This window comes from Gymnodraco acuticeps, unplaced genomic scaffold, assembly GCF_902827175.1.
Source record: "Gymnodraco acuticeps unplaced genomic scaffold, fGymAcu1.1, whole genome shotgun sequence".
Taxonomy (NCBI): domain Eukaryota; kingdom Metazoa; phylum Chordata; class Actinopteri; order Perciformes; family Bathydraconidae; genus Gymnodraco; species Gymnodraco acuticeps.
The window spans coordinates 1-72,089 of NW_022992154.1; the positions used below are offsets into that span (position 1 = coordinate 1).

Sequence of the window (72,089 nt, forward strand, 5' to 3'; positions counted from 1 at the left end):
AAAAAATGCCCTTTGTATGATATTAGGCCTAATAATATCAACTTTGTCTCACAATGACATGTCAAGGACTAAGATATTGTCAATTGTCTCATAGATAGATAATAGTAAAGTGGATTGTTTTGATTTCCTAAAAGAAAAACATACGAGTCCAACACTCTATCGAATTAAAAACTGCAATTATATTAACACATGATTGAGCCAAATGGTGTTATTTTCTTCAACCATGGATCACAAAGTGAACGGCTCATAAAGGGAACAAAGTATAAAAAATGAAAATATCAAATAGGTTCATAGGTTACTGATGATCTAAGAGTATCACATCTTTCCAATTGTTTAACCCTCACAGTTATCTCACCAGCTGTGTTGTTTGTGTGTGTATTTCTAAATCTTAGCTAAAGAGGTTTGTAACAAGCTTTGTGCTAAGCTCTTCTGATCTGATCCTCCTTCAGTGTGAAAGTGTTCTCCGCTGCTCTCCAGCAGCAGCTACACTAATCTTCCCCACAGCAGATCCCTGCAGCTTGTGTTTGTGAGTAATCTCTCAGTTTGGTTCCAGGTAAATGTAGTTTTTCTCTTCCTCATCTCACACCCTAATGGACACATGAACACAACTGACAAGTCATCCCCGGGCAGCCAAGTCCAAAACCCACACACACACTTGTCATGTCCTCTAGGCATCACAGGCCCCTCAGTACTAGCCGCTCACTTCATGATTTGCTCGTTCAGTGAGTGATGGACAGATCCCCCCTCAGCATCACAAAAGAAAACACCTGTTAGAATCTGCTTAATCCTAGCCAGCGGCTCTGCACTTGGGGCCCTCGTCTAATCCGCACAGAGGCACCAGGCCAAGGCCGGGACAGATTAGACCCCCAGAAGCCATCTATCCATCCATGCACACACACACCTCAGAGTCTCCTCCCTATAACCGAGTGTTTGAATCGGCCCCTTAATCCTCCGACTCGCCCCCCCAACACAGGGACCTAATCTCCATGCTTCCCCTTCACACACCCGCAGACCTGGCCCTGCCCAGCAATCACTCCTCCACCTCCCATCCCCTCCCTCGTTATGGCTGAAAGCCTATTGATTTGTTGATTTCTCTTCTTTGTCTGCTGCCGGCCGAGTGTGAACGGGACATCCAGGGTCCGGGGCCCAGTGCCAGGACTTTTGGCATGGGAGATTAAGGTCCTGATCTGGGCATCTGTCACTGCTCAGTCCCCCTTCTCCCTTGTGGCTCTGGCAGAGGCCTTTTGCTTAATTTCAAACCCAGGCCTGCTGAATCACATAGTTCAAACCAAGGCCAAAATACTTTCCTGTTTGCCTCTACCTTTTATAATGTCAAATAATTATACCTTATTTTTTACAGTATTTTCTCTTTTATTAATTTATTTTATACTTGTCTTATTTATATTACTGTTTTAGTTGCATATTTATGTCATTTTATTGTATTATTGTTTATTTTGCACTTTGTCTTGATGCTCAATGTTTGTGTTCAGAATAGGACAGTGGTGAAGTCAAAGTGTCCTTTGACTACAAAGTGAAATCAGTTCCTTTGGTCATGTGTGGCATTTCGGAAGAGATTCCTAAGATGCCGCATGTACAAAGATGATACACATGTACGTGTGGAGACATGTAGCCTACCAACAAAAACAAACATAATTCCTCTGGCCTAGGCTTTCACCAGTACATAAGAAAACATTTATTCAAGAACAATTTCACTGAAAAAAAATTAAATACTGACTACCTCAATGCAAATGTTTCATTTATGTATAGGTTATTTAATTCAGTAACGGATGCTCACATATGGTTTGCATCTCTTACTTTACCAATTCCATTACAATTGTAAAAGATGAATATGTAAACTATTTAAATAAAACAAACAATACCAACATCACAGAAACCATGACATATGTGTACATAACCCAGGAGTCACAGTATGTACAAACCACTGGTTCACAGATACTGTGTCTCCATCTAGTGGTGAGGAAGTAGAAGTATCTAGATTTTCCTCAAGTCAAGGAGGCTTAATGCATTCTGTAGCTTATCTTATAACAAACTGTTACGACCCGGCTCAAAAGGCCACAACAGACAGGAGACACACCATGTCGACGGTTAAAAAAATATGTTTATTTAGGACAAACAACTCCAATCAAGTCAAAACCACTAAAGTATGAGGTATGGATGTCAGTGGTATCAGTAATGTAAATGCAGGGTGATGATTGTATGGACATGTATGTGTGAGAGTGTTGAAGTGCACAAAGTAAAGCAACTGAAGAAACTCATAATATACTATATATTTAATATACTATATAATATAGTTTTCCACTCATAAACTCTGTTAACAGTGAAGTATTCCATTAACTATACTTGAGACCATCACTGTCACAGCAGAGTTACATCAAATATGTCGAAGTTTACACCGCCATCTGGTGGTTGAACGTGCTTATTTTGTAGATTGACATACTGTATTAATTAAAAGCAAAATCATTAAATAAGAGCAAAATATTAATGTGTTATAAAATATAAATATAATCCAGAACACATGAGGCATTAAAAAACAAAATGGTTTGGGGTTTGTATGGCTTTTATTGAATAAGGCACATAAGTAAGGCATTTGTTTTATGACATTGGAGTAAAACAATTTTAACTGTAAAGAAGCCAAACATTCGCATGGTCATTTTTAAATTCTTCTCAGTATAAAAGAACATTTAGCTTGATAACTATATCGTTTAAAAAAAAAAGTGTACTGCATTTTAACTGCAACAAAGTAAAACAGCTCACCAAAAGGGAACGACCTGAACTATTGTGACAACAAACCAGCAAGCTCATCTTTCAACAGCACCGCTACGACTTTAACTCGTTCACATCCAGCCAACAGCTTTGGACGAATAATTGCCCAAAAATACATAATCTTGGCAACATGCTTAAACTAAAATGTAGAATTTAGATGCAGTATTTTGAGACACAAGAAACATAGTAAAGCGATTTCAAAAGGTTCCTTCAGAAGAAAGAGACGTTGATATTTTTGGTCTTATGTCACAAATGTCATGGAAATGGGAAATGTTTTGTGTTACATGTTAAAGAAGAGAAAAATACCTGGAAAGTGCTGTTATACGGATAAGATATGATTGTCAACACGTGAACAATTTGCATGTACAAAGGTTTGTTCCCATGTACCTCAATGTGAACTTTAAGTTGAGCAGAAGCTGAAGGTTTCCCGCGCTGGGACTCGTGACTGGATCCACTAGTTGGAGATGAGATTGTCACATGGCAGCAGCGGGCTGACACCAACTCTCTTGGCACATTCGTTCTGAAAAAATAAAAAAAGGCATCAAGAAGTCCAGTTAGTTAAATCTGAAAGCTCTTAGTATGGCTCCAGTATGTGCAGAACTCGGCTGCCAGGGTGCTCACTCACACCAAGCCCTGGCAGCACATCACCCCCACCCTGATCCACCTCCACTGGCTCCCAGTCAAGCACCGTATCACCTATAAACTCCTTCTTCTGACTTACAAATCCCTCCATGCCCTCGCCCCCAATACCTGTCTGACCTTCTCCGCTACCACACTCCATCCCGGAAGCTAAGATCATCTGGACAGGATCTCCTCTCCACCCCCCGCACCAGGTTGCGGACTTTTGGTGACAGAGCCTTCAGTGTGGCATCCCCCACCCTCTGGAACTCTCACCCCCCGAAATCTGCAGCGCCCCAACCCTGGACATTTTCAAAAAAGCCCTCAAAACGCACCTTTTTACCAAGGCTTTCGCCACTGTATAGTTAGTTAATAGGTTTATTTTCCGCTACCTGCATTTTCTAAGTAACGAATGGTGTGAGTAAAAGACAATATTACATAATTAAACCTTTTATTTGTTTTATTTCCTATATATATTCATGTTGCACTGTTGGAGGAGCCTGTGACTTAAGTTTTTCATTGCCATATCGACACTGTAGCTAATGTACACATGACAATAAAGCTTTGAATCCTTGAAACCCTCTTCATTTGGACCAAAAAAAACTAACATTTTTCAGTCCATATGTTCCAAGAGCTGGAGTGAATGTTTATTATATGTTTCAGATGAATTCTGTATTCAACATCTCTTACCATGTAGTTGACGACATTGATGTGGTAGGGGATCCCGCCCATCTCCTCACACTTCTTCATGTTCATCCTCTCTGGATCTCCAGCAGCCAAAACTGGACAGCTCGGGTCAGCCTGAAACAAACGGCAGCAGCAACATGAAGCTCAAAGCAACATGAAGCGCTTTTTAATGTTTTTATTTATCAGACTGAGCATGCTTGCAATCATTGGACATCATCTACATGTGTTTCCTCCCTTTGTACAGTGTGTATCAGCACCACAGCAGGATCTACTCACAGGCTCCATCCCCCTCTGGATGGACAGGAGGTCTGACATCCTGTCGGTAAACCCGGGAGCAAAGTTCTCTGGGTTGATTGCAACGAAACACTGACCCTAAAGAATAACAAAAAGGTGATGAGAACACAGCGTACTGAGCCAATACAAACACTCACAGAAACACAGAAAGAAGCGAGGAGATGTGATACGCCTTACGTCTCAATGTGTCTATCTTTTTAATTTGGGTTAACTTTCAATTCTCCCGAGTATCATTGTCCATGTTTTACTGTATTTTGCCTTCATTTTAAAATTGTTTTCTTTTAACCGGTTTTAATTTCTTGTCAGCTTTCATTCAAGGGAATCTCATTAGGATCACTGTAGAGGTTTTATCTTGTTCCGGCTTTATTTTAATATTATTTTTGATATTGTTGTTGTGTTTTCTGTAAAGCACTTTGGGCTGCTTTGTGCATGAAAGGTGCTATACAAATAAAGTGTATTATTATTATCTTAAAGATAATGGCTTTCAAAATGGTGTTACAAAACACAACACTTTTAAATAAATACACCGTCATGTTTCTTTGCTCTAAAAAGATAATTGTACCTTCTTTGTTTCTGAAAAGCTTCAGCTAAACATCACTGTATTGTAAAGCTTTCTCTCTTGAACATATTCATACTTCTGGTAGTTTAGCCACTTTGACTAGAGGAACACAATATATGAACAATATAACCCTAACCCTCATACAAATTGATAAATACACAACATTTGAAGACTGTGTGCAAGTAAGTACAAGAATCAGTTATGATAGCTTGATAAATGTTCTTTAAAACACAACACAAGTCAGAAGATATTACTAACTAACGTACCAGGTTGGCAACACGGTCGGTTACTTTCCACGTCCGGACATGATTGCTGTACTGAGCACCGGCCAAAATGCCACAGAACACTTCCACCATCATCCCCAGTCCATAGCCTTTGTACCCTCCTGATGAAACAACACAGATACACACTCTTGATTTGTTATCTTACATAGAGAGGTTGAATGCATCAACACTCTGGAACACAATACCAATACAGATAAGGAATAACACCTCCTATATATTTAACCACTATCTTGAGAACTGGCTTTTAAGCAATCAAAAATGTGAACACTTTTAACTGTATCATACTAGTATTTCATCTGTTTGTCTGTTCCTATTTATTGTTGTCTGTTGCTGTGTGTATTTTTTGGTATTTTATTTCTCTAGTCTTGTTGTGGTTATTTTAACATCTTGCCAGCAGCAAACAGTTGAAAATTAGCCTGCTGGCTAACACGGGCACGTTTACAGCAATGTTGATCAATGTGCACTGTCCTTTAAATAACAAAACAAACACAACAAATACTTTATCATATAAAGGGGTGTATGAACAACGTCTTTCCTGATTCTGTTATTCCTAGATATTTGAACTGATAAGATAACAGAGGAAACATTTCCCGAGAAAAACTGAAATTACAGGATAGATAAATACACAATTTAAGGTAGCACTTTCTTAGGAGTGTGTTTGTAAATGATTGATTGAGAATTGTTAAGTGTTCATTTGAATGTTAATTTTGTGTTGTCTTAATGATGGTTGAAAACAGTATTGATTTTTGTTTCACATCTGTATTAGATTGGTTCTCAAATGAGATGAGTTGTTTGTTAATGTTGTTTTGTGTTTATGTAGCTATAGTATATAAATGTGTTTGACTGTATATGTGTGGACCCAACAAATAATGCTGATTCTACAAGGGACCCTAATAAAAAGTCATATTAAAAAAAAGTAATTGAGCCTGGGATTTTCAAATTGTGTGTTTTTTCAAAGCACAGATTTCTGTCAGAAAAAGTGAAACATCAAGTTGAATTTGTTATCTGCACATAACTGACTCTATCAGAGTACAACTTTATTAGAAACTGTACAATTCTTGCTGATTGTGACATAAACTATGTGTGGAAATAAGGAAGGAGGATGGATGACAGGAGGATTATTTCACCATATCTAACCGTAGACAGAACAAAATGAAAAACAAAGGATGTTTCAGCAGACTTCTTGTGTCTGACCTGTGGCCTCGCTGCCTCCGACGGGCACCACCCTCCTCCGCTCAGGACCCTCTTAGGGTCGGTGGTCAGTTTCCCCTGGGCGTCGCAGCCCCAGCCCTCAGGGATGGTGTCCCCCGCCGCTCATGGAGCTCCACCTGAGCACCAAGAACATTTTGTAAGAAGACTTTAAGTATGTGGCATTTTAAGACCACAGTTAGAAAGTACACTTATCAAGCGCAAATGATATGATAGAATTTCAACCAACATTGAATTCAGAGCTCTCTTTTGCCTCTTTTACAAAATCTATTTTCATTTTAGATATCTATTTACAGTAAATATCTCACACATGTGGCATTAGTATATGGCTCCATTGGTCCAGGTAATGTCACAGGACCTTGACAAAGTATCATCTTTTTCCTTAAAATAACCCTTTTTTTAAATTACATTTTAAAACATGTAGAACTGAAGACCCCTGATAAAGATACATCATTTATGGATATGGATTATATTCATTGCACTAAAATAACAGTGCAGAGGAACTCATATAATGTACAATTAACTAAAATAGTGAATGCAATATCTACAGTTAGTTTGTGTAAACAATTTTGGATGCGTTTTGAGTAGATTGTCGATGCTGATGTTATGTTTAGGACTTTTACAATGAAATCACAATACTTGGTCTGTCATTTCTTTTCAAACATTCAGACTACCTGATTTTAACGGACACAGTGTTTTCTTCTACCTGTCACTGCCATTGTTCTGTTAGCTATTGGTGGTTTTTCTTTAACCCTGGCTGTTTTTAGCAGAGAGAAGGCTTTCTGAATGAGGCAGCATGTGTTCAGGTCTTTGCCGTGCTCTTATTGTGTGATGACGTTAAACAATAACATGTAACTTAAGCACTGTATAATAATCCAGACTTTAAACAGTTTAATTTAGTTTGCTTTACATACATGATTGAAAACCTGAGATATAAGCTAACTGTAAAAAAACAACAACATCCCATTACCTCAAGAAGGCCTTGCGACCCCACGTGAAGCTTGAAAGTATTCTATTCTATTATATCAGGTTCATACACTTTTTCACCAATGATTTCCAATGACTTTTCCATGACTTCTCAATGACCGTTACCTCATTTTCCATGACCAAAAAAATAAGGAAAATAAGGTCTGCATATGAAACATTTGTTGTGCCTATAAAACAAATCAAATAGTAGGCTTACTAGCTTCTCCACGCTAAAGCAACTAGTCAGGGAGGCAAACTCATCAGGTATGAAACAGGTGACAAGGATCCGAGCCCCCCCGACCCCACGGAATATCGGCTTTAAAATGAGGAATAACAGATTATTTTAGCAGTCAGAACAACTAAGCAGCAGTGTTAATAATAACAGAAACAAAAGTCACATCTAGTAGAAACATATAAAGCATTTATTTTAATTGTGTAGCAGTCAGTTTATAATTCTGGCAGCACTGTTGAGCATTTTGAAAATGTATTTTCATGCCTCTGTGCAAGGCTTACTTTCTATCTTTATAGCCACTGGTGTAAAGTAACTAAGTTCATAAACTCAACAAGTACTATACGTGGGTACAATTTTGAGATACTTTGTACTTTATTAAGTATTTCAATGTTTTGCTACTTTGTACTTCTACTCCACTACAGTTCAGAGGTACATGGTGTACTTCTCCTCCACTACAGTTCAGAGGTACATGGTGTACTTCTCCTCCACTACAGTTCAGAGGTACATGGTGTACTTCTACTCCACTACAGTTCAGAGGTACATGGTGTACTTCTACTCCTCTACAGTTCAGAGGTACATGGTGTACTTCTACTCCTCTACAGTTCAGAGGTACATGGTGTACTTCTCCTCCACTACAGTTCAGAGGTACATGGTGTACTTCTACTCCTCTACAGTTCAGAGTACATGGTGTACTTCTACTCCTCTACAGTTCAGAGGTACATGGTGTACTCTACTCCTCTACAGTTCAGAGGTACGTGGTGTACTTCTCCTCCACTACAGTTCAGAGGTACATGGTGTACTTCTACTCCTCTACAGTTCAGAGGTACATGGTGTACTTCTACTCCTCTACAGTTCAGAGGTACATGGTGTACTTCTACTCCTCTACAGTTCAGAGGTACATGGTGTACTTCTACTCCTCTACAGTTCAGAGGTACATGGTGTACTTCTCCTCCACTACAGTTCAGAGGTACATGGTGTACTTCTACTCCTCTACAGTTCAGAGGTACATGGTGTACTTCTCCTCCACTACAGTTCAGAGGTACATGGTGTACTTCTACTCCTCTACAGTTCAGAGGTACATGGTGTGTACTTCTACTCCTCTACAGTTCAGAGGTACATGGTGTACTTCTCCTCCACTACAGTTCAGAGGTACATGGTGTACTTTTCCTCCTCTACATGTATTTAATCCCTTTAGTTACTTCACAGATGTGGATGAATGATGTGAAATATAATCAAGTGTTAATCAGACTTTAGTTCCACCTGGAGTAAATCCACAAGCTACCCTGCAGTATACAAAGTCCTTCAAACTAGCTGCACCTTTACCAGCTTTGAGAACACTTTCATGATCAATCATTATAAAATATATCATATATATTATTCTGAAATGGACCAATCTGCACAACGACTACTTTTACTGTCGCTACTTTAACTATATGTTGATGATAATACTTTTGTACTTTTACTAGAGTAACATTTTGAATGCATGACTTTTAAGAATGCATCTATGATCTAACGTTCCGCTGCTCATTATAATAAAAAACTGAGCATTAAACAAACCATCATATGCTCTTACTTTGAAATCATGCGGAAATGTCGTCATCAGCGGGCCATCACGTGGTTTCCGAAAATAACCGAGTGACACGAGTAGATTTTAGCTGAGACCGGCGGAAAATATGTCTCAAAATTCCGTGTGTGTAAAAAGACGATCCACAAGGAGAAATGTGAGATCCATGAGCAGAGATTTGAGATCCGCAAGCGCATTTTTGGTCGACAAATACAAAATGGATTCACAAATGCCGGATCGAAAGTTGTAAATGTTAAAGAGATATTCACAGATCTTTTTTTAATTTGTGAACATATTTTGCGTATTTGCAGATTTTTACAGACGTTTTACACTTGCAAATGTAGGCTACTTGTGAGTTAGCAAATCTTTTAAATGCATTTGTGGATGGTGTTTTACATTTACAAATCACATATTTACACACAAATTATTTTGAGCTAGCTAGCTCAACGATTCCTTAAATGATATTCACATCACGCTCTGCCGCTCTGCCGCTCTGCCGCTCTGCCGCTCTGCCGCTCTGCCGCTCTGCCGCTCTGCCGCTCTGCCGCTCTGCCGCTCTGCCGCTCTGCCGCTCTGCCGCTCTGCCGCTCTGCTCTGAACACCTGAACGGCCCGTTCTAACAGCTGTTCACCAGCGGTGCAGTCTGTGCCACAGTGACTCCGGACCGCACAGTTAATATGAACGAACGCACCGTAGCTAATGTAGCTGACCCTCATCCCGGAGCAGCAGAGTTCAGCCGACAGGCAGGAAGACTCAAGCACACAGATCGCGCTTCATATATTAAAAAATAACACCATGCGCGTCATGATGGCACATAACAGCTCGCGACCGTAGATTATTTCGGCGATTAGATCAATGTAAATTTATTTGACGCAACTTTAGTTACATTTCCATGACTTTTCCAAAACTTTGGGAAAAATATTGTTTTCCATAACTTTCCAGGTCCTGGAATTGCATTTTGAATTTCCATGACTTTTCCAGGTTTTCAATGACCGTACGAACCCTGTTATATTCTCTGTATAAACCTGATCTTACCTTTCCAAGAGCTACTGCTGATGTGGCCATGTCCAGAACAAAGCTGTCTCCATCTTTAGCCGGAGCGGCCACGCTGATGGGGTTTGTGCCCAAAGTGCACTACAAACATCAGGTTCACAGTATTAGAATCAGAGAGAGCAGATGTTTATCAGCGCAGTAATACTTGATCAGTCTTATGGAGGTTAACACAGGGTAAAAGGTACAATGAAATGTATTGTACTAGAAAATGGATCAGCTCAGCCTTTAAAAGCACTGGTTGCAAAGGGCACAAGTCATATCAAGATAAAATATGACATGAAGTACAGTTTATTCAGTACAAAAAACGTACATCTTTACCACGTGTGGGAACCACCAGTGGAGACGTGTTGGTGAAGGACATGCCCTGCATTGGCCAGGTAAGACATGCAATTAAAAACCGTTAAGAAAATCACCTTCATAATAAAGGATATTCAATGTAAATTCAATTCATGAATGGCAGATAATCCTTTCACTCACAATCATGTTTTCCTTCAGAGCTTGCATTGAGTAATATCCAGCAATACCATAATGGTTGGAACCTAAAACAGAAAAATGCCATGTTATTTAGAGAGATTTGTCGACCATTTTAGTCTAGTAAAATTCTTCTGTAACAAACTTGGCAGTCAGACACTACAGTGGTTCAGGTTTCTAATTTTCTTGCACTTAATTTGCATGTTATATGAGCCAAACATGCAGGGGCGCCGCCAGGGATTTTGGACCCATGGAAAGATATCACATTGGTTACTTACATTTTTTTTTCTTTATGTTCTAAAATAGTTTGGGCCCCTGTCAGTCACGGGCCCTTAGAATCGTCCTAACTTTTCACCCCCTTACGGCGCCCCTGCAAACATGTCTAAACTACAAACCTTTTAACAGTGAAGACGATCCTTTACTCATGCCGGGTGTTGAATCAAATACAGACCTACATTTGAAACCTGAGCATGTTGTTGCATTCATCATTTTACAAGTAAATCTTGAACAGGTTTTTCCAGTGGACAAACGTTGGCTCTATCCAGTTTCATAAATAAATGCAAGTTTCTACAGAACCTGACAAGTCCAGCAGACATAGCAGTTACGTTTTTAAAGAATAAGCCTACAGTTACAGCAACAACTCACCGTGTGCCACCACCCAGCCGATGCCAGCTTCTTTGGCCTTCTTAATGGCCAGATTCATGCAGAAGTTTCCCACCACAGGACCCAGCAGGTTTTCCCATCCACCAGAGCTGTGGCGGCGCTCTCCTTCTCCACCACCGGCTCACCGTCCTTGGCACAGATTCCGGTCGGATGTCCTTAACGTACATGTCTGTTGAAACATATAGAGACAGTGAGCATAACAAATGTCAATACAGGCACTCACACAAGTAGACCTAAAATGATACGTACCTCATCAGTTTTCTTTTATTAATTCCTGGCAGGCCCGGGATGGCCATCGGGAGGACCGGGAGGTTTCCCGATGGCCTGGCCTGCTAAGTGGCCTGCTGGCCTGAGGTTTTTTTTTGTTGCATGTATGTATTGTGAACGCAACGCTGCGCAAATGTGGGTCTGACTCTGCCTCACAGAGGGTGACTGGCTGTCTACATGATGTGGCCTGCCGACATGGCCACTTTCATACAGATCATACACTAAGCCCTCGATTGGTCTCTGTGTGTCATTCAAGCTTCGGGAGGGTGTGTGTATGTGTGGCGCGAGCGAGTGAGATAAAGCGCGCGCACCGGGTTCGGTTGTGTATTGTTGTTGTTAGCATCTGGTGTAGAGAGCTGCGCTAAACGGATATAAGGAGCTTTTTCAACAACAAGGTGGAGGAGAGTCCTCTCCTGTCAGACTGAGAGACTGATAACTACAGCTCAGGTGAGGTAAAGGACTGTTTAGATAGTTAACTTATTCCAAGTTATCTCAGTGGGTCTCAAACGGTTTGGTCACCATTTATGTAAACACATATTGGGGGGGGGGGGAGTGATGTTAGTAAAATATGCATGAATAAATTTAAAAAAACGTTAACTAGGTGAAAAAAGGTAAGATAAACTATTAAAACTTGTTGAGAGCTAAAACTAGTCTTTGCTGCTGCCTCAAAGAGGAACCAGGGGGAGACAGGAGAGGCTGTTCAGGAGCACAGACACACTCACAACTATAAATGAACCAAAAACAAATAGAAACAAGTTTCAATGTTTTTTCATATTGGATATGGTAGCTATGTTATTGGTTATGGCCATGTTTTTATGATTTTTTTAAATATATACAGTTATGTTTCATATGGGTGTAGTCTCTTTATTTCCCTCTCAAAATGCACCAGATTGATGCATTTAAGTCCAACATTTAAAAAAAAAACTTACCTGCATTTTTTTAAATAGTAACCCATGTCCATATGTTTATTTTTGGGGTAGTAGATTTAGAGGGCTATCACTATGGGCCGCAACGCTGTAAAAGTTGACAAATAAATCCAGCAAACTGGCACAAAAAACTGGTAGTGGCCTGGCTGGGTGTATAATTCCCGGCCTGATTTATTGTCCCAGTCCGGCCCTGATTCCTGGTATACGTAATACTGTACGTGCACAACATTTAACTAATGTGTAGGAGCCATATGTTAAAATGTATAATTTTATATATTATGTGTGTAGGCCTATATAGATATATTTGAACTGTGTAAACATTTGTTATTAATTAGCTTAGCGCAAGTTCAAGCAGGAAGACCAAGCTCTCATTCATATTACACGTTACTTCTTTACCCTCTCCTCCCTCATTAAGTGATCGGGGGCGTCACTCCCAGCTAACCAATCACTCCTCTCTCCATCTCACAAGCCTATCGTTGCACCCGCTAATCCCTTTATATCTGCTCTTCCCTGTTGTCAGCTGTCATTTCAGGTGACAATAGCAACAGCAGCAGGGCTCCGTCCCAGCTCCATAGCCTACATTCATCAGCTCCGCAGTCTCGAGGATTAAGCTACAGGCGGGCGTTCCCCAGTCGGCTAGCGGTTCCAGCCGGCCACCCCGCAAACCCGGACGCGGGAGGAAAGGACAAGAATATCGGGCTCCACGGAAGTTCCTCCGGCTAATGGAAATGGGCTACTTCACGCAAACAATTGGACGCACGCCTTCAGTCTCTCGAGAGGGCATCACTGGCATCAGGGCCGCTCAAATGCGGCGCTTCGGCTTCACGCGGAAACGGGCCCTCATCGCATGCGAAGCTTTACCCATTTCTGGCTTCAAACCACACCCCCCTTGCAGGCAGGCAGGCAGGGCTTAAACTACTTTCCATTGAAGCTACTTCTCCTCCGGCTCAATAGCCATGGCTACTGAGCACTTAGTGTCCAGTACTGCAGTAGCCTGCCCTACTGGACACTAAGTGCGTCATAGGCGACTAGCAGGTTCATTGCACAGCCCAGGCACTCGCCTCTTTTCCCTGCGCCTCACCCCTAAAACAGGCGTCAGGGTAGCGCTGGCAAGAGGCAGTTTGCAACAAATTCACGAGATGTTCGTTATGCATTACTGCTTTAGTTCAGGGTTAAGGTGAGTTCCAGGCATGTCGGGTGTTACAGTATGTAGTTTCAGTACACTTTGCCGTACGAAGTAACGTAACGCATTACTAATGCAGTTCGGGGTAACTACTACCCGTTACAATGCTCAGTAAGAAGAAACGCAGTTTCAAGCTTCAACACAGTCACGGATGCTGCCCCATCCGTCGGTTTTGGGTTTCTTTCAGGGAGAAAGAGAAGTTCATGTAAGATGATAGAAGACAGTCTAATCAACCCAATCAAGCACATCAGCATCTATGTCGCACGTGGTGTAAATAAACTGCTTATTAAGCTATAGTCCTATATCATGGGTCATGTTTCAGCATTTACCTAAGCATACATCATCTTATGCTACGCATATTGCATTTCATTTATATTTTGGTTTCATGCTCACATGGCTACGATAAGCCAGGTTATGATATTCATGCACACTGTACTCAAGCTAACAGCTGCATTACATTGTCTACATCTCCCTCTTCGCCCGGACATCGGCTCGCGCCGGCAATCCAAGATCTCTCCAGTTTACTATGGTAAACATGCATATAACTGTTGGTGGTGTCTTAATAGCATTTCAGGGCTTCGTTCAGGATAGGTGCAGCAACACTGCCGCCAATCAAGGTATTTCTTCCTCATCCCTACAACAACTTGGACGGTGGTCCTCCTCTGCCTTCACATCCTACATTCGCCCGGACATCAGCGCCGTGCGGCCATCCAGAAGATCTATCTAACCTGGTATTTATGCATTTTAGTGGTAGTATTCATTGCGTTAATGTTTAACCTGCATCGCAGGTCATCGACCATCGTGTCAGCAATGTTTAGTGGTAGTGTTCACGTAAGCCCGGCCACTGATTCCGGCCGTCGACCTCCGGGTCAGCATCTTATGATGTACAGTAAGCCGGCGGCGATTCCGGCCGTTGTTTAGTGGTAGTTCGTAAGCCCGGCAGTGATTCCGGCCGTCGACTCTCGGGTCAAGCATCTTATGATGCACAGTAAGCCGGCAGCGATTCCGGCCGTTGTTTAGTGGTAGTACGTAAGCCCGGCACTGATTCTGGCCGTCGACTCTCGGGTCAAGCATCTTATGATGTACAGTAAGCCAGGCAGTGATTCCGGCCGATTGTTTAATCCACATGTTAAATCTCTCATTTCATCCACAGATCACCGCAGTCAGCCCACAAGGTAAGAAACTCATTACAGCTCAGTATGTCATACTTCACTTCTTTGGGGGTTTCTTGGGAGCGGTTCTTCCCCTCCTGAATGACAATCCGGCAAACCAGGGCCTAATCGCCAAACACCATTGCATTTCTCCTGTCTCAATTCTGGCAATCATTATTTCATTCATATGACGTGTCCCAGTAATAAATATGTATTTCATACATCAACGTCTCTCTGATTGAAGTATATTATATCATTATTTAAACCATCCGTCGTAAAATGTACGTCATAGCCGACTGCAGCTGCTGTAATTAGAAGTGAGAAGGAGAAAAGAATCACGGAGCAATATAGTTTTTTGACCTTTGAAAATATGTGTTGTATTGATACCTATATGTATTTAAGTAAAGAGTCAACCAAACTTTCCTGAGACGTTTTTATTGGAGTCAAGCTTATTGCTACTTGTGGATATATCGGTTTTTGGATTAGACGGAACTACAAATGCAATAATATTGGGTATTTAAAAGACAAATTACTACAGTGATTTCAATTTAGAAAACTGCAATTTACCACCTTTTTCCCATTACAACTAAATGTTGCTGCCACCTTCAAAACAAGCAAACATGCAGATAGAGCAATAGATTTCCGGCGCCCCACTGACCCATCCGGTTGAGTCCGTGGCTGTAGTGGCCCCTGTGGTCCCCTCCACCAGCACCTCGGCCAGGCTGCGGGCATGATGCTGCTTGGTGCCCACACCTGTCATACACCGCTCGATGAAGCCTTGCACCTCCACCTGCTGATCAGACATCTGCAAAAGGTGAACATTTCAAATCAGATGATTAGTTCCTTGTTTGCTAATTTCAAACTATCACTCAGGCGGTGATGTCTTCAGTGTGCATGGTAAAACAACAAATATTATAAATGTTGGATTTTGACAATAGTGCTTTGAAAATATTTTTAACAATTGTTGCTTTCAACTAGAACATTTGAGTTTTAGGATTGTAAATACATGTTATTGCGTTTCAATGTACGACTGCAGTGCAAATTGTGTTTAAGTTGGTTAATAAGTATGACAATAGGCTGTCTGCTCACTTTTTCATCTGATAGTGAATGGGAAATCTAATTGTACTGACAAACATCAGTCTAGTTTGACAATAAAGAACCTTGACTGAAACCAGATGAACAGAGAAAGAACAGCACAGTCTGACTTTTGGCCTGAAAATCAAACTGAAATCCAAAACCTTTTGCAACGCTGAAAGTCCTGCAGGGATGAACCCTTTAACCCACATTTGACAGAATATGCCACTGTAGGCCATTCAAAGTTTCAAGTCCACATCTGCAATAGTCATGACACAACCTGTGACAATATAGAATGTAAATCAACGTGTAGGTCAGTAAAGCTCTGCCAGTATATCATTCAATTGTGTCTGCAAATCGAGTACAGATGAACAAATCTGATCCTAGAACCACTGTTTGCAATCTTGCTGTTGACTTTGCGAACAGGCAGGACATTTTGTACCACATGATGTTTGGAAAAACTGCCGTCTCTCCCCACAGAGTGTTACACTATAAACACTGGAGACACCTCTGTTGTTGTCACAGTTTATGTCATGTGACTTGCAGGAAACTGCAACGATTCCACAGAATAAGTGATAAGTGTTGTGACTCACTATGATGCAACATGTTTGCATGACTAATCAGAACCAGATTAATAATATTTTCATTAACATTGTGAGAACTCATCGTTAATGTTTTCTAGACTGTATACTTAACACATTACGTTCTACTTCCTGTCTTCCTTCTCTATTGTCCTTCTCATTCTCTACTCCTCCCTTGTTTCCTTCATTGTACTTTGGGGTATTTGGTGGTTAGAGAGTGGAAAGTTAAGGAATGCACCGTGGGTCCAGATAATAGACTGTATCCAGATGCAAGATGTGGAGGAGTCTCACTTCCTCTCCACATAACTGTTTTTCAAAAGGGCTGTTAAAGAAAATAACTGATGCAAGTCAACTCTTTTGCTCCCCAGAAACAGTTGTGTTAGGGTTAACATGATTAATCCCATTTCCAACTTCAACCATTGCCAAAACTGCAGCACGAGATCCACTTTCTGTTCTTCAATCTAGAGTTCATGTTAGGGACAATTTGTGAATTGCTCAACAGTCTTAATGCATTGAGAAAACAGCTTAAATCAAGTGTGACACAAACAGTGGTTTTGTTTATGGGTGTGTAGTAGACCCACACTTCATAGCCCCCCACACCAATCCATCCCACCACTAACTGCAAAAACATTACAATTGTATGTCTATTTCATTTTAAATCATCAAAACAACACTGATTTCTAGCATGTTGCTGCCCTCAAAGCATGGAAAATGCTGCCTTAGAAGAGAAGACCAAAAACAACTGTTGCAGTGTGTCTGGTGTTTGCTAAATATGAAACAACAACTATGAATGAGAAATTGAAACCTTTAAAGCAGGGGTCGGCAACCTTTTGATATGAAGTGCAATTCAAAAAAAATTATTTATCAGCGTGCCGACGATCATGAATTATCAAAGGGGGGGGGGGGGCGAAGAGCTCGACGCTCGTGAACTGTCAACAGGAGGGCGGGGGAGCCTCGCTGCGGGGAAGCAGTGTGTGGACCTGTCAGCGCAACTTAACATTATAGGGATGCTCCGATTGGATCGAGTGGGCGGGGCCTTGGGGATCATTTAAAGCAGGGGTGGGGAACCTCCGAAAAAAATGAAAGAAATCTAGACCGCAAAATAATTAAACAAGTGAGGGCCTGTTTTTCCTGGCCAAGGTCAGGGTCCTTGAACACAACACAAGCCTAACGTGTCATCACGTGGTATATGTCTCGTCTGACAGGGGGTGTAGTTCTGACGGGGAGCACCAGAACGCAGCTCCGCTCCGGCACTTCAAGAATGTCAGTACCCATAAGGAGCCGTACACATGCTGCAGTTTTTGCGTGGCTGTGTTTTAGTTGTAAACCCAGTGGCGATCTGTCATACTGATTACAGACAATAACTTTGTTGTTATTAGCATTTGGTTAGCTAGCTATGCTAACGAATATAAGAAGCTTTTCTCCACCAGTGAGGTAAAGGCACATCTTTATATGATCATTATAGTTTAAAAAATAAGAGAATAAAGAATAAAAACAGGTATAAAATACTATGACAGTAAAAAAAAGTTGTTATTAATAAACAAGAATACCGTTGAAGGGGAGTGATTTGTAAAATACCCATAAAGAAAAAGAAAATCTGCTTACAGTTCTGTTTCATATGGGTGTTGAGAGATGTATCCATAGATCTCCTAATGTTGCTCTCAAAGTGCACCAGATTGATGCTTTTAACTTCAACATTTAAAACAAATCTTCCCGGGGGAGCATGCCCCCGGACCCCCCTAGAGGAGGTTAGTTCCCCCCCCTTAAATCATGTTCACATGGATAGGAAACTAAATACATTTGCACACATATTGTGTCCATATCTTTCTGTTTGGGTGGTCATGCCACAACCGTGCACGTGCATGCATGCGTGAGTCATGGCAATATATCTGGATTAGAGGTTGCTTTTTCTTTGCACAGCATGAAAGAAAGGCCAAATGAATGGGCTGTGATTTTAGTTTTTTTGAGCAGAGGTCAATCATTTGTACGGCCCTCGGAGGATGTTGAAAACATTGAAATGGCCCTTGAGAGGAAAAAGGTTCCCCACCCTGATTTAAAGTTATGTTTAAAACTCAGTTAATGGGGCTCATTCACTGGAGCTTCCAAAAACAACAACCAACATAATTATTACATTCAAATGAAGTAGCCTACATTATTCAAGTTTACAACTTTGGATAATAACACGGAGAAATGAGCGGAAGCGCTCTCTTTTCCTCTCTCTCCCGACAGCCTGTCAGTAGGCCTATCTCATGCAGCTCACTGATCCAGTAATGAATGACCCGACAGTGAAGAAGAATACATATTTTATAACTTCTTTAGCTTGTTCCAGAGGCAAATAACATAGCTAAGTGTGTTAGGTCTAACTCTTGTGTGTTTTGCTCCGCTCACGGTCCGTCACAGCGGGGGAGCTGCAGTAGTTCTGCTTCACACACGTTGCATACCGCTATTTATTTATTCTTATATTCGGACACTTTAAAATACTGCCAGACCGGTGAAGCCATTTTGGGAGAGCTTGTTTTGCCGTGCACAGAGAGAGAAAAGTGTCATGTATTTTACGTCATGCGATCGGCTCTCGCGATCGGCATTTTAGAGAGCACCGGCCCGACCGATCGGAGCATCCCTAACTTACATGATGCCGAATTTAACAAATACATTTAAATAATTGGTTATAACAGCATAATAATAATAAGGACGATCGTCCGTTCTGTGATTCTCCAGAGCACACATGGCCAGTCCGCCCTTTGTAGCATATTATTTTGATGAGAGATGAGCAGATTGCCACTGGGCTTTCAACTAAAGACACAGCCACGCAAAAAACTGCGGCATTTGTACAGCTCCTTATGGGTACTGCAATTTGTGAAGTGCTTTCCTCCGTGGTGAAACGATCCGCACTGCACCACGGAGGAAAGCGGCAGAAAGTTGCCTGGAGTTAAAGAGAGCGGGGCTGCGTTGCGTGCATGGCTTCCTTCTGCAGGTAACGGGGAGACGCGCTCTGGCAGCGGTCTCGTTCAGGATCCGAAAATACAATTTAAATATTTTCCACACTTATTCCTAGTGTGCCACTGGTTACGGTGCCGCGTGCCAGTGGTGGCACGCGTGCCAGGGGTTGCCGGCCCCTGCTTTAAGGATTACAGATCAATTACAGATGTCAGCCAAGTGCAAGTATTGCAAAGTCTGTAATCAGCAGTGGATCAAGCTACATTTTGAGACATAACCATAGGACATAACACATACTTTTTCCTATCCAAACTTTTAGCAAATCTCGTCTCTTTCATATTCAAATATCTTAACTTAACACCAGCTACCAAACAATACTTTTGATCTTTACCCTATGTTTTAAGATAAGATAAGATGGTACTTTATTGATCCCAATTTGGGAAATGTTTGTGTTGCAGCAGCATAAAAAGACATGGCATTGTACAATAAATGTCAAAGACTAAACATAATCAAGAAAGAAGAAAAAATATACATGTTGAATTTAACCAGGTATATATATATATTATATATAATATATATATATATCATAAATATATGACGGATGGAATATTAGTTTTAAATATTGAACAGATTATATAAATGTAAAATGTTCAATGTGGTTTTATTCCAAGAAGCTGGTCTCTCTCCTTATGAGGACACACTTAAACCATGACCGGGTTGAATGGCAGGCATACAAGTAGAATAAACATCAGCAGATCCACATGCATGGAGGAGGCCAAGGTGGAAACTTATGTAATGTATTATGCAACAAAGAGGTAAAAACGTAACGTACAATGGTTGCATAATGGAAGCGTGACACCTTCCAGTCCAAAGTAAGAGTCACCAGGGAATGTCAGCCTGTCACAAGGTCACACTGAGGCCATGCATAGTATTGTATAGGTGCTACAGTAGCTACAGTAAATGGAATGATATAGCATTTGAACTATAGTTTTATTTTTTATGTAATCGTTTATTTAGCAGGGACAATGCACAGTAATGAACACTTAAAACATTAAAATGTGTGAAGCGTAACATTACATTTTACAAACATAGCAAAAACAAAATTCATGATATGCCAGAAGTGCAAGAGAAGATTCCCCATGTGTTAAAGTGTATTTAGCGGTGATCGCACATCTGTTTGTTACACAACCATTCTTTGAGTTGACCTTTAAGCTATTGAGAGTGGGACAATCCCGTATCTGTTGGGAGGCTGTTCCACAATGAGAAATGGAAAGGACATTTTGTCCAAAAGTGGTTGATACGGTGGACTTCAGTCTCCTCGGTTCTGACCTAGTGCAGCGTCCAGTGTCTTTTTTGTGAATGAATTCCCCTAAGGGGGGCATTAAGTTGCCATTGTCCATAGCATTCCTGTTTATATAAATGAGGTACACTTGAACATAATTCACATTGAAAGAAAGACAGCCACACATAATCTGTCTTTGATTACATTTCTTTTGGAGCATTTATGAAGGGTAAAGAACAGGGAGGCGTGTTCTTTGCAGGATCATGTTACAATGGGAGATGCGTGTCAAAGAAGGTCAATACACTACAGGACAAACATCCATGGAAACAGATCCATGTAATAGCTGTTGGTTTTGATGCATTCAAGAACTGCTCCAAAGTATTTGTCCCTAAGGTAGAGCATCATAAATCACAAGAAGAAGGAACTTAAAAACATTTTAATGGATGTGTGGGAGGGTTAAATATGTGCTTTTCTGCCAAGCTTTCTGGAATAAATAAGCAGATCTACTAGAGAAAGCACACACACTAGGATAATGCTGCAGCTGTTCTTTTGATATATTTAGAGTAAATGTTTAAGTTAAAAATGTTTTTTAAAACTGAGGTCTGATGGGATGAAATGTGATGTGGTAGAAGGAGTCCGTTAAGAAGCCTCTGTCATCTATCTGCTCAGGTAAAGCCTTACATTGAAAAGTGCACATACATACATAATAGATAATACATAATAAAAAGCACATCAATAAAACCATATAAGTGGCTTGATTTGGTTTCATTAGGTCTTTGCAAGTCGGCCAAATATAAAATGCAAACAGAGTGGATGCAATAAATGTGTTTTGCAGGAAGCATGCTTTTCTTTTGTGCAAGAATCCAGTGTTAATGGGCAGGTATAGTGCCTCAAATGCACATTATTTCCGGACAGTTTAAAATGTTCCATGTACTTTGCTAACCTCTTTTTAGCAACCCTTTGCCCACGTGAATTGTCAACGGGGGTGCTAGTGCATTGTCAACGGGGGGGGGGGGGGGGGGGGGGGGTGCTATAGTGAACTGTCAACGGGGGGAGAGCCTCGCTGCGGGGAAACGGTGGAACTCTGTCGCGCAACTTCAATGATGCCGTTAAAAACATAACAAATTAAGGGCGGTATCAGCAAACGGAGCCGGCCGTCAACGGCCCTTGACGACCGGCCTGTCTGTGATTATCCAGATTCTACAGATGGCCAGTCTGCCCCTGGGAGCAGCAGTGGTGGTGGTGGTGGTTAGAAATACTTAATTGAGAGTGCATTCACTAACATTCTCAAGTGAAGCCCAGCAGGAAGCTACATGCACTTTAAACTAAATACATGCCTTCTCTTATGCAGAAAGAAGTGAGTGAAAGTTGTGCAAGAACTTCAACTGGAGACTCTACTTGCTCATGTTGACTTCCGGCTGGTCTCCTTCAGGTTGAGGGTGTGTTGCTTTTGGCTCTGGTGGTGCTGAGCTGCTGGTGTCGCTGGTCCAGGAGCCTCAACTTGCTCTTAAAGTCCCGCAGTGTCAGCAAAAGCGAAACGTCAAATCCTCCAGGTATCCTTTATTGCTCTATGGGCGTGTTGGAGGAGAGGCTTTCTGGGGGAGTTTCTCGGCGCGCCAACGCAGTCGCAGCCTTGTTCTGGAGAGGTAAGTCATGGAGCTCCAGGGCGGTACATTTATCTGCTTTCACATGTTGTACAGTCGAGAGTACAGAGAGTACATTTTGTACTGAATTTGAACACTGCCTGACAAAAATACCACGCAATATTTAGCCAACACAAGGAAGTGTACTGAGAGGCTACTCCCATTTCCTTGTCTTTGTGATGTAGTAGACCTGCAATTATATGACCTTTCTAAGCTTATGCAAATCAATAAAATAGTAATGATTAATCGATCAATAAAATAAATAAAAGCTACAATAAAATTTACTTGTGGGTTTGTCGCCACTTTTTTAGTTGTTTTCAGACTCTCGAAAATCTAAATAGGCCTACACACTTTTTGTTCTTCTTTTTTTCAGAGTCTCTGAACAACCCTAACCCTAGGATTAATGCTTGTTATTTTGAGAAATGAAAAAGTTCATGTGGAGGAGCCAGCTACCCGCTATTAAAAAGTGGCTACAGAAACTCACAACAAGTACAAATGTTGTAGGAAAAATATATTAGATACAAAACTTGCATCATACTGTAACTACAAGACTGCACATGTGGAATATTCTCCTGAGTGTTTCTTAGTATTCATTGTAGATTAATGCATAACACACCATCGAAAGAGATACTGGCTGCAGAATATGCAAGGAAAAAAATCATAATATGTAAGCAATAAGCATCAGTGGATGGACCTCTTTTTGCAGTGGCACGTCCTTTAGTCAATGACAGGCCTACATGTGTGTGTTTGAAAAGCAATACAAGTCTGGTTCTTCTAACCAATAAGAGATATGTCTTAAGGCTAAGGCGTTGTTGTTGTATAAGAGACTGAGAAAGAATATGGATGGTGGAATCATCTTGAAACTGAACACCAACATTTCAAAACATATGCACAGTGCCACAGACAATTGCATTTCAGTTGATAATGCTATTGCTTTTTTGAAAAGTATGAATAGTACACTATTTAAATATATAGTAACTTACACGTTATAGTACTGCTTTCAAATGTAAAGCTCCAAACTATGAGTATAAACGGTATAAAACCTGTTAAAGTACTAAATTGATAGATTTAAAATGTCAATGCATTCATGTATTTATCATAATATCGATGCAGCTGGTAAAGGTGAGGCAGATTTTAGTTGCTTTATGTTTTGGAGAGTATGTGAATTTCTCTCTTGGATCAATAGAGCCTTTTTTAACATACAACCTATTTGTTGATTATATTTTGTATTATTAATTTAAAGCTGCAGATTAACTAGCTATTCACATTTTAAATAAATGAAATGGCTAAAAGAACTGATGTATTGTGAAATATTTAATTTATTGACTTTGTTACTTTCCAACACTGTTGAGGACTACGTCTCTCATTCTCTTTCATTATGACCGACCTGAACAATGTCTTTCCCACATGCAGTGTTACATCAACAGTACAGGATGTTTATATCATCTAAAGCACTGTATAGTCAACAGAGGACTTACTTTTGCTTTCAAAATCTGAAGAATAAAAAAACGATATTCCCTGATTCTGAACAGCCGACATCATGCATAACTGCCTTAATAATAATGATTCTTATAACTTTTTACTGTATATTTGTATTGTACATTATCCTTATTAGAATAAAAGTCTTTAAAATGTTATGCTGGTAAAAACGACAACTGCATCCTAATGTATTTTAAGGCATTTGACACATATTGACATCTTTCTTTTAAATTCAACAGGCCACAAGGTGTCGGCCTTGGCAGTAAACCGACTCAATGTTTAACTTTCATCTGTTTGTCGTATTGCAATTTCTGACAGAGAGGAGATAGCGTCTTGTCTCTGCAGTTTAGAACATATTTCAACTGTAGGAGATTTTAAACGCCAACCTGCTTTAAAAAGTAAAGTTCTATCTGAAAAGAAAAGATTAATATGCCTCTGGGTTGTTTTTTCCAGAGTCTTAAATTGTAGGCCCCGTTTTTCGTTGTTTCATTTTGGGCTTATTTTTGCCTTGGGACAGGGACAAAGGGCGTGGAAACCAGTTTAACTATATCCCACTTACTCATTGTGAAATGAAGGAAATGTCACCTGAACTTCTGATTCTGATGTCAGTACCAATCAAAATGTAGTAGCCGTTTAAAATGTTTCAGCAACTTTTTACATTTTGGAGCTGCAGTGCAACATGCATCTAATGTAAAGACACATCTTCTGGATAATATGTTCTTTTGTATAATCCAAGTAATTCAACCTGGATCCAATTTAACATGTAGAGCTGGGAAAATACCATTAGTGACAGAGGAGTAGAGGCAATTTATGTTCAAATTGATTGTGGGAATAAAAAGGTTGATGTTTTCTGCTCCAAGGAGTTGTCAGTATCAAAGTTGTTAAGTTATAATGCGATTAGCTTCCTATTTTTATTAGGCATTTAACTGAGAAGAGGTTAGCTAATGCAAAAATATAAATCTACTGAGTTTCATGATAATCCACCGTAAATATCAGCAAGTTAAAAAAACAACTTTTCAAACAAAGGATTAGAAGGAAAGATAGCTACAATTGTGAGGAAGGATTAATGTGTGTGTGTGTGTGTGTGTGTGTGTGTGTGTGTGTGTGTGTGGTGTGTGTGTGTGTGTGTGTGTGTGTGGTGTGTGTGTGTGTGTGTGTTAGTGTGTTGTGTGTGTGTGTGTGGAGCAGAGCCCCGCCCTTCAGAAACAGAGCGGAGGACAGAATGTGAATGCGCAAAGCAATGCAGTGGACACTAGGGCTGCTCGATATGGCAAAAAATCATAATCTCGATTATTTGAGTCAATAATTGATATCACGATTATTAACAAACGATTATCCATTTACTTTTGAAAACATCAATTTATTGGAGAAAAACTATTTGAACAGTATGTTTTTAACAGTTGATTACCCTGAACTTTACGTATAACTCAACTGAAATTAATAATAAAAAAATAATCTTTATATTTCGATTACGTGTTTTCGTAATCATTGCAGCCATAATCGTAATTGCGATGAAAAATCGATTAATTGAGCAGCCCTAGTGGACACTGAACACATGCCACATACATTGGATAAATAACCTAAGCGCTTAGTTTATGTAATAAAAGAGCACACGGAAAAGTGACCGTAGATAGATGACTTCAGTTGCGATTTGGCGCTATATATAATATATATTAACCCTCCGGTATCACTGTGGACATTTTTTTCCCGAATGACTAATGTGTGACTTTTTTGTTCAATCTGATTTTGTGCAAAAACTAATAATGCAAAAAATCAATTTTGTTGCTAATCTTTGACACATCCAAGACTGTGATAAAAAAAAAGAGCCAGTCCCCAGATATGTATTTTTTGGAAAATAACTAATTTCCTCTGTTTTCATCATGAAAAAAACAGTGGTTTCATGTATTCAAAATGGGCATTTAAAGGGTTAAAATCCTGAAAATGATTACATTTTTGGTATTTTATATTAGGGCGGAAGTTGCTTTAAAGATTTAACCCAAAAAAGTTGTGAAAAAAACCTTTTAATATAATGTTTTTATCAAAGTCTTTTGCAGTGGACATTTTTGTCTCGAATGACTAATTTGTGTAGTCCAATCGTAATGATACGGAAAAGACAATGGTAGTGGAAACACTGAGAACATAAGATAGCTAAAAGAGAATAGATGGGTAGCTTTACAAAAATAAATAACATTTTGTATACATAAAAATGTCATAATAATTTCTCTGCACTACTATGAGTAATACCCAAAGGCAAAGCTAGGAAACAAATACCTACAAATACTTACTAAGATGGAATAAAATGTAACACAAAAGCGTTTTTGTGTTTGTACAAAAACAAATATTTTCTCTAAAAGTCTTTCAATGATTAGCATGAGATTTCTTCTTGGATCTTAAAGACAAATCAGTCTCAAAATGTCTTGGAAGTTTACGTTTCTAATCTGTCTTTGTTTGCTCTCTTTTCCCTGTAGGTCCAGACGCTCCGATCCACTCTCTCCCTGAAGGAGCGCCCCCTGCTGGCCGACCAGGACAACAACAGCCTGGATCCACCCAGAAAGGTAGATGGAGTGTGTGTAGAAGTGTGTGTGGGTGTGTTCATTCACTGTGTAAAGACACCGTTTCATGGGGAAGAAATCCCAATAATAACATCTCACAGTGTTGTGTGTTCAAGTGTCTCCATGTGTGTGTGTGTGTGTGTGTGTGTGTGTTCAAGGGTCTCTGTGTGTGTGTTCAAGTGTCTCTGTGTGTGTGTTCAAGTGTCTCCGTGTGTGTGTGTCATTCACCCTATATGTCATTGAAAACCTCTTATTTGTGACTTCTTTTGTTGAACTTTCCTTGTAGAAGAATGCAGCCGGTGGGATCAAGGCAAAAACAAAGGGGGGAGGAAGAAGAAGAGGGAGTACGTACCCCAGAGACGGTCTGGAGGCTACGCTGTTCTGCTCACACTTTACAGAGTGTCTCAGGGTACGCCTTCCTCCTTCACATTCTACACAAAATACCTCCATGTTTTGCATCGTGGCTTCATTTGATGTCTCTCCCTCCAGATCCCAGGCAGGCAAAGGCTAAATGTTTAAGATGGAGCTCCAAGCAGAAGCTCAGCAGCTCTGCGATAAGTCCCTTCTCTGTGGTGAGTGGAGTATTCGTTACAAAAGTGCATTTAAAACCCGCTTATTACACCCAAATAAATTGAGGATTTGACACGACTAATGATTTTAAACATGCTTTCATATATTTGAAAATTATCGTTTTGCTTTCGCTAAGATAAAATTGTGGCGTAGCAACTTAACTTAAAATGACGACGGCACTAATCGAGATGTTCTGGTGCATAACTGTCAGTCTTTTACCTCCTTTTATTTATTTTGACATTATTAAACACCAATATGTAGAAGTATTGGATCATTGCGTGTGGGCTGTAACAGTTTAACACGGGTTAGACACTCTGAAATGACCACGAAGCATTATTATGACACAGAATAATGAACTATTTAAATCAAATCAAGTTTTATTTATATAGCACATTTTCAAAACGATTTTTGGTCAAAGTGCTGTACATACAATCAAAATACTTTACAATAAAAACACTTACAATAAAAACACTTAACAACAGCACAAATAAAAAAATCACACCTATTCTTTGTGTTGACATTTACGACCATCCCTGCTTCTAATCTCCCGTAAGGAATGTGATAATGGAGTCGTATGTTGATACTACCAGGTTTTATGGCCTGACCTGGCGGGCACAGGGGGGGTTTTACGACTGTGAGAACGCGGGCTTCTAAGCACCACGGATGTCAGAGACATCTCCATTGTTCCCAGGTGTTCACGTACCGTCCCCCATATGTGGGTTGACTCTCTGTATACTAGTTAAAAGGTCTACCAAGATGCAAGGCGGATCAGATTTGACATGGCAACCCACCCGTGCAGTCAGAACCATTGACTGTGTGACTTGTGATGTGAATTTCTCCGGCCGATGCTTGTATTAAAGATCCGTGTTTGACATCAAAGCTCCAACTCTCCTCGTGTCTCTGAGTCCTGACTTTCCATTGCTGCAGAAGTTTCCCTTACAACACACAGGGAAATGTCAGGAGTCGTGCTCCGCTCAGACTAGAAGGCCAGAGAGAAGAAGTGAGTCTTTAGTGTAGATTTAAAAACCCCTAGGGTCTGGGCCGACCTCACATGGCTAATATTAGTCATATATGTGCAGTAAGGTATTCTATGCCAATACCAATATCACAATAGACTTATTATGTTATTACTTATTTCTTTTTATATTGTTTTTCTCACAGAAAATCATTTGTGACCCGGGGGGTATACTACGAAGCAGGATTTTCGCTTAGCCGGCTAACTTCAGGGAAAACTCCGGCTTTCCGGTCCTACGACGCTGGTTCTCTTTTTAGCAGGCTAGATCTCCATGGTAACTTATGCTGTGCGGCTAACCTCGGGAGCAGGTTAGGTTGCAGGCTAAGAGATCAACTCAGTGAAAGCACTGCCTGCTGACCAATCAGAGCTCAGTGTGCAGAGTTTAAAGCGATCAAGTCATATTACAGGAGAAAGGAAAAACTGCCGTTGCAGGAAAGACGGCCGGCAAAAATCACCGACTGTGTGAACGTGAACATTAATAGAATATCACCTCCATCTTCAGAGCAATCTGACTATTATAACATTAGCGTTAAGAAAGCTTACTTAAATATCTGCCACAACATAAGTAACCGGATCAGAGTAACATTAAGTACAGTCCGCAGCATATCACATCTTAATGTATCATATATTCCTTATCTGAGTCAGCTGAGCCGTATCTGGCCGTGCAACACTCACAGTGTCACATACTGTATGCAGAAGTATTATTTTAAGCAACACATTAAGTTGACGAAACACTCGAGTCAAATGTAATTAAAGTCAGATCGTGTCTTAGACGGGGCAGTGATATCATAAACCTGTTAATGTACGCATTCAAACACTTGTTCTGTTACCAGCTGTATTCACCTTGCAGGTGCAGCTATGTGGCTTTGATCCTGGATAAAGTGTTTAAGTCATGGATGTTTAAAGTTTAACTTCTTCATATGTCTAATATTATAGTTGACTTTTCATTCAGGAAGTATGACGCTGCGCTGTCAGTACGCTTCTCCATGTTTGTGATTGGTCCAATGCTCCAAATACCACCCCTTTCATGTGAACGCGCACCTAACTAGATAGGACACGGCTGGCTTGAGCGATCCACTTGATAACCCGCGTCGTAGTACAGTTTAGCGAGAGCGTATGTTTTGGATTAGGCCAACCGGCTAACTCAAACATATCCAGGTTAGGTTGAACCGGCTTCGTAGTACAGGCCTCTGCTCTATCGAAATCAGTCGGAAGTCGCAAAGTCTCATTTCAAAATAAACGTGGATTTGCGTAAAAAAAAAAGTTTTTCGGGGTTCGGGTGTTTTGTTTGATTTTAAATAAACAAAGTGTTGGCTTTCAGAATATGAAACTTTTATTTCCAAAATCACACGATAAATACATGTTTGAAGCTTGTAAAGGGAAGACGACAGCTCTCCCTCGCCACTCTGCTGTTCCGCAGCGCCGCCCCCCCCTCCCTCCGCTGACATTATGAATGTAAGGTTGTAGCTTGCTGGTAAAAACATGTGTAGCCCCTTGATGCCATGCTAAGACAATCTTAATAATGTTTAAAAGTCACCGTTGAACCTAAATCTCTTCGTTGACATCATCCAGATTATTTAGCAGGAGGTCATTTTCCGCTTTCAAACCATCCAAGTGATCGAATGTCACCACATGAGACCGACCCTTCTTCAAAACTCCAAGCTCTAGATTAAGATGGAGGTGTGGCGTAGTGGGTTAGTGCCTAGGTGTTGGGGTCAGGGGGTCACAGGTTCAAACCCCACTGCAGTCAGCATGTCGTTGTGTCCCTGAGACTCTTCACCCCAAATTGCTCCTGTGGGAGCCACAGTATTGAGTATGTAAGTCGCTTTGGATAAAAGCGTCTAACAAGTAACATGTAATAATAAAAAAAAGATCCATGTTAATAATTTTTTTTTTTTTTAAATCGTACATTTGGGAAAACCCGGCGCTCCCGGAGAAATCCCGCTATGCCACGGACAAGTTAATGAACTTTAACCCGTGGTATTTATCTCGTTGTAATTGTAGCTTGCTGGAAGAATATCTAAGCCCCCTGATGTCATGCTAAGACATCTTACTAATGTTTGGTTTTTTTAAATCGTACATTTTGGGAAAAACCCGGTGCCCCCGGAGAAAACCCGTTATGCCACGGATAATTTAGTGGCTTTTATCTCCTGGCTCCTGAACCGTTTTCATGTGTTCAAGGAAGTCATTGTCAACGGTGACGATCTTCACATTCAAGCCGTACATTCGGTCTTGATCTTCTTGGACCCTTTGTCCGAGTTCGCCGTTTGGATTCTGATCCGCGGTGTTTCTTTCCCTCAGCGGCTCATCACACATAGACTGCAGGTCGTTATCTTTTCCTGCACGGTTTTGTTCTGAGAACGACCCTTCCTCAAAACACCAATCTGTAGGTTAAGATCCACGAGATCCTTCGCCATGGCGGCCCTATCACACCCCAAGGTCTCGTTGGATGCCTGCAAAGCCTCGTACTTGATCATGAGATGCTTTTCCTTGTGAACCTCATTGCTCAAACCCTGGATCTTTTTAAACAAAGCCTCGTTCTTCCTCGTAACGTCCTCTCTCTCAGCTTTCGCCTCCTTGTAAGAGTCCTCGAGGTGCATGAAACGCAGATGCCTTTCCTTGAGCTGCAACACTTCTTCTCGCAGGGAGACATGTTCGAGGCTCATGGCGGCTTTTCTGTCACCATTGCGTTGCAACGTTCCCTAATGGTGTCCCTCGTTCTCAAGTTCTTGGCACAACTCGACTTTTCTTTTGTTGCAACAATTGCATTTGCTGGAAAATCAACTCTTTTTCTTCCTTCGCAATGTTGTATGACCCCCAGAAGATCCTCTAAACCCAGAAGCTTCTTTGAAAGCTCAAAGATCTCTTCTTGCAAGTCTTCGGTTTGGCTCATTTCCTCATATTTCGACCGGTTCATTCGTCCATCTCAAACTGCACCATGCTTTCATTTTCAAGCTCCCTGCAGAGATCGTCCACTTCTGCTGCAGAGCCTGGTTCTTCTGGAAAACCGTCTCTATCTCTGCCTAGACACTGGAAACGAACCTGAAGTTGCTCTTTCCTTTGTTTGAGATACTGAAGTTCTTCCTCAAGGCCACCATTTACTCTGATGGTTTCCTCTGCGTCACTTCTCAATGCATCAAGCGTTTCCTCTGCAGCAGAATAGCTTTGGATCGATGAACGCACCTCTTAAATCTGTGCTTCGAGCTCTCTCTGTACACGTAGTGCAGCTTCATGCTCGGCTTTGATAGCATCGATGCTATCCAGCTCATCTAGCTTGTCAAACATCTGTTCCTCAAGGATCTGTCGTTCACGCTCCAATTCCTTGTTTGTCTGGATTAGTCCCTGGAACATCGCCTCTACGGTAACGTTATTTTCGATCTTCTCACTAAGAACCCTCACTGCTTTTTCGAGGTAGGCACACTTGCGCCTCGCGACATGTCCCTCTGCCTTCAGAGCGTCAAACTGCTCCCCCAGCGCTGGAAGCTGCCGAACTGTTTTTGTATGGATTGCATTTCCACATGTAGGGTCTTGAGATGTTCTTGAACTGCCCCAAGACTCCTCCTAACTCCAGCGTAGTCACCTCCCAATTCCGCTTGTTCCTTATTGCAGGACATGTTTTTTTTAAGATGACAATGATACACACACAGTAGCAACTGGTAATACCTAACTGGTTGTGTTGTCAGCGTCAGGACTGGTTCTTGCTAAGCCAAGATATGCTGTGCCTTGAAACTCAAACTGGTCTCCTTGCAGGTTCCCATTTTGGAAACTATCGATGATGTCACAAAGCACATCACAGCATCATCATGACATCACTTGGAATTTCTGCACAATGCTCACGTGTAGAGATGTGGCCATGGCAACAGTGAAGATGCATTCTGTGGTAACTTTGCCCAGGCATTCCATTTTTGAAAAACAACAACAAGATGGCTGACTCCTACTCTCTATTCTACTCAATATTAAGGGAGTTCTTTGTGGAGGATTATGTGGTGAAAATGAACACACCGATGTTCTGAAACTAATATATAAAAAGGGACTTGTGTTGGGATGTCCTGTTAACAATAAACCATTATTATTACTCAAAAATTGTCGTCAAAAGCAGAGAAAATACTCCAATTGAAAATACTTCCTAATAATACTCTTTATTCAAAAAAAATGTTGAGTCTGTAGGCATGACATATTAATGTTTTTGGTACAAAATTAGCTTGAGAACAATTTTTTATTGGCCATTTATTGACTGATATGACGGCACAGGGTACCCTGATCAGAGCGTCCTGAATATTTGTATTTTAATTCAGTTAACTTTTATGTGTCTGTAGCCAGATCTGGGCAGTAAGTACACGGCCTGGTCTTCAGTGAGCACTCTGATCCAGAAGAACCTGGTGATGAAGACCCACAACCCTGGAAGGTACAGAGGAAACACACACACACACACGATAGATTGACACACACATTATTTCTGTACGATTTCAGATTCAGAGTGTTTTGAAGTGGAAACGGGGGCTTCTCTTTCGTTTAAATGGAGTTCACTCTTCCTCCCTCTTCAGGTATTCTCTGACAGAAGAGGGTCTGGCTTTAGGGGAGCGCCTCGAGTCTTTAGAGGGAACTAAAGGTCCAGAAGGAGACAGAGAGGAGGCCAGGAGTGAAGGAAACGAGCAGGAGGAGGGAGAAGAAGGTGGCCCGGGGATTGTGGACCTCACTGTTAGTGATGATGACGAAGAGGAGAAGGAAGAGGAGAGAATACAGTGAGTGTGCTTCAAAACTTCTGGGACAAAAAACGTATCATTATCTCAACAAGTAACTCTACTCTGAAATGCATTTAAGTCGTACCTTTATTTTCCTTTTGTCATATGTTGTATAGACTAAGTGTTTAGAGACCAGTTAAACATTCAAGATTCAAGATAACGTGGTCTTGGTTCTGACAATCTTAAGTCCCAGCCTCCTCCACAACTTACGACATAAAAAGGAATAAATATAGTCCAAAAATATATAGAACGGTGCAAGTAAAAAGCAAAATAGGTCAACTATATACATGTAAAAAGTAAATACAGAAAAATACGGTGCTTTCTACTTTAATATACGAAAATAGGTAGACTTTCCTTTGTGTGTTTTAGCTTGTAATGTTTCTGATGAACTCTCCAATTGTAGATGTTTAAGTAATATATATTTAAGACCGAAATATCTCCATTATGTTTTATGATTGCACTTGTGTTGTTGAACTGTTTGTCAATACAATAAAAGGAATTGAACCGTCTTTTTCCAGACCTGCAGAGAGGCCGACCTCCTCTGCTTCCCAGCCGAGGGTTCTCGTTCCTGGGATGTTCTTTTCAGGGAAACCCCGAAATGTACCGAGCAGAAACCCAAAGTCCTGGAGTCTCCTTCCCGGCTCCTACGAGATCATCCTCTGTGTGGACTTCATTGAGACAACGGGGTAAGACCGCTGTGTGTTTTAAACTGTGTGAATCAAACGTGTGTGTGTGTGTGTGTTTCCTGAACGGTCGGTGTGTTTGTGAAGCGGGAAGCAAAAACTGCAAGCAGGATCTGGTTCAAAGAGCTGCAGAGGAACGGAGTGACGTTCGATGTGAGGAAGCTCACGTGGGAGATTTCCTGTGGGTCGCTCGGGAAAAGGTCGCGCCTATTCCAGGTAACACAACGTAGAAAACTAAACTCGCCTATTGTGCAAAATCCACTGCCTCCATGTCTCTTCTTACATCAACATGTGTCCCCTCTTCTTCATGTCTCTTCTACATCAACATGTGTCCCCCTCTTCTTCATGTCTCTTCTACATCAACATGTGTCCCCTCTTCTTCATGTCTCTTCTACATCAACATGTGTCCCCTCTTCTTCATGTCTCTTCTACATCAACATGTGTCCCTCTCTTCTTCATGTCTCTTCTACATTAAACATGTGTCCCCTCTTCTTCATGTCTCTTCTACATCAACATGTGTCCCCTCTTCTTCATGTCTCTTCTACATCAACATGTGTCCCCTCTTCTTCATGTCTCTTCTACATCAACATGTGTTCCCTCTTCTTCATGTCTCTTCTACATCAACATGTGTCCCCTCTTCTTCATGTCTCCTCTACATCAGCATGTGTCCCCTGCTTCTTCATGTCTCTTCTACATCAACATGTGTCCCCTCTTCTTCATGTCTCTTCTACATCAGCATGTGTCCCCTCTTCTTCATGTCTCTTCTACATCAACATGTGTCCCCTCTTCTTCATGTCTCTTCTACATCAACATGTGTCCCCTCTTCTTCATGTCTCTTCTTACATCAACATGTGTCCCCTCTGTGGAAAGAGACTCTGAAAGTTCAGGAACAAAGATTCTCTCTCTTTTTGATCCATTTATATAAAAACTGTCTGAAAATGAGCTGATCAGATTTTGGCCACTTTATGATGTTCATAACGATGTTTTGGCTTGGGTAACCATTAGCCAATCAGCATCCAAGGTAACCCCCCCCTCCCCCTTTATCGCCTGAATCTCCTCCTAGAGCACCAATAGCCACGTTCACACCAAGTACTTTGCCGTACTTAGTTCCCAGCACTTAGTTCCCCCATGGAACTAAAGAGCCGATCGCGTTCACACCGGAATAAGTTCCCTGAGGGAGGATTACGCAAATGAAGCCGCTGACGTCACTTCTTCTTCTTCTGCTTTGGGTTTACTGGCAGGCCGCAAACCACTTCACGGCGTATACTGCCACCCAAAGTCCCCGGAGTTGGGGACTGGCTTCAGTAGAAGCTGCTGGGACTCCCAGCAGCTTCTACTGAAGCCTTCCGAGTAAATCGCCAGAACGCCGACACCTCCTCATCTCCACCGCTCCCATGTTTTATTTTTTGTTGCCATAAGTTAGTCTCTCTCTGTTGGTGCGCGGGGCGAATGCTAATAATGCTAATAATGCTAATGCCACAAATACAATGGCGGCTTCACAAAACTTTTCAGAGTTTTACGGGGCGTGGTTTGCAATTCGCCCAGCCAATCAGAAATTGGAACTTTTTTCTCCCCAGGAAAGTCCCACCTCTCTAGCAGGGACTGAAAAGCTGGGAAAAGTTCTCATGAACTAAATTCTCTTTTTGTGTGTGAACGCAAAAATCCCAGGAAGTATCGGAACTAAAAGGGAAAAGTACTCCGGTGTGAAAGTGCCTTATGTGTTCTTTGTACCCAAATGTCTCTCAGAGGGGCGTGGGGAGGGGCTCCTTATTTTCATCTAAATTAACAGACAGAGAATCAGCACTTTGGAAACAGGGCTGAAACAGAGGGGATTATGGGTAATGCTGCAATGATCTGTTTGGCGTTTCAGCCAAGCAGAGACAGGCTCTGTATATATCTAAGACCTGTAATATATCGATGAAACACAGTATAATAGGGGACCTTTACCATAAAGTAAAAGACACAGGAAGTGAGGAAGAGAATCCCATCACCTTGTTCCCTTAGCATGTCTCAAAACTATCTACATAAACTCGTAATTATTATTCTTATTTTTAAACATGTATTTATTGATTTTTTACATTTATCACATTACACAAACACAACCGAACATTAGACATATGGCAGATTACAAAATAATGCTAAAATGAAAAGTGTGCAGTTAGTAGAAATCAGTTTAAAGTACAGACCAAGAATATAAATAAATTAACAAATTCAACAGAAATACAACAAAAGCACAACCAGAGCTTACAATTCTCCAAATAGACGAACCGTATTCAACATTTCCTCACCGTGGTTTACTCTCTTCACTTTAACCGTCCACCGCTTCTGCAATGTCCCAATTTTGTAATAAATTCCAACTCGTAATCATTTAGTCTTTCTCTGACTCCAGGTCAGTTGCGGACCCCCGTTGGCCGTGAGCTCGTCCTGGATTACATCATCGAGAGGAAGAGGATGGACGACCTGTGCGGCAGCATCATCGACGGGCGCTTCAGGGAACAGAAGGTGAAGAAAATACATCTTCGTCAACTCCATCAAATTATTAGTCGTGTACTCCGTTAACCAGAGCCCTGCATGCTGACTTGAAATGGCTTGTTTTGCCCGACAAATGGTCAATAATCCCAAAGATATTTTCAGTTTATTATGATATGAAATGTAGAAATGCAAGAAGATTATCATATTTAAGATTAGACAAACCTTTATTAATCCCCATAGGGTTATTATATCGGTAAAGCAGCAACAGGTATACGAGTGAAACACGGAATATATCAAAATAACAATATAATAATTCGGTGGAACTGTAAACATACATATATGGATACTTAAAATGTATATAAATGTCTGTCTTCAAGTGCATGTCCAAAAGTAGGTACATAGGATGCATCTTAAGTTTTATTTGAACTTGATGATTCATTTAAACATTTAATCGCAAATCAAAATGGTTAAATCTTCTGTAATGAGTTTCTTTGCTTTTACTCTCCGTATCTTTTGATAAAAAAAACCTTTTCCATCTTGTTATAAATTTGAAAACACTAATTGATATTCTACAATGCTGTTAATCAAATGATATAAAGAGTGTTTTTTTTACATGTGTTACTGTGCACAGCGAGAAATGTCCCTTTCTTCTCCTCATCAGTTCCGTCTGAAGCGCTGTGGTCTGCGTAACCCCTGCTACCTGGTGGAGGAGTGTGGGAAGGCTGCCTCTCACCTGAGTTTACCTGAGTCCACGCTGCAGCAGGCCATCATCAACACACAGGTGAGAGAACACACACTCACACACCTGCATGGTGGTTTAGGTGCTGTTTACACGAGAACGCAAACGGTTGTATCCGCTACTTTCTCTTTCGTATAGCCCGTTCGTTCACACGAGGCTGTAACGGAGACGCGGAAACGATAACGGGTCCCAAGGTGGATAGATCTGCAACTGGAACGCTCTGGGGGGCCAAACGGCTCCGTGTGTACGCCCTATACGATCATTTCCTGATAACGATGAAGCCATAGCCCCGCCTCTCCCCGCCTCTGCTGCTCACTGCTGTAGCATGCTCAGTAGCTAGTGCTACTGAGCATGCTACAGATGTTAGTGCTAAATCTACAGCTCCTCTTAGTGTTGTCACGATACCAACATTTTGGTTTCGATACCAAGTCAAGAATTGCGATTCCGATTCTTTTTCGATACTTTTCTTAAAAAAAGGGAAACAGTCGTAAATGTAATTATTGTGCTTTATTTCACACCAGAACCAGAACACAAACTTTTAAACAATGAGAACAATAAATTAAATAAATGACTAGAATTCGTATTAAATTAATTTAAGCATCATCTATAAACAACTTTTTTGTTTTTCGCTTCTGGCGTCTTTTTTGTCAACAAGCCGAGGCGCAGCGGCAGTTGCACTCCCACTTGCTGCCATGCTTCTCGCTTTCTCACATGCTCTGGCAGCTAGCGCGTGCACGAGAGAGGGGAGGGACTTAGAGCGTGCTTGAGAGAGGGGAGGCACTTAGAGCGTGCTTGGGAGGGGAGGCACTTAGAGCGTGCTTGAGAGAGGGGAGGCACTTAGAGCGTGTTTGAGAGAGGGGAGGCACTTAGAGCGTGCTTGGGAGGGGAGGCACTTAGAGCGTGCTTGAGAGAGGGGAGGCACTTAGAGCGTGTTTGAGAGAGGGGAGGCACTTAGTGCGTGCTTGAGAGGGGCGGCACTTAGAGCGTGCTTGGGAGGGGAGGCACTTAGAGCGTGCTTGAGAGAGGGGAGGCACTTAGAGCGTGTTTGAGAGAGGGGAGGCACTTAGAGCGTGCACGAGAAAGGGGGGGACTTAGAGCGTGCTTGAGAGAGGGGAGGGACTTAGAGCGTGCTTGAGAGAGGGGAGGCACTTAGAGCGTGCACGAGAGAGGGGGGGGACTTAGAGCGTGCACGAGAGGGGCGGGGACTTAGAGCGTGCTTGAGAGGGGAGGGACTTAGAGCGTTCTTGAGAGAGGGGAGGGACTTAGAGCGTGCACGAGAGGGGAGGGACTTAGAGCGTGCTTGAGAGGGGAGGGACTTAGAGCGTGCTTGAGAGAGGGGAGGGACTTAGAGCGTGCACGAGAGGGGAGGGACTTAGAGCGTGCTTGAGAGGGGAGGGACTTAGAGCGTGCTTGAGAGAGGGGAGGGACTTAGAGCGTGCTTGAGAGAGGGGAGGGACTTAGAGCGTGCACGAGAGAGGGGGGGGACTTAGTGCGTGCTTGAGAGGGGCGGCACTTAGAGCGTGCTTGGGAGGGGAGGCACTTAGAGCGTGCTTGAGAGAGGCGAGGCACTTAGAGCGTGTTTGAGAGAGGGGAGGCACTTAGAGCGTGCACGAGAAAGGGGGGGGACTTAGAGCGTGCTTGAGAGAGGGGAGGGACTTAGAGCGTGCTTGAGAGAGGGGAGGCACTTAGAGCGTGCACGAGAGAGGGGGGGACTTAGAGCGTGCACGAGAGGGGCGGGACTTAGAGCGTGCTTGAGAGGGGAGGGACTTAGAGGGTTCTTGAGAGAGGGGAGGGACTTAGAGCGTGCACGAGAGGGGAGGGACTTAGAGCGTGCTTGAGAGGGGAGGGACTTAAGCGTGCTTGAGAGAGGGGAGGGACTTAGAGCGTGCACGAGAGGGGAGGGACTTAGAGCGTGCTTGAGAGGGGAGGGACTTAGAGCGTGCTTGAGAGAGGGGAGGGACTTAGAGCGTGCTTGAGAGAGGGGAGGCACTTAGAGCGTGCACGAGAGAGGGGGGGACTTAGAGCGTGCACGAGAGGGGCGGGACTGCAGGCATGAAGCAGAGCGCTGAACACACGGCTCTTATTAAAACAGCGCTTTCTCACCGGAGTACTTTCCCCCGTCATTCTTAAAGTACCGATACTAATGAAACAGAGGAATCGTAACGTTTTTAACTGCAGGGTATCGCGGTACCTTTCAAGTATCGGTACACCGTGCAACACTAGCTCCTCTACCACAACCATCAGCAACAAGTGGATAAATCCACCGCGGGGCATAAACAGAAGGGCAACCATGGCAACCATGCTCAGGGGTCTTCTTCGCTGCTTTTAGTGTATTTTGTGGCAGAAGTACAGCGCCACTTACAGGCCGGCATGTGTACTACAACGTCTCCAGCGCTCCCGAGCGGTCTCGTGTGAACGGAAGACTTTTTTGATATCGTATTCGGTTCGTTTGCGTTGGGGTCTTAATGTGCACTGCATTAATCACAAAACAAGATTTGTTTGAGTCTCTGATGTATACATGTTGTGTGTGTGTGTGTGTGTGTGTGTGTGTGTGTGTGTGTGTGTGTGTGTGTGTGTGTGTGTGTGTGTGTGTGTGTGTGTGTGTGTGTGTGTGTGTGTGTGTGTGTGTGTGTGTGTGTGTGTGTGTGTGTGTGTGTGTGTGTGTGTGTGTGTGTGTGTGTTTGCGGGCAGCTGTGATATAGATTTAAATGTGTTTTATTGTATAATGGTGTAGTTCCATAGATACTACTAGACTATATGTTCTATGTTCGTGATGTTGCGACTTACAAAGCATAATTGTAGCACCTGTTTCCTCTGCAACAACTGAAGGATCTTCACTCTGCCAGTTCCAGTTATAACAAGACATTTAGTCATTTATAAAAACACACGTAAAAAATAGAGGTAGCTAAGAGGATAGCTTCCTCTGTTTTGGAGTGAAGTCAGCTCATGGGCTTTAAGGCATAAGTAATTTCAATTTGACAGGTTGCTAAATGACAAAATATGTTCTGTTGTTTACAAACTCAAAACACATCTATTTATCTTGTTGTTTAATGGTTGACCCAAATATTGGTTTAAATGGGGAATGTGTGATATCATGTGTGAAAGTCTTTTTCTCAAAGTACTGTTGTGTTTTTCAGGTATTTTGCTTCAAATTACGGTTGACTGCATAAGTGGTTTTTTTTGGACCCAGTGAGGTGGTTTTCTTGAAGTATCTTTGTAATTACATTTTTTTATCATTTCATATTCCAGCTATTCCGCAAAAAACATGTTTTGGATATCATGCCATTCACATTTTAAATTTACATTTTAAGAAATTGTAGTTTTTGTATTACTACCCCAAGCTTCCAAAAGGGGGTCAAAAATGACCTGCATGCATTTTCTATGGAATCCTCTGGGAACCTTTGATTCTTATCACCTGTGTCTGTCAGGAATACATTCACTGCAGACCACACAGACGACATCACAAGTGACACCTATCAGGAAGATTATTTTACACAGCAAGATCTGATACCTGTCAGTATAATAATACATTATATTTGTATAAGGCGTTTCAAGGACTCAAAATCACTTTACAATATAAGGGAAGGTTAGGGTGGGGGGTATAGGACTATCAAACTTGAACAACCGGCATGGATTGATGGGGGGGGGGGGGGGGGGGGGGGGCTATGAGTAGACAAGAGGAGAAGAGATGAGTTTTGAATAGGGACTGGAATACTGTGATGATCTCAGAATAGCGGAGATCTTTGGGACAATATGTTAAAAACGGGTTTTTTCAAAATATAAAAAAGATTTCTAAAATTATAAATTGTGATAAAATATAAAATATTTAAAAACCAAAATATAATACTAAATATTATACAATTGATTTTTCTTAACCAAAATGACAAAAATGGCATAAAAACACATATTATTCTAATACGGGTCCTTTTAGCCCCATTTATGGAAGAGTGTAGTGTCACTCGTGCATCTAAGGGTTAAAGACTTGATTTACAGAAATGTTTAATTATATCGGAATATAAATAAATAGATATGAAACTATATTACTTCAACCAGGTAATGTGGTAAGTACGGGATACAAGATGCCACTCGCACATATGTATACTCCTTATGACTTGCTTGTATTGTTTTAAACTGTACATATATATTTTGACTTGTACCATTTTTATGGAATTTTATTTTTTATATTGTATTTTATATTCGACCTCTTCCTGCTCTCTACTCTGGATAATTTCCTCGGGATACAAATAAAACATTTCTGAAATGTGTTTGACAATAATATGTATTTTTGTCTTAAAACAAAGTACACTTTTCCACAGACTTAACATTGAATAATGTAAATGTTAAAAGCAAAATATATTATTTTACTGCATTAAGTTGCAAAGTTTTAAAGTGAAACCATACGTGATACACATGCAGGTGTTAGAGAGGAGAGTCAAGCTGTGAGTGTTTTATTTTAAGCAGGGACTCCATCGTTTAGAGAAGTGAAAACATGTTGGTTTGCCGGTGAAGAAGAAAGAGAGGCAGCGTTCAACCATCAGAGACTTGAACATGCACGTCTGCCAGTTTGATCTTCTTCGTTCTCAGTGAGTACACTTTGTAGTTCTGTCAACATGCTCTCTTGGATCTGAAACTCTAGGGTTCATTAACTTGCTTTTTCTGGAGATTTCAACATCGTATAACAATCTTATGGTTTGTTCAGTTGTCATGGAGAAGTGCAATGTTTTAGTTTTTCATAATTGCAAATAAGTTTTAAATAATGTTGCATTGACTTAAAAGATTTGACATTTAACTAATGTTTTTCGAGAGACAGAATATTCCAATTTAAACCTGTAAAAGCTTCTAGTTTGACTGAATTTATGAACAGTTCATTCAACTCTGTTCTGCTTCATATATACGTTGTAGTGCCGAGAGACGGGAGTCGGTGTAACGAAGGTACAAAGTTGGCTTTATTGAGCAGCAGAAACACACATGTAGTCGGCTTCAAGCCCGGGAAGAGAAGGGAAGAAGAAAGGAGGGCACAGAGTAGGTACAGTCAACATATGTGTCCGTGCGGAACAATACCCCCAACCCGTAGTTCCATGAGTGAATTATGTCAATCAGTGATCACTACACAAGCCCCCCCAGAATTCAACCATGGACACAATCCTCGTGTCCGGGAGGAAGCACCACAGGTGCCGAGGAGGGTGGGGCCCAGGGTCGGCTCTAGAACAAATCGAATGGGGGGGCAATCATTTACCAAGGGGGGGCACACACTGCCGTCAACAACCAACACACAAACACCAACGCAACTTCAATTTAAAAAAACATGCTGTAAAGTCTATTGTCTTTCACACACATTGCAGGGGTGCAGTGCTATTGTATAGCGCACCTATATGACTTGTGCATACATGCATGGTTGTGGCACGACCACCAAACAGAAACATATAAGGACAGAGGGTGTCGTTTTCTCATACTGATATTCTGCACAAACTGTGCTGTTGTATTTGCTGTAAAGTGTCTTTACTGTAGGTCATTTTTTATTATATGTACAGCACTTTGGCTCGACCAAAAATCGTTGAAAAATGTGCTATATAAATAAAACTTGATTTGATTTGATGTGGACATAGGCCACCATATAAAAAGTGTGCAAATGTATTTAGTATCCTATCCATGTGAACATGTTTTAAGTGGGTGTGGACCTAATCTCCTCTAGGAGGGTCTGGGGGTATTCTCCCCCGGGAAGATTATTTTTAAAATATTGAAGTTAAATGCATCAATCTGGTGCACTTTGAGAGCAAAATGAAGAGATCTATGGATAGCCTACATCTCTCATCCATATGAAACAGAACTGTAGGCTACACAGATTTACTTTTTCTTTATGGATATTTTACTAATTATTCACCTTTTAAACTGTATTCTTGTGTTACTGTCCTATAGTATTTCATACCCGTTTTTCATTTATTCTCTCTTTAATAACTATAATGATCATATAAAGGTATTCCTCGAAAATACTTACATAAATGGTGACCAAACCGTTTGAGACCCACTGAGATAACTTACACTAAAGTGAACTATCTAAACACTGAGAGAGTCCTTACCTCACTGAGCTGAGGTTATACGATCCTCACAGCCTGACAGGAGAGGACTCTCCTCCACCTTGGTGTAGAAACAGCCCTTTATATCCGTTAGCATAGCTAGCTAACCAGATGCTAACAACATTCCACGTTACCGCTCGCGCACTCACAAAATGCGCTCGTGCCACACACACACACAGAGCCAAGCTTGAATGAAACACAGAGACCCATGTACTTGTACTGTACTGTATATCATATTATTTTCGATGGCTTTACTGTATAATCAGTATAACAGATGAACAGATCGCCACTGGGCTTTCATCTAAACACACAGCCACGTAATGATAACAAAAAAAAGGTCAGGGGTCATTGGTCAAGCAACACACCAATCAGAGAGCAGCAGTGATCACACCTCAGTCTGTGTTTTATATTTGTATTCTTTATTTCTGATGTATTTCACACAAAAAACCTTTAGTGGAAACGTTTTCACTTATATGATTAAAAAAAGAAAAAAACGGCAAAGTGGCAAGGCTTGCCAACCCTGCGTTGGGGGGGCACAGTGACTCATTTGGGGGGGCATGGCCCGCGAATGACCCCCCATGACGCCGACCCTGGGCCGCAGGCGAGGGCCGGGCCATGGAACGGGCCGTCGGAACGGGGCCGCAGGAGCGGGCAGGGGCCCCAACGAGGGCGAGGGCATCCCCACCATGGAACGGGCCGTCGTAAGGGGGCCGCTGGGGACCGCGGTAGGCGTTGAGGCGAATGAAAACAACATCCGCCAACCGTAGAAAGCTGGGTCGCTGTGCTGCGACGTGGGGATGGGCGTGAATATCCCGGTGGTCCCCAGCAGGAAGGAGCACTGCCCGGCCACAGGCGAGGGCACAGCGGCGGCGGGCACGAAGTCCTCGGGAGGAAGGAGCGGTATCCCCGGGAGGAAGGGGCCTTGGATAGGGGAGAGGCCAGACGGGGTCCAGAAGTTCGCCACCCAGGCGCCGATGAAAGCGTTGGCAACGTCCGACACTGTCGAGGCGAGGGGAGACGTGGTCCAGAAGTCCACCACCCAGGCGCCGTTGAAAACGTGGGCGACATCCCAAACCGCCGTCGAGGTGGTGAAACAGCGAGAGGGTCCACACGAGGTCGACCACACATGGTCGAACCTCCTCTCAGGCACTGGAAAAAGCTCAAAAGGGTCGTCCTGTCCACGATCAAAAACAGGTAGATGAAATAGTGAGAGGATCCACACGAGGTCGACCAGACCTCCTCTCCGGCACCCAAAAAAAAGGGTTAAATCACATATTTACACACAAATTATTTTTCTGTTCACACAAATAATTATGAGACATATCTATGCCCATATGAACGTATCTCAAAAACGTTTATTTTCTACATCTTCTAGAAACATATTTTCTCCCACGTTACATTTGTTATGAACGTATCTTAAATACGTTTATTTTGTAGTGCCGAGAGATATGGAGTCAGAGGCGGTGCAAGGAAGGTGCAAGAATAGAGATGTATTCACAAGCTGCAAAGGACATGTTGTCGGGTCGCAGCCCGGGTCGACAAGAGAGTGAAGTCAGGAGGGCACACAACATATATAGTAAACACATAACATGTCCGTGTGGGAACAATAGCCCCAACTGTAGTTCCATGTATGAATTATGTCCCAGTGTATTAATAGGTGGTCACCACACAAGCCCCCCCAGAATTCAAACATGGCAAAAAAATCCTCGCGTCCGTGGAGGAAGCACCACAGGGGCCGAGGTGGGTGGGGCCGCAGGTGAGGACCGGGCCATGGAACGGGCCACGAAAGGGGGCCGCAGGAGAGGGCAGGGGCCCTAACGAGGGCGAGGGCACCCACACCGGGGGCCGCAGTAGGTGTCGCGGAGAACCCAGCAGGAAAGAGCGCAACCCGGTATCCCCGGAAGAGAGGAGCAGTCCCCCCGGGAGGAAGGAGCGCAACCCGGCCGCAGGCAGACGTGCAACGGCGGCGGGCACGAAGTCCTCGGCAGGTGTCGAGGTATCCCCGGGAAGCAGGAGAGCAACCCGGCCGCAGGCAGACGTGCCGTGGCGGCGGGCATGAAGTCCTCAGCAGGCGCTGAGGCATCCCCGGGAAGCAGGAGAGGCCAGACAGGGTCCCGGAGCGCGCCACCCATGGGCCGATGGAGCATGGGCGACGTCCGGAACTGTCGAGGCGAGAGGGGGTCCAGGAGTGCGCCACCCAGGCGCCGATGAACGTGAGTGGCGTCTGGATATCCCTGGAAGGCAGGAGAGGCCAGACAGGCTCCGGAGCGCGCCACCCACGGGCCGATGGCAGCATGGGCGACGTCCAAAACCGTCGAGGCGAGACGGGGTCCAGGAGTGCACCACCCAGGCGTCGATGAAAACGTGAGTGGCGCCTGGAACCGCCGTTGAGGTGGTGAAAAAGTGAGTGTCCACACGAGGTCAACCGGCTGGTCGAACCTCCTCTCCGGCACCAGAAAGAAAACAAAAACTCAAAAGGGTCGATAGCCGTTAGCTGTTGCCGTTAGCTGTTGCCGTTAGCTGGCAGCCATCGGTAGCTGCTAGCCGTAGTTAGCCAACGTGGTTAGCTGCTAGTTGTCGTTAGCTAGCGCAGCTGGGACGTGCAGCCGCACGCCCCGAAGAAACCCCACGAGGCAGCAATCGGGTTCATCCCTACCCAGCAGGTCATGCATCGTCCCCTCTGTAGTCGGAAGGCAGCTGCGGGAATGGCGAGCAACATCCCCAGCCATTCGGCGAGGCGCGCACCGAGCCTCAGTCCGCGTGCCTGTAGCAGCCACAGTCGACTCCAAAAAATCCCCGGCATTTCGAGAAAGAAACCTGAGTTTCCTTTGCCGTGTTCAGGTCCGTCTCGGAAACTTCCCAAGACGCTGTCAGGGTCACCAGTGTAGTGCCGAGAGATATGGAGTCAGAGGCGGTGCAAGGAAGGTGCAAGAATAGAGATTTATTCAGAAGCTGCAAAGGACATGTTGTCGGGTCGCAGCCCGGGTCGACAAGAGAGTAAAGTCAGGAGGGCACACAACATATATAGTAAACACATAACATGTCCGTGTGGGAACAATAGCCCCAACTGTAGTTCCATGTATGAATTATGTCCCAGTGTATTAATAGGTGGTCACCACAATTTTCTACATATCTTTGCCATTTATTGTCTTGCTTATAATAATGATAATAGTCATTTATAAATATCATTTTAGAGCACACATTTGAAATCGAGAATCGGGCTCGATATATGGTTAAATTAAAATCAGTAGGCGAGTGAAGAAACACACCTCAATGTCAGTTTCGGTAGTTTATTGACAAGGATGACGACACCCTGAAACAGAGCAATGCAGCAAGATAAGCTGACAAAGTACTACATCCATGCATGTCATCTCCAACACAACACAAATATATACAACGACACAAAGTATAGACACACCAAACAATAGTGGAAACAATCGTACATGAATGAGTGGTCTCAACTCGAGGTGGAGTGAAGGAACGATGTTCGAACTAAAATGGCCGCTCGGCACTACCGGGTCAGAGCACGGCATATCCGGTCAGCGACAGCAGTGAGACGCTGCCCTCTAGTGGCCGGCGATAAACTCTTCAGCGAGGCTAATTTCGCCAGCTGTTACTCTCATGAGCGAGGCAGAAAATAATAGTTTTAACATGCCAAAAAGCTGCTGTGTCGTTTATTGCACCTCAAACATCAAAACAAATCCAGAGTTACGTGTTTCTGTACTTCCTCTAAGATGAAAGGACAGTAACAGAAGATCTATGTGGCTTCAGGCTTGATCGCCGTTCAAATGACAGCGTTGGTTTCCCCAAAAGTGGGCGGGGCTGTAAAGTGACGTAGATTTTACACTCATCTATTGTTCAAAACCATTCTATTTATTTTAATGTAAATTACATGCCAGTGTTTTATCTTTTTATTTATTTGTTTTTATTTTAAATCCTATAATGTCAGACTTTTTTTTGCCGTCTGTGAGGAAAATAAATGGGGCTTAAAGCCTCAAAATCTTTATGGTCTGTAACACACGTCCGAACAAAGTTCTCCCGTTCCCATCCCTCAGGGGCTTAAGTATAGATTAGGTTCAAAAATATTATCCTTTCTTTGTGTCTCCGTTGATCTCAGCTCCAACCACTTCCAAACCAAAGTGGACTCTTTGACCTTTTTCCACTGAAGTTCAGTCAGCCTCCACACCCCCAACACCTCAGAGTCAAAGCTCCAGTTTAAGAAATGTCACATCCTCATCAGTGGCGGCCGGCCCATAGGGGCGCTAGGGGCGCCGCCCCACCTCTTCCCACATGTTTGAATGTCATTAAACATTTAAAATAAATGAAAATATATATTTTAATTTTTTTCTTTTTTTTTCAATAATATTTGTAATGAACAAGGTAAATATTATATGGTTGGTATCAGTAAAATGTTTAATCTACAATAAAATCTCGTTTAAAATTGTTTTACGATGTCTAAAGTTACTTATAAGCAGTGTTGTGCTAGTTACTGAAAACCAGTAACTAGTTACCATTACTAGTTACTTCATTTCAAAAGTAACTCAGTTACTTTACTAGTTATTTAAACCCAAAGTAATGCGTTACTGTGAAAAGTAACGTTTTTGTTACTTGAGAAAAGGGCTCCCATTAATGCCCTTATAGCCTTCCTTTCAGTACTGTTATTGCATTGGAGAATAATACAATCTGTTGATCAACTTGACATGCATTATATGCAATCTGGATTGCATCGATATTAGCTGGCTTTCCATTTTTGTATATTCTTTCTCCAGGTAGTTGGAAAAAGTGTTCCGTCCCATATGCCGTGTGCCGCCCGGACATGCTATCATGCTAACTAGCTACCTGAAAGCGGGTGACTCCACTGTAGCAATAGCCTGCATGTGTTCTACAACATACTGTGCAATGGCTTTATCGACTTTTCCCTGGATAACAGTCCCTTGGTTAAAATCCAGCCGCTGTTGCTTAGGTGGAGGTGGAGTGGCGTCGGCTGACTCTCTGTGGTCTTAGCTACTAGCTTCGTCCCAGCATGTTGTTTTTGCAGATGTTTTAAGAGATTTGAATGACTGGTTTGGGCAGTAGATAGGCTCTTTGACCCGCCAGGACACAACTTACATTTAACAGAAACTTTCTTTTCTTTGTGCTCGACAAAAGTGAAATAGTGAGAATATCTCCAGGTGGAGAAACTAGACTTGAGCTCCGCCGCCGCCATGATAGTCTTGTTAGTAAACAACACAAACACGCCCACAGCCCGTCTCCGCATGTGCACAGGAAGTATCTAAGTACATTTACTCAAGTACTGTACTTAAGTACAGTTCTCATTTCTGTTTGCCTGGCTGTTGACTATATAAAAAAACGAACGCAGTAACGGAGTAACGCACCATGTAGTAACGGTAACTGAGTTAGTGAATTTAAAAAGTAATGCGTTAGAGTACTAGTTACTGCCAAAAATAACGGCGTTACAGTAACTCGTTACTTGTAACGCGTTAGTCCAAACACTGCTTATAAGTCACATGTTTCCTGCCTGGCCGTGTATCATTACCCTCTCTCGTCCGGGCGGTAAGAAAGGAGCCCTCAGCCAGAGCAGCAGCAGCCAACACATTGTTGCTAGGCCTACCTGTAAACTATGCCTTCGAAACATAATTTCAGCCAATCAGCGCCGTCAGATCTGATGGTCACAGGGCGGCAATTTCAGCGCCCGATGCAGTCTGTGAGTTGTTTGGAATCGTATCCAAGGTGACGCTACAGTCAGTAGTTGATGAGGATGGCTGCGTCTGCAGCTGGAGACTCCGGGTGATAGTGGATCGCCGGAGCTGTAGATTAACATTGACATGCTTATTGTAGTTGTAAGTGCAATGCCTGTAGCACCATGGAGCATATGTGTGGGCTGGACCTGTATTTTCAACACACTCTCACTCCCTAAACGTCCAGGAGCGACGCCTGGTCAGGGTCCCGTCCAGTGGCGGCCGGCCGGCCCATAGGGGCGCTAGGGGCTCCGCCCCACCTCTTCCCACATACAAAAAAAAATATTAAAAAAAAAAATATTTAATAAAAATATATTTAATATTTTTATTTGTAATGAACAAGGTAAATATCATACAATTGGTATCAGTAAAATGTATAATCTACAATAAAATCTCGTTTAAAATTGTGTTACGATGTCTAAAGTACTGATAAGTCACATGTTTCTTGCCTGGCCTTGCCCATGGCATTCGTTTATCATTACCGGGCGGAGCCCCCGAGACAAACAGCAGCAACCAGCACGTTAAAAAAGTCTCAATAGTAAACTGTGCCGCCGAAACATGATTTCAGCCAATCAGCGGCGTCAAATATTTTGGTCACGAGGGCGCTGACGTTGGCGCCCACGTTGCTTACGTGCCTTGACGTGAGTTGTTTTTTAGACCAAGGTGACGCAGTATGAGAATATATGAGAACTATGAGAATGGCTTCGTGTGCAGGTGGATGATGTCAGAACAACAACAACAAAATCGCAGGCTACGTCAAATAAATGCATGTGTCTGTTGTGATTTGTGATTCGTCCCATTTAGACCAATCACAGCGTCACACTCAGCCGCCTATTCTGGATTTGTTTATTGTGCATTCTGTAGACTCCCATTTCTGTTTGAATTACAAAATGGACATAAAAAATTGGCTTAAAAGGTCTAAGGATTTATTCAAACGAAATAGCGATGAAAGAACTGCAGCCGATGGTACTGCTGGCGACCCTGCACCTGCCGTTGCAGCAGCACGCCTTAATGTCACAAGCTTGACCTCGGCAAACCCCGGGACTGAGTTAGCGATGATCTTGGGGTTAATAAACCCAACCAGGTGAAACTGGATCGTTTTCCAGGGAGATTGTTTTCAGGAAAGAAGCGCACTTTTGCCGCTGCATGGTACAACAACAGACCGGCTTGAATATTCGTTAAAAGCAGACGCAGCCTTTTGTTTCCCCTGTAGACAGTTTAAAGTAAATACGTCTTCATCTGATGTGGCTTTTACTGTCAAAGATTTTTGCGACTGGAAACACGCATTACAGACTGATAAAGGACTGCTAAGACATGCCGCATCAAAAGAACACATTTCATGTGAGAGTTTGTGGAGAGAGAGACAGATACGAGAGGAAACAAATAAGTAAATTAGAACTTTGGTGTAGATCAGCTGGCACGGAGCCATTATTACGTGTCAGCTGTCGTTGATATTATAGCTTTTTTAGCTGTCAACCAACTCCCTCTCAGAGGTGACCACGATTCACTCCACAGCATGTCCAAGTGCAGTGCATAGGAGAATAAACCATGCCCAAGGCGGGCTAAACAGTTCATCGTCTCCGTCTCTACTATTTCTCTCCGAGTGCAGCGATGAGGAAGCTGCCATCCGTAACCAGTGTGCCTTGCTCGTGATTTACCAGTGTCTGTGCTGCCACGCACACAATGTTTCAAAGTGGTTTCTATGTTTCCCTTTATTTGTGTATGTTTGCGATAAGTGTGCGTCTTTACGCAATGCTGTTGGCCTTGCTGTTTGATATATATTGTGCCGCAGGCCCGCAGCACGTGACGGTTTTGTGTGCCCTCCCATGAAAATCATATGCCCTCCCTTTAGATTTGTTCTGGCGCCGGGTCTGGCTGGATGCAACAAGGTAAATGCTGTCTTCTGTTTTCCATGCTTGCTATTCAAACAGCCGGGGACAGCTACGTCGTGCCCGTGGACTGTGAAGGGGGTAAATCAGTGCTGGAATTGGGCCGGTACTCACCGGTACGCAGTACCGGCACTTCTGGTTCTGACCCATGGAGTACCGGCACTTCTTGCTCAGTACCGGCATGCTGGCGGTACTCCGGTACTCATGCACCGTGCCATTACTCAACACTCTCCCGCCGTTCTTATTATACATCCATATATATATATATATACAGCCGCCCGGTACTCAGTAGATGCGTCATGAGGTGCCGAACGGACATTCTCATCGCTCTAACCGCTGGAGTTTCACAGCGGCTGTCAGCTGTTTACTCCTGTCATTCAAACAGAACGTGCTGGAGAGGGGGCGGGGCTTATCTTCTCCATGTAAATACTGTGGTGGAAACGACTATGTCAAAATTAACCTATTTGACCGTGATTTAATAGTAATACACGTTTCAAAATAATAATAATAATAATAATAATGCCGAAGTAACAACATACTGAAAACTGTTAGTAAAACCATGTTTTAATGCTTTACAATTTACATACCTAGATGCACGTGTGTTGTGTTTATGCAGTGCAACTCCCACCCAGTGGGTGGCTATGTAGAGTGATATAACAGAGCAGGCACGCCCCCGAGAGAAGGAAAGCAAGTCACGTCACAAATTAGCATTTCTAAAATGTTAGCGTGGATTAATAAAAGTGCAAAAAGACAGCGGTTGTCGCCGGAAGAAACTTCAAATACAGAGAATGCTGTGCCTGTGTTGGAAATTGTGTCTGATGGGGAGCTTTCTTTGGTTGATCCTCCTGCTCCAAGTTCTAGTGCATTAGCATTAGCACTAGCTCCGCCGCCTCCTCCAGAGCCTCTAACGTTAGCTGCTGCTGGCGCAACTGCCACCACCAACACCGGGCAAAGCGATGCACCTGACTGCTGGACAACGGACCAGGTGCAATATTTTTGCAAGACCAATGCATGGCTCCTTCTTAAAGATAAGAAGCTAGGATGTCGGATATGCAGAGATGTCAAATCTTTGGGAATACACACTGGACAAGGACTGAAACTGTCAACGGAATGGGGTGAGTGTGCAGTGTCTCATTTCGGTGTTGACAAGGACAAACAACAAGCTAGCCTGAGAAAAAAAATCAAAGAACATAAAGAATCACAAGCCCATGTAAAAGCTGCTGACATCCTTACATCTGCTTCACGTGAAACTATTCAACATCAAGTGCAGTCGATGCATACATCTGAATTAGACACCACTATCAGAGTTTTTCGAACGGCATATCAAATTGGCAAACATAGCCGGCCATTCACAGACATGCCTCATGTTCCAATTAACCCAGCTTCCCCAAATGTCTTTCTTTTTGGTGTCTATATACGCCGGGATCCGGAGTCATGGATGATCCTGCGCTCCTCTGTCCTGGATCGCGAGCCCTGGATCTTGAGTCGTGGCTGTGGTCCTGGATCATAGGTCCTGGATGGATATCCTCGTGGATTCATCTTCCTATTATACACACATGCATTTCCAAACATTTGGACTACCTATGTTGCAAATGTATTATCTTTTCAATTTACACACGGCATCTATTGCACGTCTGTCCGTCCTGGGAGAAGGATCCCTCCTCTGTTGCTCTCCCTGAGGTTTCTCCCTGGGTTTTCTCCGGAAGTTTTTCCTTGTACGATGTGAGGGTCTAAGGACAGAGGGTGTCGTATTGTCATACTGATATTTTGTACAAACTGTAAAGTCCACTGAGACAAATGTAACATTTGTGATATTGGGCTATATAAATAAACATTGATTGATTGATTGATGCCAATTGATTTGAATGTACAGAAACTGAATGGGCTGAACGTGGGCAGGGTTTTGCACTCCAATAAAACCTGTGGCGAAATCATCGACCACATAGCTCATGAGCTGAAGAAAAAAATGGCAAAAGACATTACAGAAAACCAAAGAAAACTCTGTGTTTTGGTCGATGAATCTACCACTATTAGTGGTAAAACGGTGCTTGTTGTGTGTCTACGCTCAGCATTAGCTAATGCTGAGCCCGAAACGTTTTTTTGGGAGCTGATCGAGTTGGATGGAACAACGGCTGATGACATCACAAAGGCGTTAATGGAGTGTCTTGGAAGAGATTTTAACGAGGACATTTTAGGTCAGTGTTTCGTTTCTTTTGCATGTGATGGGGCTTCAGTCATGCTAGGGAAGAGAACAGGCGTTGCTACCCAGTTGTGTAGTAAATTCCCAAGCCTGTTTGTGTGGCACTGCTCCAATCATCGTCTAGAGCTGGCAGTTGGGGATGTGGTCAAGGAGGTCTCAGGGCTCAATCATTTCCAGATCTTTTTTGACAAACTCTATTCCTTGTTCCATGCCTCCCCCAAAAATCAGAGGCAGTTAGCGCAGTGTGCGCAAGCAGTCGGACAGCGTCTCCTGGTGATAGGGCGTGTTTTGTCCATCCGCTGGGTGGCTTCAAGTGAAAGGAGCGTCAGAGCAGTCTGGGAAAACTACCGAGTGCTTCATGATCACTTCACAAATGCTGCAAACGACACGAGCAGGGATTCCAGAGACAGAGCAAAGTACAAGGGCCTGGATGATGTGCTCACATCTGCAACGTTTGTCAGCAATCTGGGACTGATGTACGATGCGCTCACAGAGCTCAGCGACCTCTCTCGGCAACTCCAAAAAAGAGAGATGACACTGCCTACAGCAGATAGGCTCTTAACTCGAGAAATACGAGTTTTTGAATCCATGGTCCCCATGCCTGGCCCACACATGACTACAGTTCATACAGCTCTAGCTGAGAAGTCCTTCAAGGGTGTTGCCCTGCGTGAGAATGGCAGGCTTGTACAGATTCATGCAGGTCAGTTTTTCCGCAGTATGGTAGAGAATCTGAGACACAGAATGACTTCCACAACCTCCTCTCATGTCAGCACAAGAGAAATCCCATTACATGGCCGGGAAGCCCGGGACAATCAGCTAATCCAGGACATGAAAGTTATCCATCCTGGAAGTTGGCCTGAAGAGGAGTTAGACGTACAGTATGGGGACGTAGAGGTGCTACGTTTGTGCGAAGTGCTGAAAGTGGACAGAAGAGAGACTGTTCAGGGCTTTCGCGAATACAAGGAAACCAGGGCATCCCGTACACCTGCTGCCATGGAGCCTCTACTGAAAGCAGTCCGAACCATCGCTGTCTCCACTAGTGAGTGTGAGCGGGCATTCAGCTGCATGAACGATATCCTTACTGCAAAAAGGAATGCTCTCTCTGTCAGCCGACTGTCCAGCCTGGTTTTCATTAAATGTAATGGACCATCACTAGGACAGTTCAATCCGGAACAGTATGTGAGGTCCTGGCTGGCAAAGGGAAGGAGAAGTGCTGATGAAAGAGCCTGTCCAGCTCCAGCCCCTGATACTGATGTCCCCAAGGCCTTCTGGAGCCTTTTCTAACAATGTGAAGTATATTGCAAAGCAGCTCACCCAGTGAGAAGACTTTTGGCATAATGTGCCGATTTGTACAGATCCTGGAGATAGAAGGACTTCAGACCAACCAGGGAGTTATCTGATCAGCTTGGTGTTCAATGTAACTCTTTACCATGGCTCAGACTTTGTTACTTGCAGTTACAGTTTCTCATTTTAGATTGTGCAAATTTTGCATTTGTTTTTACATGTTCTTTGTTCATGCTCTTTATCATTTTTCTGAGTTGGAAAGTTAGATTGCATCATAGTTTACTTTATACATATTTGTATTCTTCAGTGGTGAAGTATATTGCAAAGCAGCTCAGCCATGTGAGAAGACTTTTGGCACTTTTTCGTTTTTCGTTTTCTGAGTTGGAAAGTTAGATTGCATTCAAAATGTACAGAAATACTTAATTTTGTTAAAGCTTTTTATAAAAAATGCTTCTGACCAGAGCTTTGTTTCCTTGTCATTAATGTTGAACACCACCAGAGGGGCTCTCACCTGAAAGGTCTCTGCTTCATGTGTCTTCAGCAGAAGATCTAGACTTTGATTGCTATATTTTCAGTTAATATTGACCTTACTGAGCTTTAGCCATATCCGCTGCCTATCATAAAAAATGTTAAGTACAGTGAACCTTTCTAAAATATACAGTAGTAAAGAGACAAACCCACCAGCATTATAGTAGCCAAATTCTTGTTTGTGGGCTGTATATATAAAATGTACTTGAAAAAGTTGCTGATTTTAGAGTACTGGCACCTTTTTCATTCCAATTCAAGCACTGGGGTAAATGACATGAAACATTTGTCCGAAAGAATTAAAAAGCATGAGCGCACGAAGGCACACATGACATGTACCATTAAGCTAGCCATGTTAGGCAAAGCTAACATAGTCGCGCAGCTAGATCAAGGGTACAAGATCTCAGTTATGAAGCACAACGAAGAAGTAGACAAGAACATGCACGTCTTGTCGAAGATTATTGATTGTGTGAAATGTTGTGGGGGCTTTGAACTGGCTTTGCGTGGCCATGATGAGACTGACACGTCCGACAACCCCGGCGTTTTTCGGGGTTTAGTTAACCTGCTGGCCTCGTTAGATAGCGTCTTGGAGGAGCACCTTAAAACGGCTACCGTTTTCAAAGGCACCTCAAAGACGGTGCAAAATGAACTGTTGGACTGCATATTAGCAGTTAGTAAAAATTACATTATGGAGGAGGTAAAAAATGCCAGTTATTTAGCTATTCAGGCGGATGAGACCACTGATATTTCCACCCACTGCCAGTTAGTCCTTGTGCTACGCTACATCGATCCCCATAACAACGTCCAGGAGCGTTTTTTTTAGTTCATCCCTCTTCAAAATGCGAATGCTGACACAGTTGCCACCGCGCTGATGGAGAGGCTGGGCACTATACTCCCCGATGGACAACAGGGCAAACTAATCGCCCAAGCCTATGACGGTGCAGCGATGATGAGGGGAGCTAAAGGTGGAGTTCAGCGGAAAGTGAAGGATGTTTACAGTAGTGCGCACTACATCCACTGCTATGCGCATCAGCTGAACCTCATTATGCAGCAGGCAACATCCCACATCCCCAAAATAAGTGCATTTTTGTTCAGACCTTGGTGGATTTGCTGCATTTTTCTCCAGGTCTTTTAAGAGAACTGCGATCCTGGATCAAGTGGTGGCACACAGACTTCCTGGCACTTCCACAACACGATGGAACTTTCACAGACATGCTGTTAACACTGTGTATGTATGAGCAGAAGGAGCACATCCTGAAGTGTTTCAAGACAATCAGAGACTCAGGTGACTTTGATCCCATAACAGTGAGAGAAGCTGGGGGCTTTGTGAGAATGATGGAAGATGACGTTTTTGGCTTTTTCCTGACATTGTTCCACAAGATAATGCCACATGTAGATATGCTGTTTAGCCAACTGCAGAAGAGGAACATCGACTCTGTCTACATCAAAGGACTCATCAAGAGGTTCACCAGCAGCATACAGACAATCAGGTAAATCATTATTTACAATGGCTGAGATGTGCTTATTATAGGAAATCTATGAAACCTAAATGTGATTTAGCTGAACACAATAGACCAACTCATACATACTTGTTTAAATACCTTAAACAGGCTAACTGGAAATGTATATATGATATAACGTTTATAAGGTGTATCTCTGACTACTATTTCAAATAGTCAAACCTAATTTGTCAATTCTTCCCACAATGAGTAATTGTACATGGTTACTTGTGGTTTGGATCAGGGACTCCATTCCTCCTGATGGATTTGTACAACAGCCGCCCACAACAAAACGGAGGGGACTTGGACATGAAGAGCAACAGCGGTTGGCTAGAGAGGTAAGCAGTAATAGGAACGTGGTGGTATCCTTTAATAATATAGGTAATTTCATATCACAATAATGATACATTTCACAATAAAGCCCATTTTCTGTAAATTCAATAAATAGGTAGGCTAGTTAAAATATCCACATAAAAGGCCTATTGCTTATTACATTCTGAATTGTATACACTTAACAAGGCCTAAACTGCAAAAAGTGTCCCACAGTCTCTACATTTCAAAGGGGATCAAGACAGATCAGAAAAGGTTTAGGCCTCCAGAAGCAACCACAGGGGACAGAAAGGGCCCAACAATAAATGAATGAAGTGTAAACAGTCATTAAATGTATATATTGTAGTGACTTCATTTTAAACAGTAATATTGTTCTGTTGACGCTCAGATAGATGTCCTGTTATTCTGATAGGTTCCATTCACAAGAAAGCTCTTTGTTTGTTACACATCGTATAGGGAACACTAATGACATAATGACTGATAGATGTGAAAAGGTGATTCTGTTATTTATTATGTCTTGATTTTTTCATTGTGCATTATTTCATAGGTATGTGATACCATACTGAGTCACGCAAAGGAGAGATTCTCCTTCACCAAACACCTGATCAGCGCCACCCTCCTGCAAGGAGACCTGTTCGAGCAACACAGCCAAACATTCCCTGAAGCAGCGCTGAAAACAACTGTGGAGGCCTACCCTCTACTGGGCAAGGCAAAGCTCAAGACGGAACTGTCCCTCGTCTATGACACTGACCAGTTCAGGGCTTGCAGTGGTGCTGTTAATCTGCTCCAGTTCTTTGTTGACAACAATCTGCAGGAGACATTCACAGAGACTGTCAGTCTTCTCAAGGTTCTTGTAACCACACCCATGGCTACGGCTGAGGCAGAGAGGTGCTTTTCCACTCTGAAAAGGATCAAGACTTTCTTGAGGAACAGCATGACACAGGATCGCCTGAATGCTCTGGCTCTGCTGTCAATTGAGAAATAACTAATTAGCAGCATTCCTGACTTCAACACCAGAGTCATTGAGAGGTTTGCCACTCAGAAGGAGAGAAGGGCAAAATTCCTCTACAAATAAAGACACACACACACACATACACACACGGCCGACCCTTAAAAAATAAAATGCGTTTTATTAGAGAGACAATTAAACGGCCGCAGAATGTTGTTTATTTTATTTTACCTTTTATTTAACCAGGATAGGTCTCATAGAGATTAAAACTCTCTTTTTCAAGAGAGTCCTGTGTTGTGAAGTTACTTTTGGATACCAAAGATGTTTTCAATGTTGTTCAACCACAAAGTCCAGGAACATGAGGACAGTTTGGAAACCTGTTGCGTTCGACTCATTTCCCCCAGAGGAACAGTTGTTTATTGTTTCCTTTTGTTTTTGTTATTCAAAGCAGTAAAAAAGGTGCTATAGGCCAATAAGCTGGATATCACTTTATGTATGTAGAGAGGAGGTTTCCCATGGTTGTGTTAGAAGTTTATTAATAAGTGGGCATTTATCACAGAAGTGATTGTTCTGTCTCCACGTTTGTTGCATTGTCTGTGATGTATTTTCCAACGGTTATAGCTCCTCCTGTCCCAGCAACACTACACGGTTTGCAGCTCCACCACATATTTGGTTTATCTTCGGCGTCGCTTTAAATCTGCTTCCCATCGGACTAAAACCTCCACGAAATCTGAAGACAGATACTTGAAGTTATTTAAACCTTTTGCAAACTTCTTTATGTTCTTTCTTGCTCTAGTCTTGCCAGTTACATTGTACATAACAAATGTATTATCATTATGCTAACTGGTTGTTCGTGCTAGATGATGTAGCTTTTTCATTTCTGAGTTATTGCTATATGTAAATAAGCCTGTTTGTAAATAATCCTCAGAGAAACAAAAACAAGTCTTATACAAATGTAAAGCTCTACGTTTTGTGCTGTGGTTCTTTTTTTTAAATTGCATTAATTCACAACCACTTAAATATTTATAATTCATGCTACTGAAAATATGCTATTAATGACCAGAAACACATTATCTACATAACACATGCAGTTCACTGTAAAGCCACTTGGTGGAGGTGTTGGTTCTTAAAACATGAACAGTTTTAAGAAAGAAAAAAACAAAGACCAGTTCTGAGAATACAAATTCCTGGTAAAGTGTAGATGTTCAGGTTGATAAATAATATTTTCCACACTGCAGATTATGGAGGTATTGATCAGTCTTCTCATATTTTTAAGCCTCAATGTGTCTTCTTCCCCCCCCCCCAACATCACCAGAAGTCATTTAAGGGGTCATTTCTGAAGAAAAAAAATGCGGGGGATTCCCCCCGGAACCCCACCAGAAAAATAGGCCACCAGCCGCCACTGGTCCCGTCCCGTGGTGTGCAGTTGGGACGCGCCGAGGCTCCTTCATCATAAACGGACGCAAAGAGCTTTCAACTGATTGCAATGTATTCCCATCGGCGGCTGTATTTGACGCTCATGGAAGCACCGCATCCATTTATGTCGGTGGCTGTTAAAGGCAATGTGAGCGTCCATTCCCATTGGATAACAGAGAATTGTACACCCGGAAGTAAGTTTGTCCCAAAGCTTGCCGCTGTATTTACTCCCTCCATCTGACAGGAGGGAGCCTCATTAGCTGCGAGTGTCACTCTATTATACATCCATGGGGCCCTTCTCACTTCTCTTATTTTTCATTTCCTCGCTCCTCAGTCTCACCGGAAGTTGATTTGTCTGCGCCATCTTGAGTAGCGTCCCAATGGCCTTATTTTTGCCGGAGGAGCGAGGAGCGATAATGGAGGAGCTATAACCGAGGAACCACCAGACCATCCTTCGATGAAATCCTCAGACACTCGCCCCGCCCCCTTACTGTGTATCGCTCACTGATTGGACGATGCAGTGCATGCACTGATCTGATGCTTCTTGACATGAGAGCAGTTTCCCAGCGGAGTGAAGAAAATACATGAACCTCACGGGAGTCACTCCTCAGTTTATACCGTGTTTTGTTCCAATTAATGTTTCATTTAGTTACAAATATGTGATATATCTGAACAACAAAGTGGTCAAAAATCATTTTATTCATTTTTTGGAAACATTTTCATGATCGCTTTTTTGTTTTACATTTTCATTTATTGTCATTTCCATTCAGTCATTAAGTGCTATTAAAATGTTAATTAGCTACATATCCAAACAAACACACAAAGTGTGCAATCCAATTAATGTTAATCTAACTGGGTTTTGATAGATAATATATCTCTTTTTCTTCTCTCAATTATTTTATTTATTTTGTGCACTCTAATCAATATTAATCAAACTATTGTTCGTTTATACATTTTAAGAATGGCGTTTATCTTTTTTGAGTATGAGTTCTTATTTTATTTTTTATTTATTTGGGTCTACAACAGATGATACAAATGTTTGTGTCAGTAAATGTGTACTAACAGAGGCGGGGGTGTGTGTGGAAATAACGAGAACAGAGCTGCTGTCAGACGATCAGCTGTGCGGCGTCATCAAACGAACGTCGCTTCACGTGACGCTCCGGAGGAAAGGACATCCCATTGCTCTTAAAACTCATTTCCCTGCTTCTCGTGGTTTCCTTGCATCTCTCCTTGCTTCCCTGGTGGGAGGGACTAGTCGCAGGGAAACGACGCAAATGAGGGACGCAAGGAATCCATTTAACCGAAGTGAGAAGGGCCCATGGTGTCACTCCACGGAGTTCACTCCGTTACGGAGGGGGAGTGTGTAGGGTGTAGGGCGTGGTTTGGGATTGGGCCATACTGTGACAGACAGAGAGGGCGGGACACGGAGGAACGTGAGACAGCAGTGGTTGTGGAACGGACGCCTGTGCGGTGAGCAAAGTCACTCTTATTTACCTCCCGCGGAGCCCTGCACAACTCTCACTGGGAGCTCACAGCATAACGGTAAATTAGACGCTCCTGTCGAATAAATGCTTTATTAAGCTCTGTCCTATCTGCCACTTTCCGCTTTCTTTACAAAAAGTCGCTATTTGTCTTTAGTTTATTGCTCAGTGATAACTAGTATTGTATTTGAAAGGAAAGTGTATTATCCGGGTTAGGCAACCCTTCAGAACACACAGCGCATGATTTTGACAATCCAGCGTCTTAATTAGCACGCGATATTATTTCACAAAAAACAACAACATGCAAATAGCTAAAGCTTGTGCTGAAGTCATTCATTGATAACCAGGTTGCACTTTACTTGAGCATTTCAAATATTTTGCTACTTTGTACTTCTACTCCACTACAGTTCAGAGGTAAATGGGGTACTTTTACTACATTTATTTAATACCTTTAGTTACTTTTCAGATTTGGATGAATGATGTGAAATATAATCAAGTGTTAAATCAGACTTTAGTTCCACCTGGAGTAAATTCACAAGCTACCCTGCAGTATACAAAGTCATTCAAACTAGCTGCACCTTTACCAGCTTTGATAACACTTTAATGATCAAATCATTATAAAACATATCCTGAAATGGACCAATCTGCACAATGACTACTTTTACTTTTGGTACTTTAACTATATTCTGATCCTAATACTTTTCTACTTTTACTTGAGTAACATTTTGAATGCAGGAATTGTACTTGTAGGCGAGTATTCCTACACTCTGGTACTTCTACTTCAAGTTCAAGATCTGAGTACTTCTTCCACCGCTGAAAGTTTCAATACACCAAACAAACCAATTTTTGTTGAGATTAATTTGAGTAGTATTCATCTTAAAAGTGAATGGATTCATTATCCATAATTTAGTAGATTTAAATTTGAATGTCAAATATTTGTAAAAAAGCATGCAAATAGTTACATCTCGTGCTAAAGTGATACATGTATGAGTAGATGAACATAACAATTCCAAACATGCACCTGCACTTAGTTAGAAAGTAAATGTCATGTTAAATAATAGCTGTCCTCATTGACCATTAGAGACACACATAGACCCTTTTTTGTACCTCACATTCGACAGTTTAAAGTGTATAAGTGCTTAAAACAGGATGGTTATAAACGAGGACTATTCCCAGGCTCTATTTTGTGTCATTCCAATTGATGTTTAAGTGAAAAACATGCCGGTTAGTGTTTCTCTTCATCTACAGTATGTAATTATGGGTTCAGGTAATCATAATCAACAGCAATGTTTGGATTGGCATTTTAATTTTTTTTATTTGGTGCCACATTTAAGCATTGTTGAATTCATTTAAATTGTAAAATATCCCTCCAAAATGCCCCTTTAGGACACACAAGGACACAGTTTCCCATGTGAGACCCACATGTGGTCAATCTATTGATCCATTCAGGGTGAGCGCACTCACAGGTTCTGGCAAGTGGGGTAAAATATGTGGGCTCGTGTTTCTACAATGCTCAGATAATGTCAGCTTTTGGAAACTAACCGTTTTAATTCTTCTCATTTTACTTTAAATGTTGCCAAATTCGGTGTAGTCCACACACGCTTGCCTACCTCAAACTTCCTGTGAAAACCACACAGACCAGAGATCTTTGTCTATATGTGCCATAACTCACAACAGGGCAGTTTCTCTGCTGCAAAACATTCGACAAGAAATACTTTCACATATTGATCTCTAACAAAAAAGCAAATATCTAAACCTTGGACTTGGGTTTAGCCTGCTATCTCATTATGTAATGTATGTTCTCTGTATTTTCCTTCTTAGATCCATCATGAATTTCATCCTGGAAACCCTCCAAGTCCTCCTGTTGTCCATCTGGTACAATCTGGAGTCCTTCGGTTACCTGTTTGTGCCCAGGAAGAGGAAGAACATAGAAGGAGAGGTGGTCCTGATCTCTGGGGCGGGCAGTGGGATCGGTCGCCTCATGGCTCAGGAGTTTGCGGCTCTCAACACTGTGCTAGTGTTGTGGGATATTAACCAGGAGGGGATGAAGGAAACGGCAAGACTGGCTAAAGAGAGCGGAGCCAGCAGAGTGCACTACTATGTGTGTGACTGCAGCAACAAGAACGAGGTTTACAGAGTGGCAGACCAGGTAAGGTTCCTGAAAACCATTTTACACACACACACACACACACCACACACACACACACACACACACACACACACACACACACACACACACACACACACACACACACACACACACACACACACACACACACACACACACACACACACACACACACACACAAGAAGTCGGGGTCGGAACTGGGAATAAGTCACACCCTGTTCCAGTAGCAGTCATCTTGGGTTTTAGGGATACTGACATTGATATTATGGATACTGAAATCTATAGGGTTTGGTGATATTTCAAATATGATATCACTGTTTTTTTTGGCTAAATGGCGATACACAATATCATTTCAAATTAAAAAAAGAATCCCTATGAATGCTCCTTCAGGTTTTTTCAACTCATGCTAAACTAAATACACCAATATGCAAAAGTAAGAACTGGCTGAGCTGGTTTGAAAATAAACAGCCGCAGATTATCTCGACATGGAAATGAACATAACTAGCTTGAAACCCAACAGGTGTCTGGTCTGAGGGGATCCATTTTCACACAGCTACGCTCACTAGAAGCTTAAGGGATACTGATTTTAAAAAGGAAATATTCTGTCATTTTCAGATTCTTTGCAGATCATTTAAATCCACGCAAATCTATAGAACACACAAAGGAAAGGGGGAACCCCACGAGCAGAATGGGGCCTCTTTTAAGTAGACGACAAGTTGTTGTGTTAAAAAGGGAGGACATACTAGGTAACTAAATATTCTAATGAATATAGGCTTAACCTGTCCTCTTCAAATAACTTAACATGAATACAAAGAATAGTAAATAGTGACATAACCTTTCTTTGCTAATCTTTCAATCTGTCATGACAACATAAATATTAAACAGAGCTCTTTCACTTGCATCAGAAGGCGGTTTGTGGAGTTGTAGCATTTGTTTATCGGAAACCACACACACACACACACACACACACACACACACACACACACACACACACACACACACACACACACACACACACACACACACACACACACACACACACACACACACACTTGGGGGGGCAGCTGCACACTTTCAAAAACAATGCAAATATCAAAACATGCAAATGAAAAAACATCTTCACCAACTTAATGAAACATGCACAGCGTTTACTAAAAGCGCTGCATACACAAAGCGCCATTGTTTGTCCTTGCCTTGTTGAGGAAACAGAGATCAGTCCATAGTCCCAGGTTTTGTGACATTTGCCAGAGTTTTTTCTTTTTTAATCGCTCCCAGAAGTGAATAGGATTTGAAGCTACGCAAGACTCATAAGAAACCCCTGACTCATAAAGAAAAACCAAAAGAGGATATCCAAACAGACAAGGTGAAATAATGAACGTATACCACACTGTGCAGGTCAGCAGTTTGTGGTAGTAAGCTACCTGCGGTCAAATATATGTAAGTCCTTAACTTGCATAGTTTGTGCAAACAAATCAACCTATAGAAAAACCTAGTATTCATATTTGCAAGCTAATAGTTTCAATAGAAATGTTGATATTTTCTTTAGGGTTAAATGAACATTATGGAAATCTAAACTACCTCTAAGCATCGCTGTAAGTGTCCCACATTGTCCCTCACAAACCTACTCTTTGCCCAACATGTGACTTGGCCACTGGTCACCCTCTCTGGGAACCCGGGGCATTTCCCTGACTGCTTATCCAGCCTTGGATGTGAAGAAATACAGCAGTCTATATATTAAATGAAAGGATATATAAAAGGAAATCTTTCAGGGGTGGGTGAAAGAACCAAGGATCGTGTCTTCTTCTGTTCTCCAGGGATTCACACATCACAGAATTGGTTCTTTGGCATCATCAAAGAGAGAGAGGGTGAGTCAGCGAGACGTCACCTTGCAGCTGGAGAGACACGTTTCACAACTAGCTTTGCAGCTGCGAAATACAGTTTCTGCCCTATAGTTGTCAAAAAAGGTATTGTAAGCACACGTATGTATGTATTGTTTGTGTGTGACGTCCATGCTGGTAGCTTTTGTAAAACCTGGCTAGATAAGTAGACAGGGGAATATTCCCTTATTACATGCTAACCACTGCAGTGGGTTTAAATGTGGGAATGTGTCTGGGAGTAATCCTGTAGCTCAACTGCAATGTTGACGCCTCTCTCTTATTTAATGATTTCGTAATGATTTCCAAGCAGCTGTTTGAAGTGACTCTGTAGTCTGGCATTCTCACCATTATTTATTATTAAACCTTTATTCAACCAGGTGGTCCTGTCCAACATGGCAGCAAGTAGGTTACAACGTGAACAGAAAACAGATAACACAAAAGAGTATCAATTATCATTGCACCTATCCGAGCTTTGAAAACAGGCAGTGGAACCAATTTGCTTATTTCCAAATATTTTTGAAGACTGTTCCATGTAAGTGGAGCTGCGCACATAAAAGCTTTCGTACCTAAGTCAGTCCTTGCTCTTGGCACATGTAACAAAACCACATCATGTGATCTCAGGCAATAGCTACCTGCAACTCTCTGTGTGATCAGAGAGCAAATGTAAGATAGGAGTTTACCCAACATGGCTTTATAAATGAACATGTACCAATGACTGAGCCTCCGTGAAGTAAGTGAAGGCCAACCTGCCTTGGCATACAGGGTACAGTGATGAGTAAGTGCTTTACAATTTGTAACAAATCTCAGTGCACTGTGATACGCAGCATCTAACTTGATCAGGTAATGGGCAGGTGCATTCATATAAAGCAGATCACCATAGTCCAGCACAGGTAAAAAGGTCACAGAGCCTTTTCCTGGCCTCAAGTGAGAAACAGGACTTGTTTATGAAAAATAAACCTAACTTCAACCTCAGTTTTTTAAGCAGGTTATCAACCTGAAGTTTAAAAGAGAGGAAATCGTCAAGCCAGATACCAAGGTATTTATAACAGGAAACCACTTCAAGTACTTTTCCTTGCGCAGTAACAATATCCAAAGTGGTCTCTGGTGTTATAACCCGGCTCGTGGGCTGTAACATAAAGCAGGGAGGCGAGACGAGAGGTAAGAATATACGTTTATTTGTTAAACATGTCAACTAAATAAACACCAGCATCAGGTCCCGAAACTGGCGCCGAGAAAGTGCCCAGATGAGTGAGACCGACGTAACCGGCTGGGCTCCTCCTATATCCTGTTTGATCAGGTGTGCCTCATCAGACAGTTGCAGCTGGAACCTGCAATCACACAAAACACACACACAACCAGACGGCACCCCACGTGGTCGTCACACTGGTGTCTTTTTAGCTTTTGAAAATAGCATTACCTTAGTTTTATCAACATTTAAAAGAAGCTTTAGTTCAGAGAGCTGCATCTGGATAATATTAAAAACAGCCTGCAATTTAACAACAGCCTCCTTAATAGGGATGGGTATCTTAACGTTTTTAACGGTACTACTACTTTTATCGATACCGCTTATCGGTCCGGTCTTTTAACGGTACTTTTATCGGTTCTTTTGGAGAAAAAAATTAACTAAACAAATTGTGAACAAAAATAACATTGCTTTTTATTTAAATTAAATACATAATATTTCACATCAAAAGAAACAACAACGTTTTAACAAATCGTATTAAATAATCTGATGACATAACTGTAAACAGAATAGCTGAAACTTTAACAAACTAAATAACTCAGTTACCTTTCATCATTAACCCATGTTTGTACAATGTAGTTAACTCCGTGTGTTGCTGCTAGCATACATAACACCTGACGTGGAAACGTTACTCGTGGACGAGGCTACAGAGCTGCTAGAAAGACAGTCGAACCCGGTGCATTCCTCCGTCTGAATGTGGAGCACTTTTGCTAAATGTTTAGACAAATTGCTCGTGTTACCGCCCTTACATGCTAAACACTTATAGCACTGTTGGTAAAGAGCATCGAGACGGGTAAAGTTTAACCACACCTCGGAGCGCGTTCTCTCCGCCATCTCCTCCGTGTGTGTGTGTGTGTGTGTGTTGCTGCATGTACAGTAGCAGCTGCGTGTGTGTAAACTGCCCCGCCCCCTCACAAGCAGGCGGGGGAGAGAGATCGAAAATACTAATCATAGACGCATTTTGCAGTCTTTTTGCATGTTAGAAACGGAGTTGGCGACACTAAAACTGCAATATAATGTTTGTGTAGCAATAATACACGTGACATATATTTTGTACATGTCTCCACCAGTAGGCCTACCGATAAAAAGACCGCTAACGTCGGAGCTTAACGGCACGGTCTTTAATAATTTAGCCCCGCGGCCCGTTTAATACCGGGGCTCGGTACCTATCCCTACTCCTTAATGGAGGGACCTGCACAATACATCACGGTATCGTCCGCATACAAATTTAAAGTTGCTCCATCCACATTTTGACCTAAGCTGTTGATGTAGATGGAGAATAATAGTGGACCTAAAACAGAACTGAGGAACACCATTAGCAATGTTTAACCACTCAGAAGACAGCCCATCAAATTGAACACATTGGGACCTTTCAGAGAGTAGTTCACAAACCACCCCACTCTGCATGGTTGGATATACCAATGCAGGCCAGCCTCTGCTTCAGGATATGACGGTTGACGGTATCGAACGCCTTGGAAAGATCAATAAACAGAGCTGCACAACTCTGCTTATTGTCTAAGATACCCGCAATATCATTCACAACTTTCATTGTCGCAGTGATGGTGCTATGTTGCTTTCTGAAGCCTGACTGATGTTTACATAACTCCTTTACCTGTTCACTCACCAGGCTTTCAAGAACCTGAACCAGAACTGACAATTTAGAGGTGGGCCTATACTTATTTAATAAAGTAGCCTCCCCACCTTTTAGTAAAGGCAGGACATAAGCTGAGTTTCATACTTTTGGAATTGTCTTCGTGCTGAGGGAGAGGTTAAAAAGAGTAGTGAGAGGTGGAGCAATAAAATCTGCAGCTATCTTTAAAAAGAAAGGTTCTACGTTGTCTGAACCTGCCGGTTTCTTAGGATCTAACTTGGTTAAAGCTTCACGAACAACATCAACAGTAAAAGGAGAAAAACTTAAGGGCTTTTCCAAACCACATTGTTCAGAGTCACAGACTGTGGTGTTCACAGAAACAGAGTTCAAAACAGAATCAAACAGAGAGCCACATATCGATTTAATGGCTTTCCAACATGTTCTAGGATTGTTCAGGTTTTTAGTGGTAACTAACAGATACTACTTAGACTTAGCTATTTTGATTTTACCCTTTTGGACCTTTGTGTCCCTAATTGTGGCAACTACACAGTGGTCACTCACATCATTAGCAAATACTCCCACAGCTGAGTATTTATGGGGAACATTAGTTAAAATTAGATAAATTAAGGAGAATTTACTAGGGCACTTTATATTAGGACGAGTAGGACTGTCTACAATCTGAGTAACATTTAATTAAATAGACAGAGACTCCTTGACTGCTGAGGGAGGTCTGTAACAACCCACCACCATGACCTGTTGGCCCTTTGCCACTTCAATATTCAAGGCTAAAACTTATTTTTCACATAAATGGCAACGCCACCACCTTTCCTAGGTCGGTCGGTACGATATACATTGTAACCATTTAAGGAGATGTCAGAGGCCAAAATAGATTTTTTTTAGCCACGTCTCTGATAAAACAATGACATCAGTGTCAGTCAAGTTTGCCAGGATGCGGACAAAATCTAGTTTAGATTTAGATAAAAGACTGCGCACATTCAAATGGATGAAACCCAACCCAGACCTAGATTTAAAATCAGCAGGAGTAGCGATCTGACTACCACTACTGGGAGGTCCAGGGTTTGGTTGCACATTTCCTGATAGCAATAATAACAAGAACACCAGGCATCTTTTCCTCTTAATCGACACACATAAATTGTCACCTACTTTAAAATCACCAGCAAATCTGCGAAAGTGTGGTTAGAGCTCAAGAAGCAGTCCTGAAGAACCATCATGGAAGACAAGCTAAAAAGACAAACAGTGTTACGATGTGTGTAGGAAGCAGGACCCAAATGCAGATTCAAGTGACAAAAATAACTCCTTTATTTCAAGGCTAAACAATTTAACAAAGACTGAACAGAACACTCACTGCAGACCAAGTCATTACACAAGACGGACCGACAAAGACAGACAGAAAAACCAGAACTTAAATACACACAAGACTAATCATACAAACAAGACACAGGTGAGGAGGGAGGAGAAAACACAGGGACACCAGGTGAACACAATCGGGTAAATTAGACACACCAGGGAAACTAACGACAGGGAACCACAGACAGATCTAAACCAGACAAAAAACAACGCAGACAGAAAACCAAAGACAGATCTAGACAAGACAAAACACAACACAGACAGATCGTGACACATAGTTTGCCGAACTGATGGGCTGAGACAAGGCGACTGGAAATCGTTCGCGAAACACACCCGATCCTTTGCAGGGGATGCCCACTGCGGGCGGCAGAACAGACCGGAATCCAATCGACTTCTCAGGATGACGAGAGAACTTCTCACTGTCCAAGACAGCCAACAGGCACAGCAGAATCACGATAGGGGCCATTTTCCCACGCCAGCATAGCAGCGCAGGGCAGATGGAAGCAGGCCTCAGCTACAGCAGCACAGCAGGGCAGATGGAAGCAGGTCTCAGCTACAGCAGCAAAGCAGGGCAGATGGAAGCAGGCCTCAGCTAGCAGCACAGCAGGGCAGATGGAAGCAGGCCTCAGCTACAGCAGAAAAGCTGGGCAGATGGAAGCAGGCCTCAGCTACAGCAGCAAAGCAGGGCAGATGGAAGCAGGCCTCAGCTACAGCAGCAAAGCAGGGCAGATGGAAGCAGGCCTCAGCTACAGCAGCAAAGCTGGGCAGATGGAAGCAGGTCTCAGCTACAGCAGCAAAGCTGGGCAGATGGAAGCAGGCCTCAGCTAGCAGCAAAGCAGGGCAGATAGAAGCAGGTCTCAGCTACAGCAGCAAAGCTGGGCAGATAGAAGCAGGCCTCAGCTAGCAGCAAAGCTGGGCAGATGGAAGCAGGCCTCAGCTACAGCAGCAAAGCTGGGCAGATGGAAGCAGGTCTCAGCTACAGCAGCAAAGCAGGGCAGATGGAAGCAGGCCTCAGCTACAGCAGCAAAGCAGGGCAGATGGAAGCAGACCTCAGCTACAGCAGCAAAGCAGGGCATATGGAAGCAGGTCTCAGCTACAGCAGCAAAGCAGGGCAGATGGAAGCAGGCCTCAGCTACAGCAGCAAAGCAGGGCAGATGGAAGCAGGCCTCAGCTACAGCAGCAAAGCTGGGCAGATGGAAGCAGACCTCAGCTACAGCAGCAAAGCAGGGCAGATGGAAGCAGGCCTCAGCTACAGCAGCAAAGCTGGGCAGATGGAAGCAGGTCTTAGCTACAGCAGCAAAGCTGGGCAGATGGATGCAAGTCTCAGCTACAGCAGCAAAGCAGGGAAGATGGAAGCAGGCCTCAGCTACAGCAGCAAAGCTGGACAGATGGAAGCAGGTCTCAGCTAGCAGCAAAGCAGGGCAGATGGAAGCAGGCCTTAGCTACAGCAGCAAAGCAGGGCAGATGGAAGCAGGTCTCAGCTACAGCAGCCAAGCTGGGCAGATGGATGCAGGTCTCAGCTACAGCAGCAAAGCAGGGCAGATGGAAGCAGGCCTCAGCTACAGCAGCAAAGCAGGGCAGATGGAAGCAGGTCACCCTTGAAAAAGAGATATTTTGATCTCATGGGGCTTTCACCTGGTTAAATAAAGGCTACAAACAAACAAGGTCTATTCATTTATCAGTTATTCCTCACGTGCTGCTTTCTCTCTGAGACCAGACCGACATTTTCTTTGTTTCCTCGTCACCGGCGCATATGCCATATGGCCCCTTCACCTCATCATTGTCCTCCACTATGCTTTCCACATCATGTTACCTAGATAAATGGCAAAAACTGAGATTAACTACTTGGTTACTATTAGCAACCCAATCCAATTAGCAACAAGGCTATGGAATATTCATTGTTGTTGTTGCTCCAAGTTAGCTAACATGTTAACCTATGGCGTCAGGCTCCTATTCCCCTGTTGTTTTCTCACGTGTGTGTGAGTGTGTGTGTGTCTTTAAAGCAGGGCAGGGATGAGTGTTGTGTAAACATTCAGTGTTTTGACTAAATGCAGGGAGTGGTGAGTCATGTAAATTATTATTTAGCGTAAATGTAAAATACATATGTCTTATATGGAAACGTTGTAAAAATAAAAAAAAGCGTGTGTCTGATTTCCGATAAACACAAACTCCACAAACCTCCTTCTGATGAAAGTGAAAGAGCTCTGTTTAATATTTATGTTGTCATGACAGATTGAAAGATTAGGAAAGAAAGGTTATGTCACTGTTTACTATTATTTGTATTCATGTTAAGTTATTTAAAGAGGACAGATTAAGCCTATTTTCAGGTTCATATCAGTATGTTGTGTCTCTACTGTGACATGTCTCCATGCTTTAATGTTCAAAAAGCTCTCTTTTCTCATACTGATTGTGCTGCAGCACCTCTTTTCACCCTCTGTCTGAAACCAGAGCCCAGTCTGCTCTGATTGGTGGCTGACCGGCTCTGTTGTGATTGGTCAACCGCAGGCAGGGGGGGGACCAGACCAGTTACATGCACATAAACCTATACAGGTGCATCTCAATACATTTCAATATTGTGGAAAAGTTAATTTACTGTTACTCATATATTATATGGATTCATTACACACAAAGTGAAATATTTCAAGCCTTTATTTGTTGTAATCTTGATGATTACAGCTAATGAAAACCCAAAAATCAGTATCTCAGAAAATTTGAATATTACATAAGACCAAGAAACCTTTCCACGATATTCTAATTTATTGAGATGCACCTGTATAACACCCTACATAGGAAAGGAAAACCCAAAGAGCATAATAGGGCTCTTTAAAGTATTGTTGTAACATATACTATTGTATCATCAACTTGGTAATGGACCTGGCAAGATGTATTTGGATGGCAATATCTACTAAGTAGCCCAGGAAATTCATATCTGGAATTTCTTCATGCATGGAACTACATTTCCCCTCTGGGATTAATACAAATGAATTATAATATTAATCCTAATCTTTGAAAGTATATTTTTACAAAATTGGATCACTGACCTTTTTCTTTGCTGCATGCAGGTGAAGCGGGAGGTGGGAGACGTCAGCATTCTGGTGAACAATGCTGGTATTGTGACGGGGAAGACGTTCATGGAGGCTCCTGATTCTCTGATTGAGAAGACGATGGAGGTCAACACCATGTCTCACTTCTGGGTCAGTCAGACACAACATACCCACACAGCTTACCTCTAGGTCCAAATGATTTATTACAGAGACTTAACCTGATTGATGATGAAGAGACAGATCAGTCAATATTGTAGAGATATGATAATTTTTTTTAATCATTTAGCATTTCTTTCCAATAATGTTCTAAATGTAGGCAGGGCAAGGAACTCCAACACAATTTACTATACAATTACATTTGATTGAATCATCAATACATTCTAGAAAGATTAAATCCAGTTAAGTGTTAAAGTTTGGTCCACTAATTTGTTTCTTCCACGACTACATATCAGATAACTGAAATTCGGTCATGTGGCTTCTATAAGCACATTTCCTCTCTTCATGAAGAACCAAAGATCTAGTTAAAAGTTCAACGTTGAAGCATTGAATTTAATTTTGATTTATCAAAAAATAATCCTCTATTGAAGTGATGTACTGTGAAAGTCAATTGTCCTCTGAGCTCTACAATCAAATCCCTGTTCAGGTCTCTATATTAAATATCATGCTTAATTTGTGTCTCTCTCTGCTCAGACCTACAAGGCTTTCCTTCCCGCCATGATTGCCAACAATCACGGCCATCTTGTCAGCATTGCTAGTTCTGCTGGACTCATATC

The 72,089-nt window shown here is 42.4% G+C and overlaps 3 pseudogenes; 2 read left to right on the forward strand and 1 right to left on the reverse strand.

Annotated features, from left to right (window-relative positions):
* Nucleotides 1-3,082: 3,082 nt before the first annotated feature.
* Nucleotides 3,083-15,716, reverse strand: LOC117538594 (annotated as a pseudogene).
* Nucleotides 15,717-22,103: 6,387 nt separating this feature from the next.
* Nucleotides 22,104-37,176, forward strand: LOC117538593 (annotated as a pseudogene).
* A 22,795-nt stretch (nt 37,177-59,971) lies between these two features.
* Nucleotides 59,972-72,089, forward strand: part of LOC117538599 — a 27,343-nt pseudogene continuing 15,225 nt past the window's right edge.